Here is a 72,089-nt window from a genome sequence, read left to right as displayed (position 1 = left end):
AAAGTGTGATCTAAGCAAAAAGACCAGGTAAAATTCTAATCACTGGACCTAAGTTTTTTAAAAGCCATCATTTTTTTTTAAAGCAAGCTATACACTCAACATGGGGCTTGAACTCAATGACCCTGAGGTCAAGAGTCACAGGCTCCACAGACTGAGCCAGCCAGAAGCCCCTAAAAGCCATAATTTTATATCAAAGATTGTCATGTGAATATATTTACATTTTAAGATAACCTAAAATGTTTGACTATTTTACACACAAGTGTGACCTTTTTGTCCTTTACCTCAACCAAAATTTTGACTACCTGTCCACGTGCTGGTCCCCATGACAACTGATGAAGAGCAACCCCTTATACAGCTTCTGTTATCATCAAAATGTTGACGTCTCCCAAATCTCCGACTTTAAGACCCATTTAGGGGAACTTTTACTGGATACTTCCATTTGGGTGTACAAAAAAATAAACTCAATATCCCAAACCATATTCACCCACTGCTCCCCACCTCCAGCCTACTCCCCCTCATGTTTTTTATCTCAGTGGGCCCAACACAGCAGACTTCATCCCCGATTTCTTCTTAGCCCACCATCATTAATCAATTTTTTTTTGAGATTTTATTCATTTATTTGTCAGAGAGAGAGAGAGCACAAGCAGGGGGAGTGGCAGGCAGAGGGAGAAGCGGACTCCCCACTGAGCAGGGAGCCCGATGCGGGACTAGATCCCAGGACCCTGAGATCATGACCTGAGCTGAAGGCAGACACTTAACCGACTGAGCCACCCAGGCGTCCCCATTAATCAATTCTCGAGGGATGTGTGCATGTATGAGAGAGAGAAGACTCTTAAGAACCCCTCACATCTACGTCGTTCTCTCTAGCCACACTGCCCTTCCACTCCAGGCCATTGTCAGTTCTTTCCTGGAATATGGCAACAGGCTCCTAACTGATCCCTCTGCTTCAAGTCTGCTCCAGTTCAATCCTTCTCCTTCCCTCAAAGTGACCTTTCTAAAATGTAAGAGTGATCATGAGAATCCCTTGATGAGTTTCTTGATTAAAATTCTATGGTTTCCCTTTGTTCTTATGTGAAAGTCCAAACTCCTTACCATAGTTACAAGGCCCTGTGGGGTCCATTCTCTAATTATGGCTCCAGACTGATGTATTACCACTTCACTTTCACACTCCAAATTCCAGCTAGAATAGACTTCTTTCCCTTCTAGGGACATGCTCTCTTCTCCCGGGCTTTGAGGAAACTCTTCTTGGTACTCTCCCCTGCCCATCCCACCCGAGCCTCCAAAGAAATATCTTCTCCTGGATTATTTCCACTCATCTAATATTATCCATACAGGCATCACATCCACAAAACACCCTCAGGACCCCCATCCCATGTTCCTAAGAGTTCCCCAAACAACCTGTCACTCTATGTTGTGATTATCTGCTTATGAGGGCCAGAGCGATGTCTTTTTCATTGCTCTACTCCCAGCACTTGATAAAGAGTACTTTCTTCATAAAGGATGTTGAATGAGTGATTGAAGAAAAGTGTCCCCACAAGTGGCCCTGGTCTAACAATGGAATCTCCTTTTTTGGAGGATAATCTCCCTCACTTTCCTTGGAAGCTTTACTTTCTTTAGTGCTCTTAGTACTTATGACTCTAGTACTTAGTTCTCTAGTACTAAAAGTCTATTCCCAAGGGCCTACAGAGGCTACATATCCTGAAATTTCCCCTCATTATCTACCCTTTTTCTCACGTAAAAATAATAGGCTTTAGCATCCTTTTTTGGCATATAACCAAGTCAACCATGAGCTGGAAACGGCAAGTTTTTATTTTATAACCCTATAATAAAGCTATCTGTCATCAATTATGGAGGGTATAGGATTTCTTCTAATTCAGGGAATTGTATTTTCTGTACGAGGAACTGAAACATTCTTGCATTCATTTATTTATTTAGTGTGAAATAAGCACCTACTCTATGCACAGTCACTGGTATATAGTCAGCTAATAGATGGGTCTGTCATAAACTCTAGACTTACTTCTATGAGTCAGACAAGGCATATTGTGGAGAAGCTGAATAGCTTTTTACCAGGCTAGGAACTCAACTCTCATCATTCTCAGAATTTGCGATAGAGAGAACTAGCCAGATAATGATGACTCCAGGGACAAAACAACAGAGATGAGTTTGTTCTCATTGACCTAATCTTGGTCCAGATTCTCATCACTTGTCTGTCCAATGATCTTACTAACTTTTTTCACAAGGTAGCCTAAATTAAGGGTTTTTAAAAATTAATTGCCAAACTTTTAAAGTACGGATTAACTTGGGGGAAAAATCACTTGCACATGGCAACCATTGGCTGGAAAAATTGTGGTTGTCCTCTCTGAATGGGTTAGTTTCTCCCCTTTCCCCACTCAGATGTTTCAGTGACTTTCAGATCTATCTATCCCCTGAAGGCTTTTAAGATTGTGACCCTTTGTCTCAGGATAAAGTCTAAAGTCGGCATCACAAACCTATTCAACCTCTCCCCAGCTCACCGCCCCAGCATCATTACATCTGCATCCCAGTGTTCTAGTTTCTCTGAGTTCATGGAAAATAGCCACAATAGACCCTGCTTACTCCTATCTCTCAACCCATGAACATGCTGCCCCATTTGCCCAGCCAGTACCTGTTTATTAAGAATGAACATAGGAGATGCCTGGGTGGCTCAGTCAGTTGAGCATCCGACTTTTGGTTTTGGCTCAGGTCATGATCTCAGTGTTGTGGGACTGAGCCCCGCATCAGGCTCCGCAATTGGCAGAGTCTGCTTGGGATGTTTTCCCCTCTCCCTCTGCTCCTCCCCCTGCACTTTCTCTCTCAAAATAAATAAATAAATAAATAAATAAATAAATAAATAAATAATCTTTTTAAAAAAGGAAAAAAGAATGAACAAAGGATTTGCAGGGGCGGGGTGTGGGGGAGAAGCTATGAGAACCAGTTGCAGCACGACTACAGAATTTCTCCCCAGACAAGGCAGCCTCAGAACTTAGTACCTATCTGTGTCAAACCCGTGTATAGTCTGAATCTACTATAGAATTGGCTTTAAAATAAACTTCTCCAATACAGGACCAAGTTAAAAGTACTTTGGTTTTGCCTGCTAGCTTTGCATCAGTTTTTCACATTACTGCAGTGAAAAAGCTGACAAACAGCCTGGTGTTGCTTCAGTCATTACCACGCCAGGTCATAGCAACACTCATTCAGCTGCTTTGGGTAAATGACAGAGGAAAGCAGAAGGGGCAGAGACTTGGTGACATTTCATCTTAGGTCAAACTAGGTCAAGATCAACTGCACTATTAAACTTTTTTTTAACCAAAGATAAAAGTTATTTTCTTTTTCAGTATACAATGTGAAGATTAGTATTACTCATCTTAAGTCTGGGCAGCAGTTTTGTGTCTGCCCAGTAGAGGGAGGTCTCTCCCCAAATTACAAAGACAATATTCATTACATAGTAATGCTCAGATTTCTGGGCGGGGGGGGGGGGGGGGGGAATAAGAATAAGAACTTATAAAATGGTTTGATATAAAATCATGCCAACCAGGGTTATTGGTGGTTTGAAGTCTGCCTAAATATAACAGACAGAAAAAGGGAAACAAAGCAACATAGCAACTAAGCTCCTGGAGATTCTTGCAAAGTTCTCTTCAGTCCAGGCTGTCTGGATTGCAGAAAGATATTAACACATGGCCCCATCTGAGAGTAGAATGGTTAGCAAAGGACTCAGGGAATCTACCCTAAGAAGTTCAAGCTAGTTAGATGTAGAAGATTTCTACATTCAGGGTTGGTGTGGCCAGCTGCATTATTTTACTATAGAGTATATCTTGTGAATAAACATTTTCGAGTAATGATGTCTTGGCTAGCACCCAGGATTTTGAACCTATTCAACCTACAACACACCACATCCAATATGAAGAAGAGGCCTGACAAAGGTAGATTCTCCTCTACCCTCATCATATGACCCCTTTAACACTGTCTCCTGATGAATTAGGCTAAATTCATGAAGTCCCAAACTAAGGTTTAGAACCAAAGCAGGCTTCATGGTTTTCCTGGTCCTTTCCCCCAAAGGCCTTAGCCCTAAATTTAGCCTTCTAGGTCTTGCTTCTCTGATGGCAAATAAAGGTAGGCCAAACAAAAGGTAAACCCAAGGAAAAAGCACACCAGAATAGCAGGGACTAGCTACTCCCTAAAGATGGGCGGGGCTTGTCTAAATCATTAGGAGCTATAGAGGTAGTGCTTAAAGTGGCTCTGACCCCAGGCCCTCAAAGCCCCACCAGCCTCAGTGAAGCCCTGGAGAATAAAGTGGCAGAGAGTCACAGGAGAGAACTCACTGCCCACACTCGGGATCTTTGCTCCATGGCCCAGTAACAGCGTTGCTGATCACCCTAGACTAAGGGTTGGCAAACTATTTCTGCAAAGGGCCAGACAGCAAATATTCCAGGCTCTAACAAGAAAGGCAGAGACAATTCTGAAGAGGAAAAAACCTAAGGATATTTATCTACCAGATCTCAAAACTTATTATAAAGCTATGTTAATTAAGACTGTGGTAATGGTGTAGGGTTAGACAAATAGGTCAATGGGATAAAATAAGAGGAAAAGACATTCCTGATGAGTAACGTAGACAGCCTTGCAGAGCAGGGGGAAAAAAGAATGGACTAGTTAATAAATGATACCAGGACAATTGGTTGTCCCTGTGGGGGGGGGGGGCGGGAAATGAAGTTAGATATCTAACTCATCTCAACAATAAAAATCCATTCTAACATGAGGAAAGCATGAAGAACAAAATTTTTCAACTTTTAAGAGAAAATATAAGAGAATATCTTTTTGCTCTCAAGGTGGGGAAGGAATCTTAAATAAGACACAAATAAAGCACAAATCATAGGAGGAAAGACTGATAAAACTGACTCCAGTAAAATAAAAATTTATGTTCAACAGGAGACACCAACAACAAAATTAAAATTCCAAGCCACAGACGAGGAGATTTACAAAGCATATAACCAATGAAGGATTGTATCCAGAATTTATAAAGAACTACCACAAGCCAGCAAGAGTAAAACAAACCAGTGGGGGAAAAGGGCAAAGAATATGATTGAGTACTTCACAGAAGAGGAACCCTAAATGGCTAATAAATATGTGAAAATATGTTCAACATCACTAATAATCAGCGACATGCAATTTAAAATAACCAAGTACTATTTCATATGCCAGAGTAATAAAATTAATACAGTTGACAATACCATGTGTTGGCAAAGTTGAGGCAAAAGGGGAGCTCTTCTGGGCAGATCCTGAGAGTGTAAGCCGGTACAATCACTTTAGACAAAAATTTAGCAATATCTGCTAAAGTTGAAGAGGCACAAAATTATGACCCAAAATTCAATCTCTAGGAATATACCTTAGAAAAACTCTCATACATGTTCCAAAAGAAAATATATAGGAGAATTTTTATGGCAGCATTGTTTGTAACAGCAAAAAAAAAAAATTTGCATGTAGATAAATGTACATGAATAGAAGAATGGATACCTAAATCATGGTCTGTTAGAATGGACTTTCACACAGTGTTTAAAGTGAATGAAGTAGAGTGAGATGTCTCTAAAAACATAATGTTAGTGAGAACAGGCAAATTGTGGAGTAACACATACAGTTTTAAAATAGGGAGAACAGGGGCACCTGGCTGGCTCAGTCGGTTAAGCGTCTGACTCTTGATTTCGGCTCAGGCTATATCTCAGTGTCCCAAGAATGAGCCCCACATCAGGCTCCGTGCTGGGCACGCAGCCTGCGTAAGATTCTCTCTCTCCCTCTCTTTCTGCTCCTCCCCATCCCCTGCTTGCACAGTGCACTCTCTCTCTAAAAAAATAAATAGGGAGAACAATGCCAGACATTATTTGTGGATTAATCCTATGTGGTAAAGTGAAAAAACATACAGATGCATAATAAATTCAGGAATGCTAATTCAGGATGGTGGTTTTCTGGTGAAGGAAGGAGGGATGGCAAGGGGAAGGGAGTATGAGGAGTTCTACCTCTTTCTGTTGTACATCTGATAAGCTTGCTATTTATCATGTAATTCTATGAACTTTTGTGTATAAGGGAAATAAGTTGTAATAAAGGGGATTTAAAAGAAGCCTAGGGTTATATGTAAGGCTACAAACCTTCACTCAAACACCAGAAGGTCCAAAGCTTTTGTAGTAGGTGGAGGAGGAAGAAGTTTCAGACATTTTTTTCACGAATCAACAGATTCAAGGAATAAGGGTCTGCCATCCGGTGGTAGGAGCTTACTGAGAAATAAGTTTTGACACACATCAGGGTTTATCTCAGACAGCCCCAGTTTATACCTATTGTCCAGAATGATTATTAATGGTTCCCCCTTTCACTTTCAAAAGATCACTGATATGGTCACTTAATAATAAAGCACCTTCAGCTGCTATGCCTGGCAGATGCTGGGTACCAGATACAGGGCTTGCCTGGTAAGGCCAGAGGAGCTCATTAGATGAACAAAGAGCTGGACAGAAGAGAAATTCAAAGTCTTCAATGGATCTGTTATCTGAAAACTGAAGACCCCATGGTTCTCATCTTTTCTTTAGAATCATGTCAGATTAGAACATCGGTCTGCAATCTTCTAATCTTCTCAGAGACATGGCTGATGGAGTAAAAAAAACCTACAGAGTTAGCTCACGGACCAGGCATGAGCAAAAATTACCTGAATAGTTTTGAAAACTAGAGATTCCTAGGTTCCAGATTACTGATTTGAGACCTATAGAGTTGTGGCCACAGAATCCATATTTTCTCCACTCTTCAGGTAACTCTGGTACACAGATTCACAGAATTTTGTCATGAATACCACAGTTGTAACAGTTGTGCTACTTTAAATTGCAACTTATTACTGATAGTCTTATACATTCAATTTAAATCTGCAGGTATCTGTCATAACCCATCCTCATCTCTTGCCTTACTGTAAGTCCTGTTATATACAGCTGGCAATCAGTCTCCTCTTGTGGATGAGTTTCCACTATTCAGATTTTAAAAGGGCTGGGACCCAGGGTCAAGAACATGGTGGTTGTGTTCTCTCCTAGCCTTGCTGAGGAAGCATCCAGGGGTACATTCCTCAATGCCAGGTCAAGGAACACTTCCTCATGCCAAACTCCATGTCGAACCCTCATGTCAAACTCCAGCCTTGGTCATTGGGTAAAGATATTCTGCTGTCTGGATGAGGCAGGCCAAGGTGGACTCCTTTCCCAAGGCCTCATGCCAGTTCCTACTGGGTTTCTAAGAGGGTAAGCTGAAAATTACAGAGGGAAAATTCACCCACGCTGCAGCAAAACTTATTGAGAAGTACTAAGTAATTTTTTAATATTTTTTTGCTCTTAATTTTTTTGTTTGGTTTGGTTTAATTTTTTTTTATTTAGTTTGATTTTTCTTTTTGAAAAGCATCCCTGGATTTTGCCAAGGGTTTCCAGATTCACTTTTGCATGTATTGAAGGCTATCTGAATATAAGAAGAATGTGGTCATTAGCTGGATGTGCTGCAGTCAGCAATGGAAGGTACACATCACTGGGTCATCAGCTGAGCCTGAGTGGTGGCCTTTTCAGTTTGAATTTTTAATTCATTGGTATTGGATTCCTGAGAACCCAGATGATATGGTGTAAGATACATGGACTCTTAGAAATTGTTCTCATCTAGTTGTCTGGGGAATTGAAGAGCAATGTCAGGTGTATCCCTATGGTGATTTTAGATATTTGACTTTGTTAGATAGTCTCATTTCCCTGCTTGGCACTTCTTTATTGTTTGAGGATTGGAAGAGTGCTAAACCATAGGTACCTTATTTCTCAAAGGCCTCTGAGAAATTGGGTCAGGCTAGAACTCTATTAGAGGACACATCATGTCCTAAGAGAAGCCTTTTTTCACTGGCCTGATCCAAACTGACTGATTATCTCTTAGAGATGTGGTTTTCAACCTTCACTGAGCCTCAGAACCACCTTGTGGAATGTTTGAACAACAGTGATACCTAGCCCCACCCCAGGCCAATTAAAAGATATTGTCCGGAGAGGGGCCTTCAACAGCAGTGTTTTTTATAAAGTTCCCAGGTATCGTAGGGTGACTAACTGTCCTGGTATGCCTGAGATTGAGGGGTTTCGGTACTAAGCCCAAGAGAGTCCTGGGCAAACCGTGATGAAGGTCACCTCAATGAAACCAAAACTGCCATGTGACCATAGGTTCTCAGTATCTGTCCTGCTATACCCGACACAGTCCTTTCAGATCTTGCTCACTAATGGGACTCAGAACTCCGGGGGATGGAGATTAGGACCCAGAACCTTCTGATGCTGTTATCTGTAAACTAGATATGAACAAGACGTTGGAAGATGGAATAAACCTGGCCTAAGGAGATGGAGAAGAGAAAGTTGGTCTATACTACCTGCAACAGGAGGCAGAGCAATGGCAAATTATGAGATTATGTGAAAAGAAAAGTGGTAAGAGGGATTTTTTTCAAATAATACTTTTTCCTTATTCTTGTTTTTTCTGATTGCTTTTTATGAAGAGATTAGGGACTCCCTTCGCAGATCTGATGTTTGGGGCTGTTGCTCATCTTGGGAGAGTCAGGTTTGTTTTGTTTCAGGTGTTCTGTGTGAGTCAGGTGTTTCAGGTGTTAATATCAGCTTGTGTGTATGGTAGAGCCCACACCATTCCCACATCCATGATCCGCGCCTGACTGTGGTTCACTGTGGTCTTCCCTGAAGCCAAGTCGGAGTGTTTGGAATTCATTGCACTTTGATGTAAAGGGCATCTGGGCATATAGAAGAGGAAGCCTAAGTCTTTTGTTATGAAAACAAACTGTAAATATTAGGTAGATTTATAGAAAATGCAAATGCACTTTGGGTGAAGGTGAGCTAGATTAGGTACGTGCATCGAGAGCCGAAGCTTCTGCACTTGATAACTCACGCCTGCCTAGGACTGCATCCCTCTACCACTTAGAACAGAGCCTTTGTGATGGCTTGTTTGCCATGCGCCATATTCTCCTCTTGTGACTTGGATAGATTTTTCTAAAACTGCTATTTCCTAGGCACTGGGAAAGGAATCTCCTTGGTACCGAGACATTCGAATCCCCTGGATCCACCACATGGATTTCCAAGTGCTCACGAGCAGGTTCTCTATGCCACAAAATGCCAAAATTACACCCTGAGGGCAAGCAATTCTAAATCAGGACAAAGACTGCATTTATAGACACAGCTCCTGCTTTTCTTTAAAGTGCTTCTTCCCCTCCTTAAGGGATATGAGTTGTTAACTATACTAGAATTAAAATTAAAACCTTAATAAAAATAGACATATTTTAAAATTAAAGGGATATGAGTTGTTAGTGATAGGCAAAGATTAAGCTGGAAGGAGATTGGGCAATGGGGAGGGAGGTTATAAGCTACACAAACTTCTGTGCAAATGTCCTTTGACCTGGACTTGAGACGTCATGTGGCCTGCCCCTATGATAAGTGCAGGCATCAATAAAGCTTCCTTGTATTCTGTGAACATGACCCATCTCTGCCCTCCACCTTGAAGGTTCTATGTCCGGAAGCCTACACTCTTAGTGAAAGGAGGAGTCCTGGAAATACTAAAGGAGATGAACAGCAATATTTCTTGAGTTTGTATCATATTCTAGATTCTATTCTTATTTTCCTATGCATTAACTCATTTGACTCTCCTAATAGCCCTACAAAGTAAATATTATCACCCTCATTTTATGAAGGAAGTTGAAGCACAGAGAAGAAAAAAAAAAAAAACACAATTTTTTTTTTTTTTTTGCCTGGTGCTATATAGCCAAGAAGCCGAGGGGCCCAGGTTCAGAGCCAGACAGCTCCTACTTCTGGTCTCTGCTGGGCTCCAGGGCCCTACCTCAGAGTACGGCATAAACTCACCTGCTGGGAGTGAAGGGAGGCAGGTTGACCAGTCTGATAAATGTTCGAAGTGCTGAACTTGGAGAACTGAGAGAGAGAGAGAGAGAGAGAGAGAGAGACAACTAGTGGACAGCACTAGGGAATGATGCTTTGTAGAAGCACTGTTCTGCACACTTGGATGATTTTTGTTTTCATCAGGGGCCTATATGTTAGAACAGAAAGATAAACAGTTGGGTTTCTCCAGACACAGCGGATGGCATTTACCTGGAAGATGATAGGACTTCTTCTTCCCTGTCCTGCACTTCATGGAACTTGGGGGAACAAGCAGCCTCCAACCCAGAGGGCTGCAAGGAGGAGTGTCGCATAGATAGAAGTCAGGTTTCCATTAAAACAAGATGTGGAGGAAACCCTCAGGAAAGAGGAGGGTAATATAGGATAATCATTTTTTTACCTTATAATGAGGAATCCACAAGGTGGCGTAGAAAGGTTTGGAAGTGAGAGTAAAGAAAGCAAGGAGTGTGCAGGATCCAGAGGCCAGGAGAGGTTAGCCCACCCAAGGACTTGCCTTATGATCTGTAGAGGCATTTGGTGCCCTACAGATGCTGTGGGGCTCTGGAGCACGCTTTTGTCCTGGCCAGTTTAGGCTGAGGTTCCAGGTGCTGGCATAGGGCCTGCAAAAGCCGAGGTGGGGGCTGGCTAGGGCCCCAGGGGATGCTTCTGTCCCTCATTGCCAATGTGCCTTCTTTCCAAGAACTGCAGGAAGGATTGAGAGTTAGACAGGGAAATTGTGTGAGGTAGAGAAAGCCCAGGGGAAAATGGTGCCTTTGGGCTGCCTATCCACATGCCTCAATTGCAGAGAATGTGAACAGCAAGAACAGAGTTGCCCTCTACCCACTGTCATATACATGAGTAAAAAGCAGACAATCTGAGCCAGAAGCTTGTAGGGACACCTTGGCCTCTCAGTAAAATATGGCACAGGCCTCTTTCCATGTCCTCCCATAGCCTTCTCCTATACCCGGGTTCTTTATGCCAGCAAAGGGGGTGGTCAGGTCACACTTTAATTAATGCCTCTGAGCGGGACGGACGTGCTGTGCTGATTTAGGGCAGAAGTTAGCCAGTCTTTCACCTGTGATAAAAGACAGCCTCACCTGCTTTTGTTATTTTTTAAAACTGTTCCACAATTTGGTGCTCTGTAGAGAATGTCGCTTTTGACCCTACCACCGTGGAACCTGACCCCATTCATCAATATTCTGCTCTCAAGTTCCCGCCACCAGGAGGCCAGGCAAGATGGCTCTGAGTGTGGTCTGAGGACCACCCACAGGAAAGAGCCCCTGCTCCACACCAGCCTTGCACTCCCTAGAGCTGGACTGGGATCTCCATGTTTATCACTGCGCTCTCAGGCACATTCCAGTTTTGAGAACCACCATCAGAATGTCCTGACCCCTTTCCTGGCTCTTTAATTGACGGCCTCTCATTTCCTCCATAACATTAGTCATTCACTGACAAAAGCCCATGAGAATGTAAGATCTACAAGGAAGGGTGATTTGTCTGTCTGTTTGCTGGCGTAGCCCAGATTCTCAGAAGAGTGCCACTTATGTAGTAGCTGCTTAATAAATATTCCTTAAATAAATGAAATGTTTTTTGAACGCTCACTTTGTGTCAGGCATCGCCTAAGTGCTGGGCCCGCCACAGCAAACCAGACAAGCGGAGGCTGGCCCTCTCCCTTCACAGCTTCTGGTATTTGGGGTAGGGGGAGGCAAGCAGCAGACAGGTCGGAGACTAAACAAGCGATTACAATAAAGTGTAAGGAGTATTATGATCAGGGGTGGTGAGACTAATATCAAGGTTTGTGGATGTGACTCAGGAAGCCGCAGAAGGGAGGGCAAGGTCCAACACCCCTTCTTTACCATTCAGGTGCAGATGGCTCCCTCCCCTTTCCCGACACAGATGCTTGAGGGCTCCCACAGCCAGTCAGACCTGAAGGGACTCAGAGGCCAGGGAAGGTTGGGAGGCAGGCTGGGTGCCCCCTGTGGAAATAAAAGAGGGATGCGATAGGGTGTGGAAGAACTCTACCCCATCCACGGAATGCGCTGGTGAGGACCAAAGTCTGTTTCAATGTCAGCGGGAGGTGGAAAACTGTCCCAGTCTCTGCGGCATCTGAAGCCTCACCCAAAGTAATAGTAAAAGCCAGAAAGTGAAAGAGGGGGTGGGCTTGTTCAGAGCATAGCACAAACGGGGTGAGAGGCTTACATTCATTTCCTGGGGCCACAAGCAACCAGGCAGGTGGGAAGAAGACAGACGGTGCGTGAGAATCTTATGGCCCCCGGTCAGCGGGGGTGTGGAGCCAGCATGACAGGGAGAAAGGGACCCAAGCCGCAAGCAGCAGATGCGGTGTGGTCCTGCCCACCTCATCTTCAGCTTCTCCCTGTGCCTTTCACATGTACTCCATCTCTTCCTACAGGCAGGTTCTGTTCTCGTCATTTTGAATAAAAAAGAAAACTGGAATTTGATCCTGCTTTCTTTTCTTTGACTGCCAGTTACAAAAGTTGTCCTCTTCTTTTCCTTGGCTACTAGGAAATTCAGAGCTGAAGTCGAAGTCCAATTAAAACAATCAGATTTGTCCTCAGCATTTAGTAAATTTGTTTCCTGTTACTTCTCCTTTTTAAAAAATATTTCTCTATTCTGTTTTAACAGCTGCACTGCAATTGTTTCTATTCTTGAAGGCTGCCTTAAATTTTTTGGAAGTTTTATGCAGACATAAATTATGAATAAATCAAGCACATGTGTCCATTTTCTCCCACACAGCAATCCCTTAACATTCGCTCTGACTACATTGCCTCTTCTCTGGCCTTTCCCCAGTCCTCATAATAATCCTTAGTTACTGTTCACTGCAGGCACCAACATGCCCCTGGAAACTCTCATTTCCTTCATATTCGCCTTGATTCCCACTTGCTGGCCTTGCTTCTGGCTCCCACCTCTGCCCTGACCCCTAAGGTTAGCGTTCATTGCTCTTCCTGCCTCCAATGCCTCACTCTGCCGCCTGGATCCTGACCACGTGACACCCATTCCACTGGAGGGGGATCAGAGTCACCTTCCTTTCCACAAAGGATTCTCCCAGGGAAATTGAGCATTCACCTGGGGGACCTACACAGGACTTGGTTCAGGAATTCTAAAGCTCTGGCCCCAAATCCCAAGCAATGAAATAGCTTAAGCAAGGTCTCCCTTTGTGTATTTCCATCCTGCTGTTTGGTAAATGCGTGCTCACTCATTCACAACTAAGGCTTTCAAGCCTGGCACGCTCATCCCACTGTTTGACAGTTGTGCTTCCCAAACCCTTTGAATCTTAAATTAATGTCACTACAATGTTATGATTCATTGCTCTAACTCTCGCTCAGGGTTGTGACTGTTTCTTTTAAGCAGCTCTTCCATTAAGGTGGAAGAGCCAGCATAGAACACACACATATGTCCTCCCAAAATCCCCGGCTCTGTGGGTGGTCCTGGCCCTGTGTTCCGAATACAGCTCTGGGAAGGGGAGGGAAGGAAGGTTATGCTTGTTTATCTTTCCCAAAAACTTAACTTTCAGTGGATGTCTGTGCTGTACACATGGATTATGGGGACTCTACTCCCCCTTCGTTTCACTAAGAGACAGGAAAAATTTGAAAGGGGTACAACTGTGTGTATGTGATACTATCTCTGAGTTCTCCAGTCCCCAAAATGAACTTTATCTTAGTCCAGTTTGACTAACACAGAGCACGAAAACCATTCATTCATTCAATAAACGTTTGTTGAGGAGGCTGTTTTAGGAGCTGGGACTACAGCAGTGAAATCCTTGCAGATCTTGTAATCCAGTGAAGAAAAGATAGACAACACAACATGTAAAAATGATGTAATATTGGATTGTGCTAAGTGTTATAAAGAAAAATAAGATAAGTTTAGATAGAATGATCAAGGAATGCCCCTCTGAGGTATCATTTGAGCAGAGATCTGATGAAATAGAGATTTCACCCCTTCCTTGCCCACGGCAGACATCAATAATCAATCAACGCCATCAACTCTTATTCATGGAGCCATACAATCCTCTTAGCAGTCCAAGCTATCACTACCATTTGGTTGGTGTTAGCGTGCATGATTAGGCCTGTTTTCCATCCTGTTCCAAAAATCCCTTCCTTTTCTAGAGCAAGGAGGAAAATGTAAAATAGAGAATGAATCTAGGGACAGGTTTTGCCCATCATTAAGAACCTAATGATATAAGATTGATTATCTTCTTCCATTTTCTTGTCATAAATACAAGATGTTTCCATCCTTTTGCAGCGTTTACTTTGTATGTTTGAGTTTATAACTCAAGGCTCCGGTATTTTATGACCCATTTATAGTCACAGGGCTCTGCAGCTACCTAGGCTGATTTCTCCTATGTACCAGCCTTAAATTGTGGATGCTGTTATCCTAGAGGAACATTCTCAGACTTCAACTTGAAGCACATTGTAAATAACATGTTTCCCTGACAAAAATCCTTTTCCTAAATAAAAACACTCTATACATACATCAACCAATTTTCTTTTTATTCATTCATTTATTGAGGACCCACTGGGTGTCAGGCACAGAGTGTTATTAAAGGTAGGTAAGACACATGATGTCTTACTGAAATCTTCTACAGATGTCAATGGAGGATAAAGTACTATATAGGGGAAAATCCAAATCTTAACCTCTCATAACCATTTTTAAGACCCATGACCTTACAGATCACTACCTAATGATAGCCAGTGACTGCTAGTTGCCAGCCCAGTGACAATCTTCATTCTACTTAATTTCTACTTAACCCTGAGGACCATTTCTTTTTTGCTCTCCAATTGTGTTTCTCAGTTCCTATGACTAAGCATTGTTCTGCCCTCTGTTCCCTCCCATCTTTCTCTACATTCTTTCTCTTGGGGACCTCAGTCACTCCCAGAGATTTAACATTGCTTTCACACAGGTGTGTTTCAAATATGTATCCCTGGTTACAGCTTCTCTTTGGAGTTAAAGTCCACCAAGATATCATTCTGGAACCTGAGATTCTATATGTTTGAAGTCAAACACATCATCGCTGCATTCACCAGGGTCTTTTGTATTGCAAATGACAGAAATCCAACTTAAAATAGCTGAAATGGGGAAAAGAGGAATATATTTCCCTATGTAGCCATAAGAGTCCTGAGCTAGATCCAGGAACTCAGTGTTGTCGAGAATTGAATCTCATCCTCTTGTCTTTTCTTTCCCTTCCCTTCCCTTCCCTTCCCCTCCCCCTGCCCCTTCCCTTCCCCCACTTCTTCCTTCCTTCCTTCCCTTCCTTTCCTTCCCCTCCCCTTCTTCCTTCCTTCCTTCCTTCCTCCCCTCCCCTCCCTTCCCTCCCCTCTCCTTCTTCCTTCCTTCCTTCCTTCCCTCCCTCTCTCCCTCCCTCCCTCTCTCTGTCTTTGTCTCTCTGTCTCTGTCTTTCTGTCTTGTTTATGTATGTATGTGTGTTCACTCCCTTCTTTCTAAGTCAGGGTCTCTCTATTAGAATATGTTCATTTAAGTTGCCATAAGCACCAGGCTTACTTTCACTGCCTTAGTAAACCTAGAGAAAGAAAGAACTTCTCTTTCCCAATAATTCCATCAAAAATTCTACAGTTGAATTTCACTGGGCTAACTTGGGACACTGACCATCCTGTAACCAATCACATGACTGAAATGTAGAGATATGCTTACCATTGATCTAAGTCCTTAGAAGCAATGGATTGGCTTCAATCACATGAACTGTAGTCTTTCATACAAAAAGTGAGAAAAAGGAGAAAGTATGATGGATAGGCAAAAGCAACAGATGTCAACTATAATCTATTCCCCCAAAAAACAAGTTTCCCCACTGACTCACTTTTTATTTTAAAAGAGATAATTATGTAAAAACATTATGTTTTAATCTTATTACTATTTTGATGATATCATAAGTTTATATCATTAAGATTTCAACCCTCAGACCCCCTTGGACTTCATTTTTTTCTCCCTTATTCCCCATCAACACTCAATCAGTTGTCAGATCTTCTTGATTCTGTAACCAAACTATGAGTTTTCTACCTAAACCCCTTTCCACAAGACTCTACCTTCTCCAATCCAGATTCATTTTTCTGAAGCATGTGCTGATCATATAACCTTCTGGTTCATAAATCTTTCCTTGCTTTCTCCTTTCCATTGCTTGAAGGCAAATGGCCAGTCTTATTAGCCAGTTCTCAAAGTCCAACCCTCCAGAAACTAGACCTTTTAGGACTGAATCCCCACCTCTTCCCTAAGTACGTCTCATGCCTCTAGCTAACTGCAGCTACTCACTGCCCCTCATGCTGCCTCTAAAGTTCTCTCTGGCTGTTGTCTACAACCAGGATGCTGTCCCTCCTCTCCTTTGTCAGTGTCCTCACCATTTTTCAGGCCCAACTCCAGGACCTCTGTGGATGTTCAGAAAGGAATTGTTATGTAGTCATTTTAAATGATTTTGAATAAACAAGCTTGGATTAGATGGGCAGTTTCTGCTAAACTTGGATGATTGATTTCTGGCTTATAAGATTCTCATATATATGAGAACACCTTATGTATCCACAAAAGTCTTTGGTAAAGAAGAAATAACCCAGTATGCTGGTGCATGAAGCACCAACAAGATGTGGAGGTAAGCATTACTGGTAACAGGAATGTACTGATAAGGCTGCCCTTCCTTCGGAAGAAGGGAAACACTATGTGTATATGCTGTTCCCCAAAAGCTAGGAGGCATTCTGCTTTAAGGAAAGATGGCTAATAGATATGTATCTACTTCGAATGTATATTCACTTCTCCTTCTTATGTCATTGAGTCTTCTTCATTCTCCCTAAGACTAAATGCTTCAGAGAAATAGAGGCAGCTCCATGGCTATTTTCCCCAGCTGCTGGAAAGTTCTAGCAGTCTTACTTTCTTTCATAGTCTTTCAAAGACTAACTAAGGTAGAGGACACAATTCTCTTGGTGTCTTGAACATAATAAGTACTCAGTAAACACTTGCTGAAATGATACCCTTGGAAAGTCCAGAATCTATGCCAAGGAATCTCAGTGGTAAAAAAGAAAAAAAAGTGCTTTACAAACATCCTACTCTTTCATAGATTTTCCTCATATTAATAAAATCTTCAGATATAATCAGAGGTTATTTTATTTATTTGTTCATTTTTACCAAAGAACAAATTTTCCCCTATTGGCAGTTCAAAGAGCCTGGCAGAAAATAACAATCAACACAATTAGTATTGCCACCAGGTATAGCAACAACAATAACACCAAAATTGCCTCTGAATTTCAGAAGAGCTTTTGGATGCTAAAAACTTAACATTCAGTCATTCATTCAATGCACATTTACTGAGCACATACTAAGGCATGGCATTGTGCTTGGAATACTGAAAAGACAGATTTATTGACCTCATAAAACCCAGAATCTAGGAGGAGAGAGAGACAATTAAACAAGAAATTACCTGACAAATACCCTTTAAGCACTGAGTATGTTAGAGCATTTAAACTCAATGAACAAATTGCCTGCCTCTTTATTTACAGTCAAGGTTGATCCCTGGGGCTCTGTTTCAAGTCCAGTCAGGGAACATCAGCATTCTTATAACTTTCCACACTTTTAGGTTAGGCAAAAGGGCAGAGTTGGGCATGTCAAGGACACCTTTAGCAGCACCTGTTGCCTTCCTGGTCCCTAGAGAAATCTTGCCAATGGTCCCCTTCACTTAGAAGGAACTGTTGAGCTGCAGGCATCTTGGGACATGTGGGTCACTGCACTCACACGCAAGTTGGTGCAGAAAAGTTTAAAAACTACTTAGATATTTGGGGAAACCCTCCAAAAGTAGCTTTAGATTTTCATGCTTTTATATTCATATGGTTCATAAAAAATTTTGAATAATAGAGTTGATTTCGGTATGGACCCAAATTTCTGAGAAAGCTTCAGGAATTCTATGTACCGGTGGCTCTTCGAAGGCCTGGAATACAAGCAGGAGCTCACTCCAAATTTCAGTTTTAATCTGTGCTTTGCATTCAGTTTTATTGATTTAAAGGAGTGCTTCCCAAAGTGTGTTCTATGGACCCTCAGGTCCAAGGAGTGGTAATTGGTGAGCTGCAGAACATAATTTGAGAATAGTTATCTTAAAGATATTGGTGTGTTTAATGAATGGTTTTTTGTTTAGTGGGTAGTTTTTGAAATAAGACCCAATTTTGAACTCTAAGGGCTATATCTGCAATAACTGACTGGTTGCCAAGGATACCACTGTGTGCAAATTACAGAAAACATAATGAACAGATGGATTCTTGGAGGGAGAAGAATTGATCTGAATGTAAGAGGCAGGTGGAGATAAATATTCTGATTGGAAAAGAAGTCACAGAGTTTATATGGCTGACATAAAAACACACCCTCATCATTTTAAGGGCCTCCGTCATTTATCTTCTTCTGCCAATGGAGACATCATTAGCTTTCAGATAGATACTTGGGTGGAGGCCATTTGAAACCTGAGGCTAGCTAATACAACTGTCTCATCTCCCAGGTCTGCCAGTCATTTACCTCCCCTTGACTTTCAGTCACATTCTTCCCAGTTCTTCCTTCCCTAACTGATAATAATTGAGCTCTTCCTTGGGTGCCTTTGCCAAATGTTCTCTAAAACCATCAATCTGCAATCAGCTACGTGTTCTACATGCTAAACTTCCTCTTCAACGTCACCTCTCCCTCTTACCCAGCTTGTCTATAGGAATTTCCTATATTTCCTGAGACTCTATGGTGAAGCCTATGATTCTTCTACAACCCAAGGAGCACAGGGTTAATAAACATATCATTTCCTGTTGTTCCTATTGCTGTTGTAAAAAACTACCACAAACATAGTGGCTTAAAACAACACACATTTATTATCTTATAAGTTACGAAGTTCAGAAGTCCAAAATGGGTCTTAGGGCTAAAATCAATGTGTTGGCAGGGCTGGTTCCATCTGGAGATTCCCGTGGAGAATCTGTTCTTTTTCCAGCGTCTAGAGGCTGCTCGTGTTTTTTGGTTCATGGTTGCATCACTGAAAACTCTGCTTCTGTCATCACACATCCTCTCTGACTCAAACCCTGCTACCTCATAAGGACCCTGTGACATCGGGCTTACCCAGATAATACAGAATAATCTCCTATCTCAGTTATCTCCTTAATTTAATCACATTTATAAAGTCCCTTTTGTCATGTAAGGTAACATATTCACGGGTTCCAAGGACTTGGATGTGGATATCTTTCGGGAGTCATTACTCAGCCTGCCACAGTTGAGGAGGGGATAGAATTCTGCATTTATCCTATTCTTTATCATTATTTCCAGACCATTCCTCTACAACAGTGTCAGCAAACTTTTTCCATAAAAAGCCAAATGGTAAATATTTTAGACTTTGTGGATCAAGGCAACATCGAAGATATTATGTAGGTACTTACATAACTAAACATTTATAATGTAACTATTTTAACATGTAAAAACCTTTCTTAACTTGCAAGTGGTACAAAAAACGTGGTAGGCTGGATTTGGCCCATGAGCTGAAGTTTGCAAAATTCTGCTTTACAACCTCTTATAAAGTACTTCCTTAGAAGCTCATGCCATTTTGCTAAATCACTTCTGCTTCATTTTGCCTCTGTCACTTACAGATATCCTGGTCACTCTTCAATACCCACTGATTAATTGCCCACCTGGAGAAGTATTCAAAAAGTTAGGAACAGCCACTTGAGTCCTGGATATGCAAAAGTCTAATTCTGCAAAATAACAGTAATATCCTAAAGAGAAAATATATTTCTGTTTATGTATCTCTCCTTCCTATCAAAAGATCCTGGTTCAGAAATGCATTCTTCCCATTCAAGGAATCCACTAGGGTATATCCACATGTTATCCTGAGTGATAACAGTTTTTCCATTCTGAGGACATCTATGAGACTTGGTGTCATAACACAGTCTAAGGAATCAGATATTCTCCATGAAAAGACCAGAGACTATGGATAAAAACACAAATTTAGGGGAGTACAAAGGACAGATTTTGGTTCATCACCTGGTCTTTTTGACTATGTGGAGCTGGTTGCACAATTCTGAATCTGAACAGACTCCCAAACATGGGGCCTGGCCCCAAGCCCAGAGAAATCTTTCTTCTTTGAGTCTCAGAAGTTCCTTGTATTCTTCAGATGGGAGCTGGAAGGGAAGGTCATTTTTAATTTCACTGATGCCACTCTTAGGCCCTGATCTCTGCCTACTGCTGAAAGAAAGAATACAGAAAGGAAGAGAGAGCTAGGGAAAGAGACTTTCATATGACAGTTCCCTCTCTTAGAGACTGAATGATGGTTTTTCCTACAGAAAGGAGACTTTAAAATGCATCTGAGGGTCTAGTGCCTCAGATCAAGTGAGGCCAAGATGATCTTGAAAGTAGGAATAATAAAAGATAGATGATGTAATGATTTTGGAGGCACACTCCCAGTGGTTAAGTCTAATATAAAAGTTTCCCTTTATTTGGTTCAAGCCTGAGGGACTGGAATATTGGTCATCAGTGAGGTTAAGAATAGCTGTTGCAATTTCAAGAAGGAATACCCATTCCTTATAAACCTGTAAAAATTTTGTATGACTCTCAGTGCTGGATTAAACGTGGAAAGTGCCCTGAGAGTCCTACCACCTGGTCACATCTAAGTTAATGTAAAAGAAGATGGGAGAGATTCTAAATTGGAAAGAGACAAGAAAATGGTTAACAGTAGAGGAAAGAATAAATGAAGGCAGATAAAGCAGACCTTCATAAACTTAAGAAAAATCATCTTCGTTGCAAACAGTTAAGGCTCTGAAGCTCTGTAGAACAGCACACTGCAATTAGTCCTATTTCCCATTCTCTGAGGCTTTGTGTTATTTTATTATTCAAAACTATCTAATGAGAAGCTACTATGATCCAGGTCCTGCATGCACACTGAGAATACAGAGGTGAATAAGGTACTGTACAGCTGCCAGGGGCTTAAAGGCTAGGCCACAAAGGTAGGTGCAGAAAAATCACATAGAGTGTGAGTGTGCAAGCAACCGAGGGGACACAAGGGAAGATTTGATTCTATTTGTTAAATGTAAGGAAGATACTCTTATCCCAGGGTGAAAGAGCAATTCATATATTTAAAACTTAAAGAAAAATTCATGAATTTTCAAATCTACAATTAGGATAAAGTGAGGTCATGATGCAGATTCTCAAGCAAGACCTGGGGAGACTCCTACCCTGAAGCCTAATACTTAAGAGTACTAAATTTGTTAAATATTAAATCCAATATTTAGGGCAAAGAAAGGATGTATCCTGATCTATAAAGACTGATTTGGGCTGGGAGATAATTAGAAGACTGACACCCCTTTCTGACCACAATTTTTTTTCAACCACAATTTTCAAGAGGAATCCATCTTTTAATATGTGTTATCTTGATATAGGTTGAGAAGATGAGGAAAAACATAATAAATGAGGCTCATTTTGCTCTGCCCAAAGCTGATTAGAAGAGTAAGTATAGCTATCAGAACAGCCACTCTGATAAGAATGATGCTAAAGCTGTGAAAGCGATGGCAACAGGCAGGAAGTGGGGCCATTTTACTTCAACACAATGAATACTAGAAATTTATATGTGTAAATAAAATATTAGCGTAAAAGGGAAAAAGTACCATGAGAAAAATAAGTAAGTGTGAAAATATTTAGCATCAAGAGGGGAAAGGCGGGAACAAGTTAACTTTGACTCTAACATGAATTATTGCAAAGGGAGATGGATGGATAGATACCCTCAGTGAGTATAAAGTAAGTCCAATTAAAGCATAAGAACTTAAATGTATCCTTTCATGATAACAATTCTCAATAAATACTTAATAAAGGCCACATATGACAAGCCCACAGCTAATAACATACTCAACAGTGAAAGGTCTAAAATTTTCCTCTAAGGTCAGGACCAAGACAAGGGTGCCAGTTCTCAACGGTCCTATTCAACATAGTACTACAAGTCCTAGCCAGAGAAATTAGGAAATAAAAAGAAATAAAAGGCATCCAAATAAGAAAGGAAGAAGTATACTTGTTTTGTTTGAAGGTTGCATTATCTTATATATTGAAAACCTAGAAGACTCCACCAAAAAACTCTTAGAACTAATGAACAAATTCAGCAAAGTTACAGGATTCAAAATACAAAAATCTGTTGTATTTCTCAATAATGAACCATCTGAAAAAGAAATAAAGGAAACAATTCCATTTACAATACCATTAAAAACTTAAGAATAAATTTAACCAAGTAGGTGAAAGATCTGTACCTAGAAAACTGTAAGACTTTAATGAAATATATTGAAGAAGACACAAATAAATGGAAAGATATCCCATGTTCGTAGATTAGAAAAATTAATATTGTTAAAATGTCTATACTATCCAAAGCCATCTATAGATTTAGTGCAATCCCTATCAAAATTCCAAAGGCACTTTTTACAGAAATAGGAAAAAATAATCCTAAAATTCATATGGAACCACAAAAGACCCCAAATAGCCAAATTAGGCTTGAGCAAGAAGTAGAAAGCTGGAAGCATCACACTTCCTGGTTTCAAATCATATTACAAATCTGTAGTAATCAAGACAGTCTGGTATTGGCACAAAAACAGACACATATACCAATGGAACAGAACTGAGATTCTAGAAGTAAGCCCACACATATATAGTTAAGTAATATTTGACAAGGGAGCCAAGAATACTCAATATGAAAAGGATTGTCTCTTCAATAAATAGTGCTGGGAAAATTGGATATTTACATGCAAAAGAATGAAATTGAGCCCCATCATACACGACTCACAAAAATTAACTCAAAATGGATTAAAGACTTAAATGTAGAGGTGCCTGGGTGGAGCTGTTGGTTGAGTGCCCAACTCTTGGTTTCAGCTCTGGTAGTGATCTTGAGGTCATGGGATTGACCCTGCATTAGGCTTTGTGCTTATCACAGAGTCTGCTTAGGATTCTCTCTCCCTCTCCCTTTGCTTCTCTCTCTCTAAAGTAGGTAAACAAATCCTTAAAAAAGACTTAAATGTAATATCTGACATGGTAGAACTCCTAGAAGGAGCACTATACAAGCCAGGCCAAGTAGTCCTTCTCTGTGATTTTAATTTTGAACCTTGAGGCAAGATGTTTCTTTCCTTTCATGTCCTTATATTGGAATGATGTTAAGTCCAAAAGTGCCTAGGGTGCACTCCCTGCCAGTAGTGAAGGTTCAGCTGAGGGGGTTCAGATATGCCATGAGTGGATGGTGACCACCTGTGCTTCACAGTGCAGAAAGAGGCCCTTAAAGGAAGTGGGTGGGAGCTTCCTAGGGTAACTGTACTCCTAACATCTTCTTAGATGTTTAACTGTCAGCGAGTGCTTCTCTGAGGAACCATGGAAGACCAGGGAAGCTGCATCAGAAGCATCCTTTCCATGCTGTCTTCTGAGCTAAGTTAACTGTGAAACTGCCCCCCCACCCCACCCCCCTTGCCCCCCACCCTTCCCCCCAAAACACACACAACCTGTGAGCTATATGGGAGCTTGGTCAGTAGCAATTAATCCAGTACACTGTAGAGGTATACATAGGTCACAGTTTCATCTGAAGTAGAAGAAAATGAGACCAGCAAGAGAGAGAAGCAGAGATGAGAGCTGAGAAAGAACAAACTTTTGGTAGCCTTTCAGCATCTGGACCCCGTCATCCATGAAGCCTGATCCAGGGCTACTTTTCCCAGTTATATGAACCAATAAATGCTCTTAAGTTGGATATTATTCTGTTGCAAATGAAATGGCCTAATGCAGAAACTGGAACAAGGAATGACAGACCTAAATGTGGAACTACTTGAGTCAAGATAAGGAATATAACAATTGAGGTCTCCCTATCTTTGGCTGAAAAGCTGAAATCCTTAGTATATGGAAGTGAAGCAGTGGGTTAAACTGTTATCTAGTATTTTGTGCCTTAGGCAAAGTCCCCACCACCCTAAAGATAGGAACTTTATGGACTTGGTAGAAAGGCATCAGGATATTGGGGTAAGAAAGCCAGATGACCCAGAACCTTCCCAAACACCTCCATTACTGCAGCCCCCTTAGCCCCTGGCCTAACAAGGGTCATATCCTTCCCTGTTATCAGCTTTGGGTGAATTCTGGGGATGAAAGCAACACCTTGTTTCACTTTTCTAAGAGACAGAGACCACAGGTGTTATTAATTTGAAGCCTAGACAATTATTGCCTAGGGACTGAAATCACAAGAGTGGGAACCCAGATTCAAAGACACTGATTTACAAGATTTTTGGCAGTTGTTACGAGCCAATGGGGCAACCCAAAATGATATAATCAGATCAGCCACCATGGTTTCAAGCCAACTGTATTGCCCCCTGGGCAAACAGAGATTTGTGAGTGTTCACTTCTTAAGACAGCCTTCCAAGCCCTTATCACAGACAGCGGGTTGCTAAAGCAATAGAGACCCCAGCAGAGAAAGTCTCCCAACCATCCTTTCAGGCTTGGTGATGACGCCGATGGATGTCAGTAGGAAGGCTCGGGAACAGCCAAACTGGCTGACTAAGGAACCCACTGCATGTCAAGAGAAGGGAGCCGACAGATAGAACTCACTATTCCTGTCTATAAGGCTGGAGGATGCTGCTTCCTTCTCTGTAACCCATTTCTAAATGTGTTTCAGCCTTGCTGTCTTTCTTCTCTACTGACTTCCCTTCTCCATATGGCCACCATCTTATTCTTAGCCTTGGACAAGCCTATCCTCTGCTTAACAACAACTCAGCTACATTGTAACTATAATATACAACACACAGCAAATGAAAGGTCCTCAGTTAGTCACACAGCGGCCATTTCTTTATTCTCCAGTTTCTCCATTTCTCCCAATTCTCCAGTTGTTGAAAGGGCCTGGCAAAAGACCATAGCCACCTATGTAAAAGGGTTGCCATTTAAAGTAAGCATTACAACAGAGACGGACATGAAACACAAAAAAGAATGTAGCATTTTTTTTAATCTCATCCTAATTTTGGCTTTATTTCTCATCTCCTATTCCCATTCTTTTCCTGGAAATCCAAACTCTTTTTTTTAACAAAATGTTTAAAATCATAATTATCTAGAGTCATAACAAAATTTCTTCTCTCCAAAAAGGGGGAAAACACAGCTTTTATTCTTATGCACCATCTTCAAATATGCATGTTAATATATATTTTATAAACTATTTAAAATAAAACCCTTCATCCTTTGAGGTTATTGATATTTCTAGCTCACTGACACATCTCCCATAATACAGTAATTCTACCCATTTTCATGAATGAGGTGGGAACTATACTAAAAAATAGGATTTTAATCCCTGAGGTGCCAGTTAAAATGGACAAGGTTGCCATTGCAACACAAGATTTTTAAAAATCAGCCTTAAATAATAATCATAAATCATGCTATCTAGATGAGAGTCACCTCCATAGCATGGGGTCATTTAGAAAATTGCATTTACTGGGTTAAGTTCACCCTGCTATTCCTAGCCTTCATGCCATGATAATCTTCTTTTGTAAAGGAGTAACACATAGCAATGAAGTCTGCAGAAACTTCTGAGATCCTCAGAAATCAAGAGAAACCACAGTCCCGTTTCTCTAATCTCCATCCAGATTGCTGGGGAGGGTTTTTCAGCACCATTCTACAACCTGCAAAGATTGATGAACTGACTTGGTTTTTCTACTTCTCCATAAATTTAGTCGAAAAGGAAAGCTCAGTCCTCCTGGCTAGAAAATGGGCGTGCCCTGCTTATCTCTGACCCCAGGACTGCAGCAGAACTGTGTTCAGCTCTGTGCCCACCCTCCCTGCGGCCCCTGGCCCTTTCCGAGGACTTCCTGCGGCACGGGCTTGGGCTTGGGCTCCCGCCGCTAGTAGTAGCGGTTCAAGCTCCTGGTCCCGGGAACCTCGGGCTGGCCATTCATCCAGATCTCCCTGATGATGCGCTCCCGCTCCTCCAGCCGCTGGGCACGCTCCAGCTCCTCGGCCGAGGTGAACACGTTCTTGTTCAAAGTCCTTTCGAAGCGGCGGTGCCTCCTGACCGAGATGTCAGACGCCGTGTCTGAGCTGCCATCCTCGCTGTCGCTGCTGTCGCTGCTGTTCTCTCGGTCCTGCAGGAACTTCTTCCGGGGACGCTGCCGGCAGTCCGTGTGGCAAGAGATTCTCATCACCAAGGCAGCCAGGGTGAGCACCAGCCCGATGCACACGCCGGAGACAAAGTACAGAGCTGCTCGCTCGGGATTTTCTGCAGGAGGAGGAAGAGGCATTTGAGAGATGACGACTCCATATGCAGAGAGCACATAGGGCTCCTGCCCGCCTTGCACACCTCTCACCACACCCCAAAGCTCCGATGGTTACAAATATTGCCTTCCCATGTGACAAACTACATAGTGTATTCAAAACATAATTATCAACGAATGGTGAATCTGGGTATAGGGCGTATGGGATTCTTTTCCTCTATTCTTGCAACTTTAAATTTGAAGTAATTTCAGAATGAAAAGATAAAAGAAAGAAAAGTATTATTTAGGATGTATTATAAGCAAGCAACTGTACCTAAACGTCATTTGCTTAGGAGGTATATACATGTTTAAAGCCTATTTTCGCCTACAGAGGAAGATTCTTGGCTTCTGAATTTGCTCCTGCAACCCCTGAAGAAACTTTTAATCACAGATGTAAGCAGCTTTTTTTTTTTTTGACGACAAATTTATAAATAAAATCAAGGACCAATGCCTCCTTTATTCTAACTATACCATCACAGGCCTAAGTCAACACATGTGGTCAGTTCCTGAGATGCCCCCCACCTCTTAGTATTCTGACTCTTATACAAGCCCCTTCCTTTGAGGGCTGGACCTAGTGGGCCAGACCCAGTGATCTATTTCTAAAAAACAGAATATGGCAAAAGTGATGGATGAGTCTAAGATTAAGTTACAAAAGACTGACTTCCAACTTGCTTATGCGTTTTCTCTGGCTTTTCTCACTCACTTGCTCTGATGAGGCCAGCTATCATGTTGTGAGCTGCTCTACAGAGAGGCCCACATAGCAAGGAACTAAGAGTAGCTTCTGGCTAACTGCTTACAAAGAACTGAATCATGCCAACAGCCATATGCATGAGTTTGGAAGTGAATCACGCCCTCCTGGTGTAGGCCTGGCCTGACCCATAGAAACAAGATAATAAATGTGTGTTGTTTCAAGTCACTAAGTTTTGAGGTAATTTGCTGTGCAGCAATTGATAACTTATACAGTCACAGATGGAAAACCAGTGTAGGTATTTTGCGATGACCTCATCAGGTGACTTTGTGGGGGAGAAATTTGCAGTTTTCCTTGGTGAGAAAAGAGAATAATCATTCTGTTAATGTGCAATATGCTTTGTAGGCCCAGTGATGATCCCTGTCTGATGTGCTCAACAGGATGAGAGCCTTTGGGTGAACAGCCTTCCGTTTGTGGTAAGTTTGGGAACATAGGGGCATGCCTGGCCTTGGGTCCCAGGGCATGGTCAATCTGACAGGACTCAAGATTACCATCAGCAAATTAGTTTTCCATAATCTTTATTCACTAGTTAGTATGAATCAAAACATACATTGTTTTGTGGGTTTTTAAAGAATATAAGTGGGATCATATATAATATATATCCGTTTTTTTTAAACTTAAGAATATTTCCCAGAGAGATTTCCAGATATGCCAAGAGCATTCTTTTTGACTACTGCATAGTCTTCTGTAGTATAGACATATCAAAGTTTAACTATTTCCTTAATACTATCACATAAATGGTTTACAATTTTTCACTATTATGAGCAATGCTAATGTCAACATGCTTGTATCCTTGTACACATCTCTTTATATACATGTAGAATTATTTCTACAGGTGAGTTTTATCTAGAAATAGGACAACTGCATCAAAGGGCATAGGCATTTTGAAGTTATGCATTCTTAATTGTACACAAAAAAGGTTCTATCAGTCTAAACACAGCATATTGAATGCATGTGTTTATGATGCCTCCTTCCCTTTGAAACTTCTACCAAAATGACAGTGATCTGAATACAATAGATATAAATTTTAGGTAAAAAGATGAGAGGAGAGAAGAAAATAGAAGACACTAGTAGCAGATACAAGGGTAGTCAACAAACAACACAAATGTGGTGAAACAGGGGTGACCAATATCATGGTGGTGTAAGATATCCCAATTTTTTGTGTCCCCTTTTTTTTTAACAGCTAATTAAGCATCCACCCACAAACAAAAGTGTCTCTGTGGGAGTCCTGTGATCCAACAGCATAGGCCAAGAAACCCAGGAGGAGTCTCACCCACCCACCCACCAGATCATCCAGTAATAGACAGACTGCAGACAGGCTTTGGTTTGGACCGTGGAACTAGCAACCCCAACCCTGACCCTTCCCAGCTGTGTTTGGGGAAAATCTTGAAAAGTGTTGACCTGGGCAAATACCCATGGATAAAACAGAATTCCAGCACATCACTGAAGGAAACAAACAAACAAAACAAGTTTGAAGGAAATTTTCCAGCAGTGCCCCTCCCCCACCCCAAGTTGACACAACACAGAATTGAACTATCCCGTGGCACCACTCTGGGGGGGAAAGGGGAGCAGTGTGTGAGTGCCTGGTTACCCTAGCTTTGCCAGATGCTGCACAGGAAACCCATTTCCCTCCAGCAACATCCAGAGTACTAAAGTGGGACCTCCATGACTGAGAGGAGGGAATAAATTGGGAAAGAGGCAAGTAAGAATATCAAAGGGCATTATAAAGGGACACGGTTCATGCTGACTGAGCTCAGCATGTCTGGAGAACGCCTACTCACAAGACTCTGGGAGAACCAGAGCCAAGGATCTTCCTACCAGCTGGCAGACATCCCTAATACCCCAAGTACTAAACCCATACCTTCCCTCACTCTAAGGTGGCTCCTTACTCGGGCTCCAAGATTGGCAGCAAAAGTTGGGTAAACCAGAGTGCTATCAGAAAAACAGACCTGGAACTGTGGGCAAGAGAGAAACCACAATCTTGAGCTGTAGCACCACCTTCTGGAAAAACAAAAGAGAGGTTTCCAGGAGCCAACCAGGTGAGCGGTAAGATCCAGAGAAGACTAAAAGCTTAAGAATTCTGCCACAAGAGGGAGCAAGAAGTGTGGAGCAGGTGTATAAATACAAGGTCTGAGAGAACCCCATATACAACAGGACCAACAAACAATATACCCCATCTGAAAGCAACTAGTGAAGAGTTGAGGAGGTGTCTTTTACTTCAAAGGCAAAGCAGCAACACAAAATTACAAGGAACATGAAGAATCAAGAAAACATGTCATCATCAAAAGATAATCCTTCAATAAAGACTTCAAAGACATGAAATCTTATGATCTAGCAGATAAAGAATTCAAAATAACTGTTTTGAGGAAACAGTGAGCTACAAAAAAACACAGAAGATAATTCAGTGAAATCAGGAAAAAATACATGAACAAAATGAGAAATTTAGCAACAAGATAGAAACCATAAGAAAGAACCAGACAGAATTCTGGAGCTGAAGAATTCAATGATTGAAATGAAAAATGCAATAGAGAGAATCTGCGGCAGAGTAAATCAAATGGAAGACAAAATAAGTGACCTAGAAGACAGTGCTTTTCAAACAAACCCGTGCAAGGCAAACAGAGAAAAAGGAATGACAAACAGCAAAGAAAGCCTATGTGATCTATGGGATTTGGTCAAATGTACAAATACTAGCATAATCAGGGTTCCAGAAGGAGAAGAGAGGAGGAAGGGGCCAGAAGGTTTGTTTTAAAATATAATAGCTGAAAACATCCCAAAACTGAGGAGACACTTTGACATCCAAGTTCACAAAGCTAATAGATCACCCTATTATCTCAATGCAAAAAGACCTCCAAGCCACATTATAGTGGAACTGCCAAAAATCAAAGAAAAAGAAACCTAAATGTATCGAGAGGGGGGAAAAAAGTATAATTTAGGATTAGGCTATCAGTGGATTTCTCAGCAGAAACCCCACAGGCCAGGAGAGAGAGGGTGGAATGACATAGTCAAAATGTTGAAGAAAAAATTACCAGCCAAGAATACTCTATATGACAGTTATTCTTCAGATATGAAGGAGAAATAAAGACTTTCTCAGTGAAACAAAAGCTGAAGGTATCTTGCCTTACAAGAAATGCTGAAAGGAGTCCATCAAGCTGAAGTGAGAAGATGCTAATTAGTGGCACAAAAACATCTGAAAGTGTACAACAAGCTGGTAAAGGTAAGTATGCAATCAGATTTAGAAAACTCTAAATCTGTAATAGAATAGTGTGTTAACCACTAAACTATGGTATAAAGGTTAAAGGAAAATAGTACTAAAAATAACTGTAACTATTATAATCTGTTAATGAACACAGTATATAAAAAGAGGTAAATGGTGACATCAAAACTATAAAGAGGGGGAATAAACGGGTGGAGCTTTTGTATGCAGTTGAGCTTTCGATGTTTTACCAATGAGCATGATGTTAGCTGTGGGTTTGTCATATATGGCCTTTATTATAATGAGGTATGCTCCTTTTATACCCAATTTGTTAAGGATTTTATCATGAAAGGATGTTGTATTTTGTCAAATACTTTTCCTGCATCCTTTAAGATGATCAAGGAAACATAGGGAGATGAAATCACTGTCTTTAAGAGCTATCTGCACTCCCATATTCGCAGCAGCATTATTCACAATAACCAAGACATGGAAACAACCTAAGTGTCCGTCAAGAGATGAATGGATAAAGAAAATGTGTTGTGACCTTAAGTACATTATTCTAATTGAGATTAAGTCAAAAAAAGTAAGACAAATACTGTATGATATCACTAATATGCGGAATCTAAAAAAGACCTCATAAAAACAGGGTATAGTAATGGTTAATAAAGGTTGGAGAGTGAGAGAATTGGGTATGTGTTGTTTAAGGCCACAAATTTGCAACCAGTAGATAAATAAGTCCTGGAGGTTTAAAGCACGGCCTAGTGAATATAGAAAACAATATTGTATTATCGACTTTAAAGTTGCTAAGACACTAGATCTTGTTTTCACCATGGAAAGAAAGATAATTAGGTGATGTGAAAGACATGGTAGTTAATGTTACGATGGTAATCATACTGCAATATATAAATGTATCAAGTCAACACTTTGTAACCTTAAATCTACATAATGTCATGTCAATTATATCTCAATAAAAATTAATGGATTGCTTGAAATAAACAAATAAATAAATAAATAAATAAATAAATAAATAAATAAATATTCAGCGAAGGAGGATGAAACTGAACTCTGTCTAGTTGATACCCAGGAAACACTGAGAGGATTGAGGGAGCTCTTGGCCTTGAGGAGCTTAACAGCCCAGCAGGGAAGCAGACCCACCCATTCCCATACTAAAGGGAAGAGTTTCTGTAGAAGCATGAAGAGGGATCTCCAGAAACACAAAGGTGAGTGGAAAAGCTAACGTTCAGATATGGGGATCTGAGAAGGCTTTCTAGGAAAGATACCCAAATCCATGCTTTTACCAGGATGGAAAACCACTGGGCAGACCAGCATCAATTTGAAGCCTCCCTCAGTCATCTTTTAAACACTACTTACCTACCCTGCTGAGTTGTGGTAAAGGTTAAAGGTATTACAGATGACCGGCAAAAAGGGATTATCCAAGATCTTGGCAAGGAGAGGCATTCAATAAATGATAACTCTATTTATTTTCTTCCTTCCTCCCTCTCTCCCTTTCTTCCTTCTTTCCACATTCTCTACCTCCCTTCCTTCCATCCCTCCACCCATCTAATCTTTTTTCCTCCTCCTCTCTTCCTTCCCTTCTCATCCCACTCTGTCTTCCCTGGAGTGTGTCTCCGTGTTTTTCAAACCCTGCCCTCCCCACGCCCCCATTTCAGAGGTTAACTTTGAGGATGGTTACTGAACTTTATCTTGGGAACCCCTCTTCTCCCTCTAGCTTACCTAGTGCATCCTACCCTGCTACTCCAACCAGAAAACATACTCTTTTGCCTACAGCTTTCTTAGACATGGATTCCCAGAAAAGCCCAATAAAAGCAATGAGAGAGGGCAAAGAGTTGACTGGGCCTCACTGGTTCCTGAGGAGGTGACTCAGGGCTGATTTTCACAGCTGATATAATTTGTTTTGTTTTTCTTCATCATGCTTCTGCAAAAATCAGAACTGTAGCTCTTTCGTGGTTGTTTTTTCTAGTCAGTGCTCCAGGTCACTTCCTCCTGGCCAATGATCCACCCTGGTCTTGGCCAGATCCAGACAGCTGTTAAGTGCCCAGGAAGTAGAGTGGGGAGGGCTATTGTCAGTTGTTTTCCCTCAGTAAATAAAAATAAATGTTTTGCTGTATCTTGCTTCCTGCAGGGTCATTGTTTTCATGGGCAGGAAGAGGCTCTATGTGGAGGTCCTGGGCTAATTTCATTTGCACCCTCGGAGGTCAGATCATGCCCAGCAGACTCTATAGGAGGAGAGCAGCATCAGCCTAGGCCAGATCAGCTGGGCTCCGTGCAAGTGTAACTGGTTCCCCTGCCTAGACTTTTGGCCTCAAAGCTTGCAATCCCCCCTTTTTTAAGATTTTATTTATTTATTTATTTATTATTTATTTAATTTAATAAATATATTTTAACAAACATACTTATTATTTTATCTTATCTTATTTTATTTTGAGAGAGAGAGCATGAACAAGGGAAAAGGCAGAGGCAGAAGGAGAGGGAGAAGCAGAATCCCCGCCGAGCAGGGAGCCCAGGTGGGGACTCAATCCCAGGACCCTGGGATCATGACCTAAGCTGAAGGCAGACGCTTAACCAGCTGAGCCACCCAGGCGCCCCAAGCTTGCAATCCCTTGATTGGAAAGAAAAATGTTTACAAATAGTTTTAAAGAAGAGTAATGGGGCTTTTGTAGAATCAGGGAGTAGTCAGCATAATCTCTTCTCTGAACTCTTAAAGCCTTGCAAGGATTCCTCTTTATGGGATTCTGCCCCTCCCCATAGAGAAGCAAAAACTCCCCCTAACACTTCTGCCCTCTCTGAAACGCTGGAGAAAGCTGCCCTCTTTCTTCCATCCCTGACTTGTTCTTCCTCGGGAAGAGGGGGTGTGGGAGAATCGCTGCCCCACTAGGCTGGCTCTGGAGTATACTCCCTCGCTTTTGCCTCTTTCATCTTCCCTTACCACCTGTCCAGGCCAGGTGGTAAAGAGGTCTTCCTTTGACATTACCTATCATCCTAATCCACCCTGCTCACCTTCCTTCATCTACGGCAGGAAAGATCTATGGTCCTATAGCTCTAGGACTCAGGGGAGCTAGGTAGAAGGCCCTGAACATTCTCTGCTCTGGCGTAACCAATGCTGCAGTTGATACCCTATTCTGATGCTTTTCTGGCTCCTTGAGTCTGGAAGGGAGGAAGAATGTGATTAATTAGCCCTTCTGATCTAGGCAGCACTTTATGTAGTTGTATTATAGTTAGTCATGTAATGACTATCTTTCCCATACAACAGTGAAAAATTTGTGGGCAGAATCCACCTGTTTCACTTTGAATTTCCGGAACATCCAGCACATCGCCTTGCTCATTGTGTGTATCTCACAAATACTTACTGAATTATATCATGAATACACAATTTCTAAAAGTCCAGGTAATAAATTTATTATATATGCATAAATATGTATAATAGATGTATGTATGTGTATATATGTGTGTATACATATAAATGTGTGTGTGTAATGGTACAACATTAAAAGAGTAACGGATGAAAAAAAATTTATAAAATCACCATAATGAATATAACTATACACTGTATAGTGTAGTGAAGTGAATTTTCTTCTGTTCTTTCTTCCTATCATATAAATATGTACATATTTATTTATATTTACGTGGTTGTATTTATACAATTTATGTATTTATCTGCATACTTTTTTTGTTTGCTTGTAAGACTATGTTTAAAAGCAGTTTTAGGTTCACAGCAAAGTTAAGAGGGAAGTACAGAGATTCCCCATAACCCTCACCCGCACATACCCATAGCCTCTCCCATTATTAACATCCCCCACCAGAGCGATACATTTGTTATAACTCAGGAACCTACACTGACACATCATAATCACACAAGGTCCATATTTTACATTAGGGTTCACTCTAGGTGTTGTACATTGTATGGGTTTGGACAAATGCATAGAGTACTTTTGTGTATAATGCTACTTCCTTTTCTCCTTGTTTCATCTGTTGCCTTATAATGCATTCTCAGAAAAGGAATATTTATGTTAAAGGGGATATTTTTATACCTCTTAATACATATTGCCAGTGGCTTTTCAAAAGTAATAACATTAAATTTTCTTGCCATCAGCTGTGTATGAAAGTACTACTTTTACCAAACCCTCTCCAGGAGAGTATAGTCCAACTGTTAAAATTTGTTCTAATACAGTAGGTCAATAAACGGTTTTATTCCACAGAAATTTACTGTTAGTCTATAGTGCCTTTGGGGCTAAAGACACAAAGGTTCTCAACTCTCACAGGATTTCCAGTATAAAAGGGAATAACATGAAACAGAAACTACAGTACTTTCTTCAAACCCCAAATTTGTGACTATCAATTGAGTTATGCTGGGTTAGGCTCCCTCACTGCGAAGAGACCACCTCTCTCAAGCTAATCTCATAGGAAAAGTGATTTAAATTCTGGCTGGCTACTACGTAGTTCACGCCGCTGTGCTTACAGTTACACATTCAAAAAATATTAGGTGATGGGCATTAAGGCGGGCACGCAATGTGATGAGCACTGGATGTTATACGCAACAGATGAATTGTTGAACACTACATCTGAGACTAATGATGTACTCTATGTTGGCTAATTGAATTTAAATTAAAAAAAAAACAAGGAATATTGTTTAAATAAAAAAAAAATAAATGATGCCCAGTGCATCTGTGTTGGAAAAAATTACTGTAAACAAAGCTAAAAGACAAATGCCAAAATTATGAAAAATATTTGAAATATGCCACAGAGACAAGGGGCTGGTATATAAAGAACGCCTAGAAAGAGCATTAAGAAAAAAGACCAACAACCAATACAGAAAATGGACAAAAGATTATGGAGAGTTCACAGCAAAAGAAAGACAAATGGCCGTTCAGTGTATGAAAAGCTGCTCACCCAAAGCAGGACTTGGCACACTATGGCTCCTAAGCCAAACCTGACCACCATGTGTTTTGTTGTTGGCACACAGCCATGCCCATTCGTCTGTGCTCTATGTCTGCTTTCACGCCAACAGCACAGGGGTTCAGTAGTTAGAACAGAGACTGTATGGCCCACAAAACCAAGAATATTTATTATCTGACCCTTTACAGAAAACGTTTGCTGACCTGTGACCTACAGAAACAGAAATTAAATGACATTTAGATATTATTTTTCATTTATCAGATTGTCAAATCTCAACAATTTAAAAATAGTGTTGCAGGACCTTCTTAGGCATCTTAAAAAGAGTAAATGGGTAAAACTCCTTAAGTGGCACTTTGGTGATACTGACCTTAACTAATAATTTATACACCTTTTGATCCAACAATTCCACTTTTTGGAACTTATTCTACAAATGCACTTGAACATGTGTGTGTGCCCACAGTTATTTTTATTGCAACTCTGTTGCCCTGTTTGAAAAGATTTGAACCACTCCCACTGAGTGGTTAAATTATGGTTCATCTGTACAAGAGGACTGGTTAAATTATGGTTCATCTGTACAACGGAACAGTATATAGTCATCTAAAAGGAGGAGGCTCTTTATACACCGATATAACATATCTTCATGATAATGTTTTTGGTGAAGAAAGCAAAGCACAAAAGAGTCTGTATGATATGCTACCTGTGTTTAAAAGGGGCGAGGATGAGACTGGATGTTCATCTTTTCCTACCTGTGCACAAAGAACTCCGGAAGGATGCAGAAAGGACGGATGATGGCTCAAACGTGGGGACTGGATGGAGGGGCCAGCTCTGAGGTAAGACTTCTCACTATATATCTTTTTATATCATTTGATCATTGAGCCATGTTTATATGCACTGATTAGTTGAGCACCTAATAGGTGCCAGACATTATTCTAGAGGCTGAGGAAAGAAACAAAAATCTCAGTGTTCCTGGGAGCTTGTATCCTACTGGGAGAGATAGTAAATAAACAAGATAAACAAATAAAACAGGTTGTATGTTAGACGGCAATAAGGTGATAAGGAGAAGAAAACAGTAAAAATAGGAAGGAGGGTATGAAGTGTCAGATGTGTGCTGGAGGGGAGCAGGCAGGTGGAGTGACCAGACGGAATCTAATCGAGAAGGTGACTTTTAAGGAAGAAATGAAAGGAAATGGAAGAGTGATCAGGAGAATGTATTATCAATTCAAAACATTAAATTAAAGAGCAATCATTCCATTTAATCTTTCTAACAACCCTATTAGAAGTTATTTATGAGGTTATTACTATTAATGAGATGATTATCCTCATCATAAATTATTACATTATGATCCCAAAGGGTTGCTTGCACAGACCTGAAACAAGAAATGTTAACTGCTCCAATCCCAGTACTGAGATACAGGGAAACAAAACATGCGTGGAGGAGTACATGGATGGGCAGGCACCTAAGCCAGGGTGGGGGAGTGAGGAGAGAGGATCTTAGAACCTGAAGACTGTGAGGGAGTTAGCCAGTCCAGGACCGAAGGGAAGAATTCTTGGAAAAGGAAATGGCTGCAAAAAAGCAGAGGTGAGAAAAGGTGCAGGAAGTGGTTTAGAATAATTGGAGTAAGATCTTGATCAGGGAGCTCTACAACTAAACAAGAACACTGAGAAGTCAAGTTCAGACACTAAAAGCCCTGAGAAACCACATAAGAAACTGCGGATTGGAGAACTCACACTATCCCCAAATCTCTTCTCCCTTGCTTGTCTCTACAGCATGTTTTCCAAACTTAGCACTATTGACCTCTTGGACCAGTTAATTCTTTGTTGTAGGGGGTTGTCTCGTGCATTGTAGTATGTTTCTCCACCGCTAGAGACCAATAGCAGCACCCCCCCACCCCAGTTGTGACAACCAAAAGTGTTTCTAGATATTTCCTGCAGTCCCCCATGGGGCAAAATCATCCCTGGTTATGAACCACTGGTCTAAAGGTTGAAAAAGCTGTGTCATTTTTTTTCAGCTAGATGGTCATGTAACACAGTTCTGGCCAATGAAATATGAGAGCTACTGGATCGTCCTTCCTTTTTCACCCATCTTGAATGAAGGCAAGAGCAACAGCTACCGCTCTGCAGCCATGAGATGACAAGCAGAAAAGAAAGGCCATGAGAATCACAGAGAGAGTGGTCCCTACATCTTTGAGCCAATGCACCACCTACCTCCAGACTTCTTGTTATGAAGGTAAGATAACTCCTATGTGTTTAGGCCACCAAGTTGAGACTTTCTATTATTTGCAGCTGAAAGCAATCCTAACTATTAAACCATACAAAAGTGTTTGGATTTCATCCCAGAGATAATGAGGATCCACTAAAGTATTCTAAAAAATAAAAAAGAATTACATCATCAGACCTAGTTTGGAAAGATCATTTTGCTACAAAATACAGTCTTTGCTATGAAGCAAGATGGGAGGCAGATAGACCATGGAAAATGCTGTTATGCAAGCTAAGCAAAAACAGAATGGGGTTTGGATCAATTAAGTCATTGATGGTGGGAATAAAATGGAGGGGACACATCTGAGAAACACTGAGAGGCAAAATGGACTGACCCTAAGCAATTGGATATGCACAGTGAGTAAGATACATCTTCTGGCGTAGGTGATGCCCTACATGGTACCTAAAAGAAAGAACAACTGACAGAGAAGGACAATATTCCATTGCAGGCCAGGTTGAATTTGAAATGTTTATGGCACACCCAAGTTGTAATGTTCAGGGCATTTAGATACACAGGTCTAGAATTCAGAAAAAAATAAGGAAGTGGTAATTTTTAAAATATATGGATGATATAATTCTAAATTTTATTTTATTTTTTAAGATTATATTTATTTGAGAGAGTGAGTGAGCACAAGCAGGGGGGAGGGGCAGAGAGGAGAGGGAGAAGCAGACTCCCAGCTGAGGAGGGATTCCCAACAATCCAGGACCCTGAGACCATGGCCTGAACCGAAGGCAGATGCTTAACCAACTGAGCCATCTAGGTGCCCTAATTCTAAATTTTAAATTCCAATAAAATAACATTACTTATTACAAAAGTGGTATCAATGAAGTATAGAATACTTAAGCATACAGCTAAGCAAAAGAAATTTAAAAATACACAGACACATTCATAAAATCTCAGCATCCAGATATAATTTGCAATAAAATGTACTTACATATACATGTGAATATACAAACATAAATGGCCCCATACTGCATATGCTATATGGTAACAGGCTTCATTCACTTAAAAACACATCATAAACATTTTTCTATTTCAATTAATATTCACCCATTTTTCTGATTTTTTACTATATAAACAGTTCTGAGATCAACTGTCCTCATAGTAAAATTTTTGCCCATATCCCTAGTTATCTCCTTAGGATAAATTCCTAAATGTGGAACTTCTGGCTAAATGGTATACATGTTTTTAAGGCTTTTGACAGATGTTCCCAAATCACTCTCTAGAGAGGTTGTAGCAATTTACAATCCCATAACACTGTGTGTGAGTACTCATTTCTCCACACTTTCTCCAAAACTGAAATTATATATATAACCACTCAAATCTTTGAGAATTTTATAAAATAAAAATGTTAATCTCATTGTTGTTTTTATTTGGCATTTGTTTAATTGCTTGAACTCGGGCCGTGTATGTTTTATCAGCGATTTGTAATTTTTCCTTGGCAAACTGCTGATTCTTGTTTTTTGTCTACTATTCTTTGGGAAATCTGATCTTTTATTGATTGGTAAAAGCTCTTTATATGTTATAAACTTTAACCCTTCTTCATTAATGCTGCATTTTTCTCTTAGTTTGCATTTGCCATATAATTTTAGGGTACATTTAGATAAACAGGTATTTAAAATTATTTGAATTGTCGAGGCGCCTGGGTGGCTCAGTCGTTAAGCTTCTGCCTTCGGCTCAGGTCATGATCCCAGGGCCCTGGGATCAAGCCCCGCATGGGGCTCCCTGCTCTGTGGGAAGCCTGCTTCTCCCTCTCCCACTCCCCCTGCTTGTGTTCCCTCTCTCGCTGTGTCTCTCTCTGTCAAATAAATAAATAAAATCTTTAAAAAACAAAATAAAATTATTCAAATTGTCAAGGTTTGAAATGGCTATTGTGAAGAATGAGAACAAGATGTTTCCAAAAGCAAATAGAGACTGACTTGAAAGGCTCAGCTGAGGTTTGATACCATGAATTTCTAATGGTTTCAATCTGCAAAGCTGTAGCAGCATTTGGTTACTTCAGTGCAGAGGGCAAAAGGGGAGAAAGAGGGATTTACTTAGAGTTAGTGTTTTGCCTGTTGTTTTAATCAGGAGCTAGACAAAGAAGAAGGGAGTTGTGTGCATTAGCAAATATGTTGCTGCAATGATGCACCACATGGACAAAATAAGAGGCAACTGATGCTCCGGAAGAAATTAGGAGGGATCAGGGGCCCCTGTGTAGTTGAAGACCAGATACAGCTGAGTGAGAACATAAGTGAGCTACAAGATTAGGACATTTTTTACAATTTTCTCTGAACATACTTTTTATTATTGCCTTCAATCCATTTGTTCCGTTTTCTTCTTTTAAAACAATTATTTTGTATCTGTTATATTCACTTTCATATTTTAAATTCTCTTAACTCATTTTCTTTACAGCCAGGGATTGGTGCCCATCACACTTAGAATTCATTTTCAGCCAGCAAGTCCATTTGCTGGATCTGACCCATTTTATTTTAGCCACTTTACTTTACATTTCCTTGCATTCTCTTTTTATTTCAGCCCATATTTATTCAAAAGGAGCGTTATCTTCCTGTGTCCCAACCAATATTTAATTCCAGAATATGGGGTGAGGAGGAGAAAGGTTGGAGGGGGGATGAAAAACAGGGCCATGCAATCTATCAGCCCTAGCAAGATCACAAGACACACGGTAAACACCAGACTATTCAATGAATTACCACGTTTAATGATCACAACTCAGGGTCATGCTGGCTGAAATGGAAAACTGCCAGGTACTTCCTGTGCCAAGTAGAACGCCAAAGTCCAGGAGCCTGTATGCTCTCACCCAAGATATGTTCTTGCAACAGCTGATTTGCAAGTGTCCTTGGAGGCCTTGGAACCTCCAGGCCCTCCCTGCCACCACCCACTTCATTTTGGGGACGTCTTCACTAGGGAGTTGAGAGCATCATCATTCAATTGCTTGTGAAACATAATACCAGTACGGCCTTGAAGAAAGAGCAAAGATGAGATTCCTCTGATGTGCAGTGCCAGGGGGAAGGAGGCCCCAGGCACCAGACTTCCTAGGGTGGTGAGGAGCTGACCAATGACCCAGGCCTTTGCTGACCCAGGAAGGGAGAACCCTGGCCTTGAGGCCTATGTAGACTACATGCTGCATCTTGCCGCCCCTGAGAAGTCCTCCCTTCTAAAATCAGGTTACATGTCATCTGAGATCCTCTCTCAAAGAGAACCCATGGGCTTCCTTTATCCTCAACCCTGGCTCAGATTTGCCACTGTAAATAGAAATGTCGGGTTTTATATCTGAACTCTGAGGTTACCACATATCAACCCTGGCTAGAGAACCAGAAAGCAAAATCAGTCCTCTGATTAGAGGGATTCTAATCAGAACCTCAGCCCCTTCCTTTTTATACAACATCCTGAGACAACAAGCAAAACAAAACATAGTGAAAGCCAACTATCAAAAAAAAAAAAATGTAAAACTCCTTCAAGCAGTAGAAAATTGGTTTGGTCATTGAAACCATTGAGCATTTTCGTGTATTTTTTTTTTTTAATTTCAACTTGATTGAAGTATATTTTCATGTATTTTTAAATGGCTCCTCTTACAAGAACAGCATCTGTTCTCAAGAAAGGATCTTGAGGAACAGTAAGCCATCTTCCTAAGAGTGTAACTTTGAATTAAGGAAGGGACAAATATCAGGCTCTCTCAGACTCACATGCTTTGTGTCTTCATGTCTCCCAGGAGGTTCTCACACACCTCATACAGCCCCACAAACACAGATCACACACACACACACACACACACCCCTGGGCGGGACTGAGAACGACTGCATAGAAATGAGCAGGCTGAGGATACTCCAAGAGCTTCTCTCACAGGGAGTCAAATGCATAATGACCGGAAGACAATAGCCCCAGGCTACTTCATTCACTCGCTTGAGCCCAAAGGAAACCAAACATTTTTAGCAAGATAAAGCTTTTAGAGTCCCCACCACCACCGCCACTGATTACCACATTAGAGAATGCCAAGCTTAACTTTCAAACCAGAGGATCTTTCATCTCAAAATTCTCACCCAAAATTTAGCACAGCAGAATCCCTCTGCTACAACTATGTAGCACTTCTCTCCTGAGAATAAGGCCACTGATGGCCACCCAGGAGATAGCCTCAGCCCTCAGCCCTGGCCCAGCCAAGACTGGACAACTACCTGAGACAAAGGAATAGGCCGCTAGGATGTTGCTGAGCAAAGCCATGTTCACGCACTCGGTAATCACCAGCTCCGTGCTACAGCAGAAGGGCGGCCTCGACGTCGCATCCAGAGGAAGCCTCTTGGAAATGCTTGAGCTGGACCAAGGCGGCACCTCCCTCTCTTCTCTTCTGTTTGGGAACACAAAGTGAGTGATGAGAACACATTCTGCTTTCCTGAGGCCGTGTTCCAGGTAGACCGGACTCAAGAACAAAGAACCAGTCTCCTAAATACCAGCCAGCCTTCCCAGCCAGGGATCTGGGGTCTTGTGTGCTTTGTTCTAGCTAGCAAGTTCTTGACTTTCAAGGAAGCAGCAACTCCTTCCATTTCTGTTTTTCCTGGACTTTCTTCTTTCTCTTCCATATCTCCTCCCCAGTTCCCTTTTAACACTTTCCCCTCACCTTCCCTGGAACTTTTTATTGCATTCTGTCTGGCTCACCTTGGAGGCACAGCCCATCAGCACTTCGGTCACTCACTGTAACCCCCCCCCCCCCTTTGCCTGGCTCTGCTTTCTCTAGCATTGACAGTATTGCTGTACTTTGATCAGTTTGCCTCATCCCACAGGTCACCAATTGTGTGTCTTTGGCAATGGGTCAGAGCTGGCTGTCCCAGATATACCGAAGTGGTTCCAGTTCTTAAATGCCCACAAGAACTTGGGAGCTTGAGCCCACTCTCTGCCCCCAGTTTCATGACTCCACCTGTGACCATGATGGGCCAACCACACACACACAGAGACACACACACAGACACACACACACACACTGCCACAACCTGCCCACCAGCAGAACCGTGCCACCAGGGTTCAGAATAGGGACTTGGGATCTCAGTGTTAAGCAGCTCAGCCTCTGGCTGATGGAGCACATCCTCTCCCCAGCTGCTGCTGCAGCGGCTCAGACCTGACATTATCATTACCCAGTTCACTCAGAGATGCTCTTGCTGAGATGAAGGGATGAAGAAGTGGCAAAGACCCTGACAACTCCTATTCAGTGCTGCCCTAAGCTGAGGATGGGGAACTGAATCACAGTGAGTGGAGGGATGTCAGGTTGGGGAATGCTAAAGAAGCAGAAGCCTCCAGTCCTTGGAGAAGAAATGGGTTCTTAGGGGGGTCATGGTCTCAATAACATGGACCACACAAAAGGGCCTGGGGAGCTGCAATTCTGCAGGTGGAGAGACTGGGTCACAACAGAGAAGACAGCTCATTTTCTGGTGGATTCCAATGGGCTCAGGGAAAACCACAGCAAGGAAAGAAAGCCCAACCCGCAGGTAAGAGAGAAATGACCGCAAGGTCCTTGGAGCAGCCAGAGGCCCAAGAGTAGCAGGATGAGGAGTCAGAGCTTCAGGGGCTGAGAAGGGGCTGGCTACTGCTGAGGGACTCTGCTTCTCTGGGCCAGAGTCCTGGGCCTTCTTCAACAAACATTTGAGTTCTTAAAAGGTCACAACTATACAATACAGGTGAAGAGTTGGAACCACCGCTCTGAGTTCAGAGACTATTCTGAAGATGTGAAGACTTCAGGACCCAGGAAGACAGTGAAGTCACTGGAAAATGTCGGAGTATGTGGTGGTGCAAAGCTATTTCAGATCCATTCCCTCCTATTATCCCCACTAACTCTATGGCACAAGTCTTACCATTTCATTTCTGGAGGTTTGCAACAGTCCACACCTAATCCTTCTGCTAACGCCTTCTTCCTGCTCAATCTAGCACACACTCTCACCCACAGAGTCGTCTTTATAAAGTACAAATCTAATTACTTCACTCCACAGCCCAACCCTTCAACTAATCCCCATTACACTTCTTTTTTTGTTGTTGTTGTTAGAAATTTCTTTATTCTTTATTAAGCACCAGCTTAATACTTCAGAAAATTTCAAATCACCCATTCTTCCCTCCCCCACCCAAATTCTTGATAAAGAGTTGTCCAAGTGAAGATACACTCTCCTCTCTCTTCTGTATAAAACTTTATCAAAAAAAGGCAAATAACTGTGTACATCTTGCTGTAAAATGCTGCCCACGGCTGTGGAAAGTGTCTGCCCAGGCTCCTTTCACTGTCCAGGTCCTGAAAGACTCTTGTTCATGAACTGTCACTTCACAAAGCAAGTCCACCACTTGCTAGGTTTATCATTATGAGGGTCAAAAACTTTCTCACAAAGTCTCAGTCCAGTCTCTTGTCTCAGCTGCTGTAAGTAGGCCCTCATCATCTCATCTTCCTGTTTGTTTGCAGGTTTGGCATAAATTGCATTAAGTGGAAAACCAGGCTCTCCAGGAATGGGAAAATTAGTGATTCCCAGCGTATACATTTCTTTTTCACCTTGGCTTTTGGAATTGCACTTTTGGAGTTTCTTTAGACACTCAGAAATGTAGAGAGTTATATATATCAAGGTTCTATCAGCTTCATTCTTAATCTCATAGTTTTTGAAGAAGACATTGGCCTTAAAGTAATAGATGGCTTCATCCACAATATCTGTATCTTTTGTCTCTCTAGGGGCAGGTCCTTTGAATTGACTTCTGATAGGCAACAGTGCCAGGTTTCCAATGAGTTTGTGTCAGGGTCCATGAGAGAAGAGTGGTAAGGCGGCGTCTTGCCGGAGCCCGTGTTTCAAGCTAGATGAGGAGGTATCCCCATTACACTTCTTAACACAATACACAGCCACTTCCATAATATCTGACCCCTACCTTAGCTCCTAATTCATCTCCTACTTGAGTCTATACCCATACACATACACACAGAAATGTAGGCACGCCTAATGCTCCAACATTACCAACTTACTTTTAGTTACCCAAACACACCAAGTTCTTTTATCTTTTCATGTATTCTATCATGCTTTTCCTTTTGCCTAAAATGCCCCCTCCTCCCCTTATCAGTCTGGCAAATGTTTTCTTTAAAAGAGAATTCAAAAGTCCTATAGCAATCTCAAAATCCCAATGACTTTTTTTTTTCAGAAATAGAAAAATCCATACTAACGTTCATACAGAATCTCAAGGAATCTCAAATACCCAAAAGAATCTTGAAAAAGAACTAAGTTGGAAGTCTCACACTTTCTGATTTCAAAATTTATTACAAAGCTCCAGTAAGCAAAACAGTGTGGCACTGGCATAAAGACAGGCATATGGACCAATGGAATAGACCAGAGAGCTTAGAAATAAACCCTTATGCCTTGTCAAATGATTTTCAACAAGCGTGCCAAGACCATTCAATGAGGAAAGAACACTCTTTTCAATAAATGGTGTTGAGAAAACTGAGTTATCCACATGCAAAAGAATGAAGTTGAACCCTTACCTTATACCATATTAAAATTTAACTAGAAATGGGTCAAAGACCTAAATGCAAGAGCTAAAATTATAAAACTCCTAGAAGAAAACACAGGAGAAAAGCTTTATGACATTGGATTTGACAATGATTTCTTAGATATGACACCAAAAGCACAGGTGACAAAAGTTAAAATAAACTGTCAAAAGTTAAAATAAACTGGACAAAAGTTAAACTTTTGTTTAAACATCAAAACTTAAAACTTCTGTTCATCAAAGGACACAATCAACAAAGTGAAAAGGTAACCCACAAAATGGAAGAAAATATTTGCAAATCATATATCTGATTGGGGGTTAATATCCAGATTATATAAAGAGCTCCTAGAAACTCAACAACAATAAAAAACAAACAACCTGATTAAAAAAAAATAGGCAATGGACCTGAACAGACCTTTCTCCAAAGATGATACACAAATGATCAATAAGCTTACGAAAAGATGTTCAACATTACCAATCCCTAAGGAACTGCAAATCAAAACCACAACGAGATATCTCCTCACACCCATTCAGATGGCTAGTATAAAGAAACGGAAGGAAGGAAGGAAGGAGGGAAGGAAGGAAGGAAGGGGAAGGAAGGGAGGGAGGGAGAGAGAGGGAAAGAAAGAAAAAGAAAGAAAGAAAGAAAGAAAGAAAGAAAGAAAGAAAGAAAGAAAGAAAGAAAGAAAGAAAGAAAGAAAGAAAGAAAAAGAAAGAAAGGGAAAGAAAATAACAAGTTTCAGAGAGGATTGAGAGAAATTAAAACCCTCATATTGTTGATGGGAGAGTAAAATGGTCAAGGCACTATGGAAAACAGGGTGGCAGTTCCTCAAAAAATAAAAACTAGAATTACTATAAGATTAAGCAATTCTATATCTGGGTACCTATTCAAAAGAATGGAAAGCAGGGACTCAAACAGATATTTGTACACCAATTATTATGAAGCATTATTCACAGTAGCCTAATGGTAGAAGCAATTGACGTATCCATCCACTGATGAATGGATAAACAAAATGTGATACACACACACACACACACACACACACACACACACACACACACACAATGGAGTATTACTCACAGCCTTAAAAGGAAGGAATCTGTGACACATGCTACAACATAGACGAACCTTAAGGATATTATGCTAAATGAAATAAGCCAGTCACAAAAGAACTGTAATGAATCGACACACTGTATGATTCTACGTATATGAAATACCTAGAGTAGTCATATTCATAGAGACAGAGTAGAATGGTGGTTGTCAGTGGCTGGGGAAGGGAGGAATTGGAAGTTATTGTTTAGTGGATACAGGGTACAAAGTTTCAGTTTTGCAAGATGAAAAGTATTCTGGAAATGGATGGTTGCACAACAGTGTAAATTCACTTAATGCCACTGAACTGTAAGTTTAAAATGGTTAAGCTGGTAAATTTGTGTTATATGTATTTTAGCACAATTTTAAAATAATAATAAAAATAAGGTGCTAATGAGGTACAACAGTGAATTTTGAAAGTGTTACTCCATTTAGAGAATTCTGCAGACAAATTTTGGTTTTAAGTTAACAGGAATGGCAGTAGAATTATTTTATACTGATATTAAAATTGAAGTCAATAAAATTCCAATTTATATCATACTATAAATGTAGCTTAATTTTAAGTAAAAAATGTTATTTCACTTTTAAAATTGGATAGTAAATAACTGTAATCTATCACATTTAGAACCTAAGAGGAAGAACATATCACACCATTAGATGCAAAAATGTGTTTGTGTAAAATTTGATAACAATTCATGATTGAGGGGAAAAAAAAGGAAAGGTCCACTGCAGCGAAGCTCCACATCACTCAGACCCTTTCCTTTGGCTATCAAAGCATCCAAATAATTCTTCTAATATTGCACCCACGATATTGTAATTGGGATGATCAGTTTACAGGTTTTCTTCTAGACTGAAAAGGGATCTGATGTATCCTTGTTCTAAAAATCTAGCATGGTACCTGATGAAAGAAGGTTCTTCATAAATGCTGGCTGGCTGAGAAACAAATAGAGCATTCAGGCATGAGTTTTTATGCATAAGTCTCTGAGGGTGTTTCTAAACAGGTCTGAAGGTGAGCCACCTAGAAGACCAAAGGATACCAGGGCTGACTGGCTCTGAGTGGGTGCCAGGCAAAACACTTTGTCAGGACAATGAGAGGTCCACATTCAAGATGGAAGCTTTACTGTGGCACAGAAATTCTTTCTACGAGTCTCGCCATGCCCCAGGCACTAATGGAGAGGGTTGCAGGAGCTAGAAGTAAGAAGAAGAGGGATGAAAAAGACAGGCCAAAGGTAAGGAAAGACAACCTCTGGATGGCCCATCCGAAGGAGCCAATAGGACGATCCTCCATGGTTCGTCCATATGGCACAAGTCAGCCTCGAGCAGGGGTCAGTGCATCTTTACTGTATGGGCCAAGGAGTAACTATTTCAGGCTTCAGGGGCCATGGAGTCTCTGTCTCAACTACTCAACTTGGCCAATGTGGTACAAAAGCCACTACAGACAATATGTAAATGAACAAGTGTGGCTGTGTTCCAACAGAACTTTATTTGCAACATAGGTGGTAGACCCAATTTGGTCCATGAGCCATAGTTTGCAGACCTCTGGTCTAAAGTCCTACTACTTAAAGTATGGTTCGAGGACCAGCAGCATTGACATCACTTGGGAGCTTGTTGGATCTACGTGATCTTGGACACCACCCAAGACCTTTGGAATCAAATTCCCATTTTATAAAATGCCCAGTAGAGTTAACAAAGTGCTCTACCTGACCTCTGTAATCCCCTTCAGCCTGAGCACTAAGATACTTTAACAGCACAAGCCCAGCAGGCACTTAGTGCCTCCTTTATAAATCTGACCTCGGGTATGAGGGCAAGTCCTCACCAGCCCGGCCTGCCACACAGGCAGTTCTCCGGGTGGTTACAGGGTACCTTAGTGAGGACACCAAGACAGAGAGCAGGGCTAGGCAGAGGAGATTCTGCTCAGGACAGCTGCCAATGAGACATGGTCTGCAGAAGTTAGAAAAGTGACGAACCCCAGAGTCAAACTCTAAACCAAAGCCTTCTCCCTGACTCTCCCTTAATGGGGATGGAACAGTCCAAGTAGCTCTGGACAACTCCCACTGGTGATTTGCCCTGTCATTAAAACCTTTCTGCAACTCCTACTGTGATGATTAATTTTATGAATCAATCTGACAGGCCATGGGGTGCCCAGATTAAACATTTTTTCTGGGTGTGTGTGAGGGTGTTTCCAGATGAGGTGGAGGGAGGAGGATTCTGCCCCCCTTTTTCCTGTCTTACTGCTTAAGTTGAGACATCTCATCTCATCTTCTCCAGCCTCAGTTTGGACTGTCACCATTGGCTCCCCTCATTCTCAGGCCTTCAGACTCGAACTGAACGATACCACTCCTGGGTCTCAGCTTGCAGATGGCAGATCCTGGGACTTCTCAGCCTCCATAATCACATATATATATCCTAGTGATAGGATACATATATCCTACTGCTTCTGTTTCTCTGGAGAACCCTAATCAATACACCTACCAATATAAAGGTAAGGGGCTTGAGGCATTCATCTACCCCCAAGTACAATTTTGTGGTCTGTTCCTCAAGGAAGTCCCTTACCACTGGCTAGCTCCTAGAATCAGTGATTCTCAACTTTGGGCAGTTTGCCCCCCACAGGGGACATTTAGCTATGTGTGGTAACATTTTTGGTTGTCAAAATTGCAGTGGGGGTTAACACTGGCATCTAGTGGGTAGGCGGGAAGGATATGATAAACATCCTACAGCACACAGAATAGCCCCTCACAAACAAAGAACTATCTGGTCCAAAATGTGAATGTATCAAGGTTGAGAAACCCTATTCTAAAACAAACATCATTACTTCATTTACCGGTCTAAGTGATTCTCAGTGTTTGTGAAGCTCGTATGCATCACCAGGACCGTTAGGATGGTGTCGGGAAGAGGGTTGGCAGGCGTTGGTCAGGACACGAGTCCAAGCTCTGGGCCAGTAACTCAGTATTCCCAGTGTCCAGGAGAAGAGCTCACATTAACCAAGCCCTCAAGAGAACACATCAACCAATAGCAGTTTATTCATAACTGGGGAGTCAGCTGGTACAAGAGCTAAATCAGGTCCTCTTCTAGACAACTGGATCCTGGGGATTAACTTGGCAAGGACAAAATTACAACTACGGAGCTGCCTACTTGCAAAGCTAGGGCTTTCTCCTGGTGATAACCCATTGGATTAACCCCACACTACTCTAGGGGAAGTCGTGTTTAGAGGATACTCCGGAGCCAGGCAACCAGCATCACAGCATTCTCTCTTTGGACAGAACCCACCAATTCTTATAAATCTTACTCTCTGACAGCTTTCTCTCATCCCTGACTCAAAGCTCCTTCAACTAAGTACTGACAAACTGCAACACAATTGAAAAAACACAGCTTCTGTCCATCACTTACTTCCCGTAATTTTGTCTCCCTAAACACATGCTGGTCTCCTGATGAAGATGACAGCCTGTCTATGAGCACCATCTCTTAGATGGAATGGCTAATCATATGCATTGGACATTATTTTCACTGGTTTCCATTTTAGAGGTAACCTCATTCCCAGTGCTGCAAAATCATATTCTCTGGAACCCTGAGTCCACTCATTTATATTGAATGTAATCACTGAATTGTATAAAATGAAATGTGCCTGAGGATGACAGATTTCATCTTATACTTCAGTAGCAGCAGTGAGTAGGCCCTGGTGCATAAGCCGCTGTGCAGGTGACTATCTCATTACACAGTGTGCAGAGGTGGGGTGAAAACTCATCATCCCCTTAGCTACCTGGGGAGGGATGTGCTGTCAGGAACAGAGGATTATCTGGCAAAAACAGTTCATCCCTGGTGATGTTGGTGCCAAGCAGTAGAGGTTCTGAAACTTGGTTGGCCCCAATTGGCTTCTCAGGCTCTGAAAGAAAAGAGAAATGGCACCAAAAAAAGCATCAGAAAGCCATCACGTGCTCAGGAGATCACGTCATACCTAAGACCTAGTGTCGCCATGAACCTAGCTGAGAAGCCCAGGCGAGGTTTCCCTGGACCTCTGAAAAGATGCAGTGGCATCTCCTGAGAGGATAAAACCCGCTGCCAGAGTTTCATATGGAATTTGAGCCAGACAGCCAGAGAAACCAAACTCCCAAGTTCATAGCAGAAAAGGAAGCAAGGGGTAAAAGATCAGAGATGCATGCTTCCTCTTCCCTCCTGCAGCCAAAGCCCACAAAACAGAGTGGGATGTGTCCATGAGTCCCCTCATCAGCGAAGTTTTCAGGCCAGTCTCTCTGGAACAGGAAGGGAGGGAATTTGGCTCCCAGATAGCAGTGGCCCGATGGGCCATGAAATGAAGTCTCACGCAGCTCTGTGTAGGCACAAAAAACCCGGAAGTGCTGATGCGTGGATTCCCACAGCCAGAGTCACAAGGCCTCAAGCTACCTTCAAGCCAGCTAGGGAGAGGCCAGCAGGGGCCTCTGAAAGACTAGATCCGCACAGCTTCTTTATGTTGCCGGCTTCGTTGAAAAGTGTGTAGAAAGAATGAAATCCGTCCCGGAGCTCCTGGGGCGCCGAGCGGTACCCCTGCTCCACATGTACACACACAGTCATTTGTCCGCACACCCTTCCTGCTGACTCCCGCAGCATCTGACTTCCGCTTGTTCCTCTGCGTCTTATAGATAACGTATCCTGGCTACCTTAGCCACACAAAGGATTTGTGGCACTTTGCTATCTCCATTTTCCTGGTGATGAAATCAAGGGCAAGAACGAAAAGGAAACTTAAAGGACGGGATCGATAGTTCTTTAGAGACTCGGACACCAAAGCGCGGAAGCAGGTCTTTGAAACCCACTCACCCTCCCGTCTACACTAGTGAAAACCACTCAGGAACTGACCCCAGTGTGGCCGCATGGCGTCTGAGAGGCAAAGCCTGAATGGAAAAAGAGCTCCCAGACCACAAGATGGGAAGAGGATGTACATGGTCCTGGAGAAATCACTGAGTAGAAAGAAACCTGCTTTTCTCCACAGGCCTGATACCCACCGGTGAGTGACACATCCAGCAGGCTAGCCTGCCAGCCACTTGGTTTCCTTTGCTCCACCAGACTCCCCCTCCAGCCCACTGGAGCAAACCATTTCCAGGCAAACATCCTGGACCTTGTTTTCACCTGGAAAGGTGCCACCTCTGAAATCTGGGCTGTGAGCTCCTTAAGGGCAGGGATCATGTCTCCCTTCTGCTCTCTGTTCCCAGGGCCTCCCACAATTAAAAGCACAGAGCCAATGTTGAGTGACTGTGGGCGACTGACTCACACTCAGAAATCCCACTTCCAACCAGAACGTTCTCTCTTCTACTTCTCTCGCACCCGGAATCAAAGGAACTTCCCTGAGACCTCAGACTTCTTATAAAGAAAATCTTTGGGATCAAGGACTAGGCAAAGAATTCTTAGGCTTGACACCAAAATCACATTCCAAAAGAGGGAAAATTGATAATTTGGACATCATCAAAATTAAAAACATTTCTTCTGCGTTAAGAGGATGAAAAGACAAACTATAGAGGTGGGGGCGGGGGGAATATCTGCAAATCATTTATCTGCCAAAAGGAATAGTATCTAGAATATATAAAGAAACTTCAAAAATAGTGACAACACCAAATGTTGATAAGGGTGTGGAAAAATGGGGGCGCCTGGGTGGCTCAGTCTTTAAGCATCTGCCTTCGGCTCATTCATGATCTCAGGGTCCTGGGATCGAGCCCCGCATCGGGCTCCCTGCTCCGCGGGAAGCCTGCCTCTCCCTCTCCCACTCCCCCTGCTTGTGTTCCCTCTCTCGCTGTGTGTCTCTCTGTCAGATAAATAGATAAAATCTTTAGAAAAAAAAAGGGGGTGTGGAAAAATGGATCACTCATACATTGCTCATGGGAATATAAAATGAAACAGCCACTATGGAAAACAATTTGGCAGTTTCTTCAAAAAGTAGACATGCAATTATCATACAACCCAGCAATTGCATTGCTCCTGGGCATTTATCTCAGAGACATAAAGACTTAGGTTCACATAAAACCCACATAGATATTTATAGCAGCTTTATTTGTAATAGCCCCAAATCGGAAACAAACCAAATTTCCTTCAATGGGTGAAAGTTTAAACAAACTGTGGCATATCCATGACATGGAATACTAATCAGAACAACAACAACAAAGAAAAACCCCAATTTTTAACTCATGCAACAACCTGGATGAATCTTCAAAAAATTATGCCGAGTGAAAAAAACTCAGTCTCGGAAGGTTGCATGTTGTATGACTTCATATATATAACATTCTTGAAATGTCAAATTATAGAAGTGGGGAGCAAATTGGTGGTTTCAGGGGTTAAGGAGGGGGTGGAGTTGGAAGGGAAGTGAGCACAACTGTAAAAGGGCAACAGAGGGATCCTGGTGCTAATGGCAATATTCTGCATCTTGACTCTATCACTGTCAACATCCTGGTTGTGATATTGTACTACAGTCCTGCAAAATGTTATCATTAGGAAAACTGGTTAAATGGAACATAGGATCTCTGTATTATTTCTAACAATGGCATATAAATTTGAAATCGTCTCCAGAGTCATCCTGAATCATAATCTTCACATTAGAGTTTAAGAAGCACTAATCTAAAAGACTCAACCAGGACATCACGGGAAATTCAAAATTCTTTCTCATGAGCAACAGTTAAGGGGAAGGAGAAGAAGATGGTGAGAGTTTTCTTCTTCTAGAATATGAAGGGATTATGCAGGAGAAATTTGATTTGGTTCACATGGCACCAGGAAACAGAACACAGGCTAATGTCGGAGAAAGGACACAAGCTTCAGGACTGATCAGATCTGAATTTAAACCCAAGCTCCATCGTCCCCTGTCTTTAAGACTGGACAAGTTAGCTGACCTCCCTGACCCTCTGTTTCCTCATCATTAAAATGAGGCTGGTTCCTACCTCAATCCGTCAATCAGCATCTAAGCAGAGAAACAGAAACTGTTTCAAGTATTTGCAACAGAAGGAATTGAATGCAGGGAATAGATTACAATGATAAAGATGGAAGTACAGGTGGAAAGTGACAGAGAAGCTGAGGGATGAAGCCTGACGTGATAGATGACAAAGTCAAGAGTTTAAAGAACTTCTCAAATTGACATAATTTTAAAAAGAAGAAATTAATTGGAGTAAGGATGGGACCATGAGGCAATCAAGGGATCGGCAACAATGGGCAGCAGATGGTTGAGGGGACAAAAGGAGGAAGCATGTTACCCAGGAGCCAGGGTCACAGGGAAGAACCTGGAACCACAGAAATGTGGGCACTATTAGAAGAGATGCTTGACGAAGACAGACAGAGAAGGAGGAAATACTCTGGCCTCCTCCCTTCCTCTACCCTCTGACCTCACACTGGTGCCTCCACTGGCCAGACCCAGCAGGAAGCCAGAGCACCTTGGACTCTGAGAAAGGCAGCCTCCAGGTCAGCCCCTACTATCCAGGGCAGGACAGGGATCAGAAGGCAAATGGGTCCAGGTCTGGACCACCCTGGGGTGTTTGTGAGAATACGGAGCATGTCAATGCCTGGCACGTAGTAGGTGCTCAATAAATGGTAATTCTAACTTTTATGCACCAATGTTAAATGATAAGCATTTAAAGGCACATTTTCTCATCGCTTTCTATCTAAATATATAGCAACAAAAGCTGGGATATCTGGCTCATGCCACATGGACTCTGCCAAGAATGCTTTTTTTTTTTTTCTCTAAATGAGCTTCATAGCTGAGAAATGTGAAAAGCAGCCCTGTCCTAAAGTTTCATTGTATAAAGCAAATGTTGAATTTCCACAGCTGTTGGCTTCAGCCTACCCAGAGGAATAGTTTCGGTGAAATATTAATCTCTAAGAAAGCCACAGTGGGGTAAGACTGCACAGTAATTCAAGCAGCATGTGCAAAATTTATTTAGTGTTGGCCAGGAATGGTTTTAATTATGTGAAGTCTTCAGAATGAGAAGAAAGTGATTGAAGATGTTTGACTAAATCAGTCCCAGAGGCTCTGGAGGCTCCCAGCTCCCTCCCCAGTCTCAGTTTATTTCTGCAGGCCCCAAACCATACACACAGAGGAAGCTCCCATGAAACTGGATGATGGCACTGCCAGAACCCGAGCGCAACCAGCGGCAAAAACCACCAAGACAGGAAGCATCAGCACCTGTAGCGCGGAGACCTCCCTGTAGCATGAAAGCCATGTGTCTGGTTGTGGGAGGATAACCACAGTAGAACATAGGGAGGGGTGAGAATCCAGGAGGAATTTTCAAACCGTGGGAGGCAGTGTGCAAGATGCTTTCATCAAAGGTCCCAGGTGGGTACAAGGTGCAGAGTGTGCTCTGCACCTGCCGGACACCTCCCATTTCCTGGAAGTCACTTGGTGAGGTGTGGTGTTGGACTTGAAGTAGCACCTAGGAGTGGAGAGAAGGACAATACACCCTGAGGACTGGGCCTTGCAGACAGCAGAGTAGAGCCAGTCCTATGGGCCTTAAAAATGGTCACCGACCGGAAGCTGCAAGGTGTCCCGTAGGCTGGTGGGACAAAGAAAACCCAGAAGTTATCTTTAGAGACTGGCTTTCCGCCTCTGGGTTCTGACCATGGATACCAGGGCCCTGGCACCAGCCTGGGGGCAGGGGTTTCTGTCCCAGGAGGGCCGATGTGGGTAAGAACATAAGAAAGAGGACAGGCATTTGAGAAGACAAGCAAAGGCTGGTCCTGGGAGGGGCTAGAGATGGACACCAAGGCTCTCATCAGCCCTCGGTCAGCCCATCAGGGGGTCAGTATTTAGTGCCTCGGGTCAGATAAGCCTGGGTGCCAAAGCGGAGCTGGTCCTTGCCAGGAGGAGTGGAGCCGGGAGCCTGACCTCAAAGGGGAGTCCAGAACACTGAGGTTGGACGAGGGGAAATGGGAGTCTCCGCTTGGATTTGCCAGAGATGTCTCCAGCCCAGCATGTCCTAGATCCATTGCCCCGCCCACCCGTTTCCTCTTTCTCTACAGTGCGCTTAATCCCCTGAGCCTCAGGGTCAAGGGTCAGACTTGGGGGTTATCATGGGCCCTTCCTCTCCCTTGTCCTGAAAATTCTACCTCCTATCCCTTCTGACTCTCCATGCCCTCTGCCACTTGCCTGACTCAGAAAAGCCTCCCTTTTCTCCACCCCCCCACCCCAACATCATAAACTGGTGCCAGGCTGAGCACTAGGAAACAGTGTTCTAATAATGCCACTCCTCTGTCCTAAAATCACCACCTACAGAGTCACATTCTTTCCAACACAGCCCAACATGCAAGCAAATGGAATCACTCCCTACCTCGTGTACTTCCCAACCAGTTCTACCTCTGGGTTTCACTCTGCTGAATGTACTTCTCCACTTACTGTATTTCTGAGTCCTACCCATCCTTGCAGATCGACGTCACATCACCTCCTGTGAGAACATTCTTTGATCCGCCCCGGCATACACAATTGCTCCCTCTTTTGGACTCCTGTAACCCTGCATGCCAATCTTTAGCATACAGCAAAAGTGTCTGCTTTTTATATTTTGCACTAAGCTATAAGCTCTTTGAAAAGAGGGGCCTTACATCATATTCTCCTTCATGGAGGAGGCAGAGGAAGATCCAGGAGCATTGAGTTTGGCCAAAATGTAGGAAATGCAAAGAAGCCTGGGGGAATCCCATTGGAAAGGAAGGCTGGAGGCGCACTGTGGTCCTGGAGCGCTAACTGCAGGTGTGTGGGAGTCCTCAGCTGATGTGTGCCCTGACTGAGCGTACCAAATGGAGGAGGCCCATGACTGAATCCTGGAGGAAACCAGCCTGCCAGTGTCCACTGGAGAAAGAAGAAATGGTCATGGGGACTGGAAGGAAGTGGTCAGAATCACAACATGCATACCACACTGGGCATGAAAAGAATTCCAGCCCTGTGGGTCAGCCACACAAGCATGTGCTTGAGTAATTCTGACCAAATCCTGTGTGGCTCTCTCTTCAGAATGGCAAGTGGGGCCACACAGGCTGGCAGATTGTGGCTCCTTAATGAAGGCCATTAAGAAAGGTGATCCACTTGCCATTGTATTCCTAACCAGTATTCCTCAAGCAGAGACTTCAGTCCACCACCGGTGGGGTCCCCCAAGTCCAGTCTCTCTGAGGCATCCGCAAATGTGGGGACTCACAGAAATAATGCCCCACCGAGGAGCATGCGGATGGGCACAAGAAGCATTGCTAGTCATCTGACTCTGGTCTGTGTGGGCCTCCTGGCCCCAAGCTGACTTCTCGGTCCACTACAATTATTAAAACCAGAGCATTAGTCAGAAGGGTGGAGCCAACACCCTGACGGCAGGGAGCCTGGAAGTCCAGTGTAGTCCCTCAGGGAGCTGCAGGAAAGAGAAATTCGAGGTAGGGGGAATGCCAGCCTTCCTTGGCAGGAACTGTGTCGATCCTTGAGGACACCGGCCGCTTCCACCCACAAGACCTTCCTGATGGCTCTTCGCCAGGGGGAGCTAGTCCCACAGCCACACGTGACCTGCTCTGTGCCAATTCAATCCATGCAGACAAATGCTGAGCGTCTGGAAGGTGAAAATTCCTGAGCTGGGCAGACACCTATCTGACTCCAACAAGGAGGCCTGCTCCAGCCAGCTCCGCAGCCTCCCTGAAACCCCAGCGGTCTCCCGCCTCACTCCAACACACTAGAGCTCAACCCATGTGTTTCAAAGGGTCCACAAATGTTTGAGTCCAATTACATTTTTTAAATGGTTTTTTATTTTTTTATTTTTTTAAAGATTTTATTTATTTATTTGACACAGAGAGACACAGCGAGAGAGGGAACACAAGCAGGGGGAGTGGGAGAGGGAGAAGCAGGCTTCCCGCGGAGCAGGGAGCCCGATGCGGGACTCGATCCCAGGACCCTGAGATCATGACCTGAGCCAAAGGCAGACGCTTAAAAACTGAGCCATCCAGGTGCCCCTTAAAAAATGTTTTTTAACCCAGGGGCGCCTGGGTGGCTCAGTCGTTGAGCATCTGCCTTCGGCTCGGGTCGTGATCCCAGGGTCCTGGGATCGAGCCCCGCATCGGGCTCCCTGCTCAGCGGGGTGTCTGCTTCTCCCTCTCCCTCTGCCCCTCCACTCTGCTTGTGCTCTCTCTCTCTTGCTCTATCTCAAATAAATAAAATCTTAAAAATAAAAATAAAATAAAATTCCAACTCAGCAATGCAGGGCCACACTGTTACCATTCCTCCTATAGCTGACAAAGTGAAAGTGATAACTGGCAAATTAATGGCAAAATAATCTTTCTCTTTTTCTTTTTCTTTTTTTCTTTTTTTTCTTCTTGCTGTGTTAAAGGCTTTAAGTGATAGTAGAGAGAAACAGGCACTGAAGCTTCTGAAAATAATTTTAATAACATAATATTTCATAATGATACATTATGTTTTGGGGAAGTATTTTCTGTCAAACAAAGATATAAATTGGTTGAAGAACCTGTTTATCTATTCCTTTCAATTAGATCCTTTATTATTAAGGAATGCAAACAGTTGTCACATAGTGTTTGTGAGTCAACATTAAAACCAGTTTTTCCTACATTCCTCTTTCAACTTTCTGGGTCATCTTAATCAGAATAACCTGAATCTGCAAGGTATCCTGTTTAAAAGTGTTATTACTTCCAATGGCTGGCAGTCACAATTTTCTCAAGGCCATACAGCTAATACAAAATACAGGGATGCATTAATAGTGAGGATGCTTTGAGGCTTCAACCCTCATTCCAAACCTTCCATTTCAAATTTTCATGTTCGTTTATCATAAGTCTCACTGTTTTCATTAATTAACTGTACATTATAAGCTAGAATTATCACATAAAATAACATATACAACAAAATATTGGGGTTTTTTGTTTCACTCATTGATATGCCATGTAAGATTTCATTTCAAGAGTTTTAATGCTAAAAAAAAACTTTTTAAATCACTGTGTTAGTCCATACATAGGAGAAACCCAATATATTCAGCAGGAAGGGGTTAAAGAAATAGATCTTCATCATTAGAAGGGCAGAAACTAGATAAGAGTTGGTGTGCTTCCTCAGAGCCCCAGGTACAAACTTGGGGCTCAAGAAGATGATTGTTGAATTAATCAATGTAGCAGAAATGGCATGTCCCTCACTCCTAATATTGGGAGAGAGAGACGTTTTGGAAATGGAGACACAGAAAAGGCCGTGGAGGCAGTTTTGCTTGTCCTAGAAGAACAATCTTCCCACGGGCAAGGAAACAGGCCTTTTTTTTTTTTTTTTTTTTTGTAGGAAGCAGGGCAGACCAGAGAGATGACAGCGGATGGGTAGCCCCCTGTGGCCACGGACCATCAGGGCCAGCAGAGCTGAGGTGTCAGCATAACGGAATGAACGTCAGGAGCAGTGAGGTTTCTGGACTTGCGGTAAGAGGTGGTCAGACATATGACTTGGGCGGGGGGCGGGTCGGAGTCCAAAGGAAAAGTGCAGCTGGAAGTGAGCAGAAGCAAAGCACAGACTAGGAATCATTCATTGATTCATTCACTCACTCATTCATTGATTAAGCACCTAGTAACACAAGCATACTACTAGAGGCTGGGGTTACAGAGATAAACAAGGCCCAATCAGTGTCTCTCTGGTGGAGAGGAATATTGTTCCCAAAGGGGAGCACAGGGAGCAAAGAAAGGATGGGGGGCACAGAGAAGAGGCAGCCCCAGACGTGAGTCTCAAAGAAGAAACAGGACTTAATCAAGTGGGTAATAGCTGTGAGGGACATGCCATTTCTGCTACATTGATTAATTCAAATCATCTTCTTGAGCCCCAAGTTTGTACCTGGGGCTCTGAGGAATAATAGCTGAGGATGGGGAAGGGGGAGCACATTCCAACAGAGACAGCATTCATGTAGAAAGATGAGATTTGAGATGGAAATCTATATAGTTGGCGAACAGCAGGAGGATCAAAAGGAATGAAGCACAAAGTGAAAGGAAAGGAACAGCAAGAGATGATACTATTGAAGGGGCCTGGCGTGCTCTGTTAGGGAGCTTGAACTCTCTCCTGTCAGCACTAGGGAGCCAAAGAAGATGTTATGCTGGGGACAGCACAGTATTCAGAATCTGCATGCACACTTCCCTTTGCAATTGTTTTACTCCATTTGCTTGTGTGGCCTCCCACGAGAACTCCCCGAGAGAGAAACTGTCTTTGTCACCTTTTTCATCTTTACATCCTTGGAGCCTAGTGTAGTGCCTGGAATGCAACAGGAGCTCAACATGTATGTCATATGAACTAGTAAACGAATGAGCAAAGGGCAATGTCGGGAAAGCAGAGCCTAGGAGGACAAATGCAGTTGAGTATGGCTTAGAGAACCCTACCAAGTGCAGAGGCTGAGAAGTCAGGACGGGAAACCATCTGAAATGTGATAAATGAGGCGTAATTAGAGACAGAATCCGTATGTCCCCAGCAGCACGTAGAGGAAGTGGACAGAAAGATGACCACAGGTGAAGACACCCTGGAGTGGGATCGGTCACCTTGGCCTCGGGAAGCAGTCCTGAACTCCTGGGCTGTGTTATGGGTTGAATTGTGTCCATCAAAAAAAAAAAAAAAAAAAAATATGGTGAAGTCTTAACCTCAGTACCTCAGAATTTGACCTTGGAAATAGGGTCTTTGCAGGTTTAACGAGATTAAGATGAAGCCCTTAGGGCGGGCCCTCAGCCGATATGACTGGTGTCCTCATAAGAAGGGGAAATTTGGACACAGACACACACAGAGGGAAGACAATGTGAAGACACAGGTAGAAGACAAAAATGCTACCGGAAGTTACCTGGCTACCGGAAGCCCGGGAGAAACCTGGAACAAATGCTTCGCTGGTGGTTTCAGAAGGAGCATGTCCCTGCTGATACCTTTTCTGGCCTCCAGAACCGTGAGACAATACATTTCTGTTGTTCTAAGTAAGCCATTCGGTTTGTGGTACTTGGTTATGGCAGCCCTAGCAAAGTAATACAGGCTGGTAGTCAAAACAGATCAACACTTGCGGCAGACACCCGTGTGTATCTCCCCAAAAGGCATCTGCCTCTCCTCCTTGCTGCAGGAGCCCCACTTTTGTTTGTGTCCGTCCACCGGGGCTCAAGGCCTGGGTCATGCGATTGATCCACGTCAATCATGGTGGTCTCTTGCCATTCCACTTACCATGTGACCCAATTCTGGTCACTAGGTCTCACTAAAAGGACTGCTGTATCCACAACATAATTCAATTGTTCTTCGATATCTCTCTGTCTCCGAAGTCTTGTTCAAAAAAATGCAAGGCAGAGACATAGCTGAATCTGGACAGATACTAAATTAATGATCAGTGGGGTTTCTAGACAACCCGATGGAGCTGGTAACTGAATTGATTTCCTTGACCACACCTTGTCAGGTTTGTCCTTGCAGAGGCTAACATTGACCTCTCGGGTTTAAACCTACAAGTTTTCCCTTATCTGATACTATTACCTCAATGTGACAAACGTCTCCTGGGTATGTATATCAGCCAGTGAATCAGACAACATTCTAATCTAGGCACTTAAATTCAGGGATTTCTTCATCCATAACTCAATGCCACACCGTCTCCTCCATACAGTAACATGCACAAATCATCAGGCTAGAACCGGACGTCTGGGTTTGAGTTTTGCTGCACGTCCTTTGTCAAACACAGAATAGGCTCACACCTAACAGTTTCTGCAGCTAAAACACACATCCAGTCCTTGCTGCGCCAGAGGCTGAGAACCTTAAAGGGCGGAATGGGTCTTCACAGGGACAGAAAGAAGGGAGAGGAGGGAGCTGGGAGACTTAGGGAGTAGGGCTTCATGCCACACCCCACAAGGAGAGGAGAAGACTACATTTAGGAAGGGCACAGGCTTTGACACTAGACCTGGGTTCAATCTCAGCTCCACCATGTACCAGCTCTGGGCAAACGACTTGGGATTTCTAAGCTTCGGTTTGGAAAATAGGAAATACAGCTTAATATTCTTAAGAATTATGCTTAACAATGAGGTCATCTATGTAATGCACCCAGCATGGTGTCTTGTGACGATCAAGTGACCTCCCAGGACATGTGCATGGTTCTGAGTCACACACACAGAATGTCTGAGGTTTTTTTTTTTTCCTTCACTGGAAGAACTAGTCCACTGAGCATTAAAGAAACAACGAGACATGTTCCCATCAAATGGGTCATGTAGTCCTGTCACTTTTACCTGGAAGCATGTCACAAACCATTTCTCCCCGGGATCTTTCATCTAGTTGAATTAAAGCAATGGTTCCTAACTGGCCTCCCTACCTCTATTCTCTCCCCATCCTCCAGTCCAACCTCCAGTGAGCCACCAGAATGATCATTCCAGAGCAGGGATTGGTAAACTACAGCTCACAGGCAAATGCAGCCCACTGCCTGTTTCTGTGTACAAAGTTTTATTGGAACGGAGCCATGTTCACTCGCTTATGTCCCGTCTATGGCTGTTTTGCGCTCACTGTACCGGCAGAGCTGAGTAGCTGCAGCACAGACTATATGACCTGCAAAGCTTACAATATTTATTCTCTGGTCTTTTACAGAAAAACTTTGCTGGACCCTTGGTAACTTGTTCTAGAACACTCTCCTCGGTAACTCACCACTCCCCTCCAGCGAATTGCCTCCAAGAGAAAATCTATGTTGTGTGAGTTGGCCCTTCCCTATTTTCCTCGCTCACTTCCCCCTACTCCCCCCTGCAACGTAATCTCCATCCTCACTGAATGAGCATCCTCCAAACACACCAGGTCCCCTTCCCCCAGAACACATTCCCTTTCCATATAAAAGATATCGACCTATTCTTTGATATTCCTTCCTTTATGAACCTTCCAGCACTGCCCCCTCAGCCCTATCCAAAGGCACTCCTTAAGAATTATGCTTAACAGTGAGGTTAAGCATATTGGAAATGATATCCCACCAATAAATGGCACGTTGTATACACTATGGGTCTTCATATCTGTCTTCCTCACTAGACACCCCCACGCTTAACTGACTTCTCTCTCTCTCCCTCTTGGAGCACCCTGTTCTTTCCTAGCACAGCACTTACCAAAGTCTGTAATCATAACATTTCTTTGTGTCTTTATCTCTTTAATGTCTGTCCCCTAACAATTGTGAGCTCTGAGAAGGCGGCCACTAAGACTTGTTGGATTCACCACATTACTATCATGTAGCCTGGAGCCAGCCACATAGTAGTTGTTCAGTTTGTTGAATGAGCAAATGATTGGGCGAATGAAAAAAAAAAGATTTTGCTAATAAATCAAATACAAATGAAAGAACCGAAGGCATCAAAGCTGTTACTTTCTGAACATGCCAGATCCTGCCTCTCAGACTCTTCAGGTACTCCCACAGCCCAGGAGGTTGGATGGGTGACAGTAGCACTGGTAGCTCTGTGGATATTTGGAGCATGTATACAAACCGTCATTCTTGGAATCAGTGTGCAACATGTACATGGCCCCTTCCCATATCAGTAAATTCAGATTCTGTGCAACTGGAAGAAAGCCATATGTAGGATTATATCATCGAGTCCATGTCTGCACTGAACTATATGCTATCCTGGCCATATCCTCCTGAAGGACATCCTCTACTCCTTGTCTATTGAAGAAAGATGGGCAAGACTCCGGGAGCTTTTTCCCCTCTGCCTCTAGGGAGAGGGCCCTGTCTGTCCATCACACCCATACCCAGCCAAAGGGGAGAGAGCTGGGTGGGGCAGGATGTGGAGGGGGTTAGGCTGGAATGATCCTTCCCTGGATCACTCACACCGTGTCCTCTAGTACCAAGGGAACCTTCAAGGTTGAAATGTGACTCTTGAAAGACGTACTGTTCACTTTTCTTGAAATCCAGAGGTCAAGATCAAGCAAATAATTCAGCTGAGTTGCTGTTTCATGTAGAGAAAAAAATATGCCAAGGCCATTTCCTGTGTAGCCTTTCTGATTCTGGACAGTGTCTCTCTGAAAGCCCCATCCATAAAGGCCCTCTGTGGAGGTAAGTGCGTTTCTCTGAGATGTATCCAGGAAGAGCAAAGATGTCATTTCAACCAAGGCACATTCATGAAGTCAGCAGCCGAACCCTCATTCTAGCCTTGAGCCTCCGGGATGTCAGCACTGTGAACTAGGAGCTGAATTTCTTTTTTAAGTCAAGCTCTTAACCCTCTGTGGCGTCTACCTCTGGTCTGAACAACAAAAGAATCCTATGTATTAAAACACAGAGATTGTCGGGTGCCTGGGTGGCTCAGTTGGTTAAGCCACTGCCTTCGCCTCAGGTCATGATCCTGGAGTCCCGGGATCGAGTCCCGCATCGGGCTCCCTGCTCAGCAGGGAGTCTGCTTCTCCCTCTGACCCTCTTCCCTCTCATGCTCTCTATCTCTCATTCTCTCTCTCTCAAATAAATAAATAAAATCTTTAAAAAAAAAAAACACAGAGATTGTCTTTGGCTCTAGATAAATGTATCTTCTCAGGGCCTGTTGGGCCTGTGTCCTTTAAGCCTGGTAATAAAGCGTTTATAAGGAAATGTCCATCTAGTCCATTATTAAGAACTTCAACGGCAGTAGCCAAATCATCTAGGGTCATTCTAAGTGTAGGGTTGTCACCCCAGCAAACCACCTTATAATAGTCTTCCAATTCCTATAAGATCCAAGCAACTCTGTCTCCTGCAGATTCACCTTCACCCCGATCTCCTTTCCCAGCACAGTGTGGGGATGGGAAGGGGCACCAGCTTTGAAATGGACAAGAGACACGTGATGTGGAGCCCCAGCACACTGTGCTCTCTCAGAGAATATTTCAAAGACAAATTCAGTAGATGATGTATTATACATGAATCTGATACGATCTGGATTTAAGCACACATGATGACTCACACTGGGCACTGTGAAAAACTTTCTCTACTCCTCCTAACAAAAGCTAAAGATCGTAAACACCTATCAGGAGCTTCTTTAGTGATCTCCAAACATCCACATGGAAGCTGTCTGGAACATGGGGAGAAATATTAAAAATCTGAAAAAGAAAAATAACATAGAGATTCTCCCAGTGTGTATAGCGCATTTACAGCCACTCTGTGGGGCCCACTCTGGCTCTGTCCCTCCCCTTGTATATAGTAACACATCTTTCTATCTCTGAAACACTCCCTCTACTCAAAACCTCTTTCCTGTTACTTCCAAAGCCAAGCTTCTGGAAAGAATTGCCTACACTTGATATCACCACCTCCTCACCTCACATTTGTTCCTTAGGCCACTTCATCTTTCAAACTCCCCTCACCAAGTCACAAATAGCTCCCCTATTCCCAAATCCATGGATATTCCACTTCTTTTCTTAGTGGATTTCCACATCATTTGGTGTAATTGATTCCTCCCTCCTGGACACTCTCCCCTTCCACACAGCAGTCTCCCATCTCCTCCTGCCTCTCCGCCTGGCCCCTCCCCGCCGCCTTCACAAGGCCCTCCCCTGCCCCTCCCTCAGAGGCCACCCACTCTCGGAGGCAGTCTGGTACAGACAGAGAGCACAGGCCTGGATCTGACTGCCTGGGCTAATATCCCAGGTCTATTACTTATTGCTGTATGACCTCGGGCAAGTGACCTACTGTCCCTATGCCTCCATTTATTCATTTATAAAGCAGGTACAATAATAGTCTTCCCTGACAATGGTTGTTGAGAGGACTAAGGCACATCAAGTACTTAGAACACACAGTATAGACTCAATAAGCATTAGCCATCCTAATTCTCTTCCCATGCTCTCTCCCTCTCCTTGGGCAACTGAGCCACACCATGATTTCATTACCTCTTGTTAAAAGTTTGCCCTTGAACCCTCTTTAAGACTTCTCTCCTGAACGTCACACCTACAAACCATGTGCCCACTAGACTTGTCTCCCTGGCCATCCCTAAGATGCTTCAGGTTCAGTTTGTCTGAAACTGAGCTCATCATCTTTTCCTGCAGATGCTGCTCCCTCCATCCACCGCCCACCTCCTCCCCCTCCTCCCCCTCCTCCTCACCATCAAGTGTCCTAATGCACAGCCCCACTGTCTTTCCTCTTGGTTGTCCAGGCCAGAATCCCAGAGCCATCCTAGACTCCTGCCCTTCCCTTACTCCCCCGCGCAATCAGTCACCAAACTCTATCAACTTTATTGCCAAAGTACTTCTTGAGCCTGTGGCCAATCCCCCACCCTTATGGCCAATGTCTCTAGAGCCTCATTATTTCTCACTGGGTGACAATAAATAACCATACTACTAAAAATAATTTTCACCACTATCATAACATACTGATTATGGATCAGTCACGGTCGCAGACACCTCACATACTTCATCTACATAATTCTGAACACCACCCATCCATGACAGAGAAATTGGGAGTCCCTGTCTTCGGATGAGAAGACGGGGAAGCTCAGAGAGGTTTAATAAATAGCCTGTTACACAAAGACGCAAAGACGCTGTGGGGCGGGGATGTGGACAGAGGTCTGTCTGACTCCCAACCCCAGGCTTTTCCCACTCTTGAAACTACAGTGGTGTCCTAACTGGTCTTCCTGCCCCTATCTCATTCCTCTCCAATTTCGGCTCTATCGCCAGAGGGCTCTATTTTTACAATGAAACTCTGACCCAGTCTCTCCCCTGTGTGAAATCCTGTAGTACCTCCCCAGTGCATACAGAATAAAATCCAAATTCTTCAGCAAGACTCTTCCCGAAGTGGCCCCCTTGCTCGTTTACAGATCTGCCTCCCTTCTCTCCATCCACACTCACTCCCTTGCTTTCTTGGAGCACAGCCTACCTGCTCACCTGGCCGGACAGTACCTCTTCCTGGTCTCTCTGCCTATGATGGCCTTCTCCTCAGCCTGGATTCCTCCATCTCAGCCTCTTGGACACATGTCCTCTTGGACTCACCTGCTATCCAAGCTGAGTGTCGGTGCCCCTCCTCTGGATGCCTACCACACTCAGTGAGTGTGTCTAGCACAGAATTTTACAGTGGCACAACAGTCATTGATCGAGCACCTACTCTATGCCAGAGCTCATGGTAGCCTCCAGGGATTCGGGAATCAACAAGACCTACATATGTCTTGCATCCAGACAACCTACTTTAATGAGAGAGATTGGATAGCAAAATGCTGAATTCCTATCTCTGAGTGTCCCGTGTCCATGCTGGACTGCTGAGGTTCTTGAGCAAAAAGAGTATCTTGTTCTTCTCTATGTCCCCAGGGCCTAGAACTGTGCCTGTCACACAGGGTGCAGCAAACACTGACAGCTTCAGCTGAGCAGACACAGCACAGCCACAAAGCTGTCTCGGCGAGTGCAAGCCTACATCCCCAGGGACGCCCTCCACTGTCACGGGCGTCTAACCATCCAGGTCAGTGTTTTCTGTATTTCTGCAACATCCTCGCAATGCACCTTGCTTTGACACGCGGCAGGGTCTACTGCCGGAGAATCTCCAGGCCAACCATCCCTGCCCCACGTAACTGACTCAAAGGGACCAGGTCCACACAGCAGAAAACTGTCAGTGCCGACTCCCCTTCCAGTGCTCATTCTGCCCACCCACAGGCTCGCCGGCACATCTCACGGGAGCACGGAAGGGAGCTGCTGTCAGAGCACGCTCACCCAAGTGGCACAAAGGACAGGAGCTCCCGGAAAATAATGCACATGTCTTCCAGTAAGAGACCCTTCCTGTCCCTTCCCATGGGCTGCCGTGGCCTGTCTTGTCCCGACAAGGTGAGCGAGTAAAAGGACGTGTCAGCTGTGTTTGCGGCGGTGCCGGAGGAAGACAGCTTAGGCAGCCCTTTTGATCAGGGGTCCCTGTGCAGAAACAAGACCCCCTGACATCTGTTCCCAGCGGCTACTGACCGTAGGAATGACACGGCAGGAGGGCGCAGGGCAAAGGGGAGAGGCTTACGTTGCAGCAGGTGTTTTGTAAAAAGCCTTCCTTCCCCACACAAGTTTACGGTTACTTCTCTGCTGAGCAGCATTTCCGCCTCCTCTCATCTTAGAGGACAAAGTGCAAGCTGCCCGGATGATCAAAGACGAGGCGAGAGGAGGACAGAGGTGCTGATCCCCAGAGCAGAGAGCTTCCAACTGCTTCAAACTCCCGGCGAGGCAAGGCTGCAGACTCCAGGCAGGGGACAGGAAGGGGGGAAAGGAGGAGGACGCGGTCATTCTCACTCCCAACTCACCCCCACAACCCACACACCTGAACGTGCCTTCTTGCAAACCAGATGGCCTGAAAGCATCTTCGACGATCACATGACCGTCCCGAAACTGACTGGGGCAGTGGCGAAGGGTTCAAGTCCAGGGGCCTGATTGGATCCCAGGTCTGCCTGTCAGCTGTGGGTGGGATCCTGATTCCTCCTCCAACACCCACCTCAGAAGGTGGTTGTGAGGGGCGCCTGGGTGGCTCAGTTGTCAAGCGTCTGCCTTCACCTCAGGTCATGATCCCAGGGTCCTGGGACTGAGCCCCGCCTCGGGCTCCCTGCTCGGTGGGAAGCCTGCTTCTCCCTCTCCCACTCCCACTGCTTGTGTTCCCTCTCTCACTGTGTCTCTCTCTCAAATAAATAAATAAAATCTTTAAAAAAAAAAAAAAAGGTGGTTGCGAGCAGCGCAAGTCAAGTCCTTAACACGGGTGCTGGCACCCACCCCTGGGGGCTACTATTAATTATCGCCTACTAGCCGCTTGCCCTGGAGGGATGTTGCTCCTCAGAAGGGACCACCCTTCCCCTGGGCTCTGTTCCCTGACCCCATGATGGAGCCTGCCTCTGCCCCCATGTCTTCTCTGTCGCGGCGCTAGCACACGGGGCTGTGTTGGTTGGGTTTCTTGTCGATCTCTCCAGTCAGGCATGAGCATCTTGACGGTCAGAAGGGGACTTATATGCTAGGACATTCATCCACTCATTTCTCACTTACTGAGTGCCTCCTATGTGCCAGGTGGTCACTGAGTGGTGAGTAAATGAGGGAAGTCTTGGGATGACCTACAGAAACATCTATTTCCATGGTCCAATCAGTAAGCATATGTACCCATCACCTGTGGTGATCCCTTTGCAAAATGCTTTGGGATCAAAGAGCACTGCAAATGTGAAGACAGCTCGCACCCAGGGAACATGGCAGCCCTGGCGGTTGATCTACGAGGCCACGTGCTGGATTTCATGTAAAGCAGAGCTGATCAACAACCCCCACCCCACCCCTCTCTCTCCTTTCCTCCTCCCTCCCTCTCTAAGTCCAGAGAAACCTAACAATTGTTTCAGACTTTTGGATGCTCTAAAGGTAACGTTCAAAAGCCCAGACTCAGGAGGGGCCATCCACATAGTTCATCAGCCAGGGCTTGAAAAGAACAAAACAACCCACAACCACCACTGCACCTTCATTTGTGAGACGGTTTCTTTGCTTACTAAGGATGTCCCTCCCACTACCCCTGGGCTCTGGTCCCATTGTCCTGGAGGAAACAGGCCAGTAGAAACAGGAGAGCCATCATTCAAAGAGCTCAGTACACCTGAGCTTAAAATGCCCCTCCACTGTCTCCCAACAAACAGGAACAGACTCCTGATGGCTGAAAATTTAGTCACACCCCCCGCCCCAGGCCCCATCACCAGCCCCCATCTTCACACACCTTGGCCTCTGTCAGGCCCTTCCTAGGATTTGTACCACATACATGCAGTCTCCTGTCTGTCACATCCATGCTCACTAGTTCCCCCCGCCCCCCGCCAAACCCAGCAAGCTCCTACTTCTCCATTTAGACCCAACTCCAATATCCTCTTCTCTCTGAAACCTCTCCTGACTCCCTCGTGGCTGGTGCCTTTTGGCCCCCAATTCTCTGCTCTTATCTCTTCCCCACTTGACAGTCTGATGACCTGTTCATGTGTCCCTCACACATCATGGACTATGACCATGATGATAAGGACCATGACCTCTTCATGTTTGTGTCTCTGGCACCCAACACCAGCCACTCACCCCATGCATAGTCCAAGCCCACCCTGACACTTAAGATCCCATCTAGTTTAGTCTAAACCAAATGCCCCTTACAGCACCAAAAAAGATTTTCACCTAGAGGCAAACAGTGGAGGTAGATTTCACAGGGAACATAGCCCAAGACCTGAACAGCGGGAGGTAGCTTTCCCTAGAACCAGACACCCAAGCAGGAACCAGCTTCATGAAGAATCTGCCTGCTGGTAGGTGAAGAGGTGCTACTCAAGATGGCAGCCAAGGTGTAATGTTGTGGGCCTCAGTGAAAATGCAGGTGATGCCCCAAAGATCTTGGGTCTGACCTTACCGCAGTAATTAGCCCCCAGGGGAATCTGTTTCTCAGATCAGCCAGCTGGTGACCCAAGAGAGGGGCTAGTGCCAGGAAGCAGTAAGAGTGTGGTGTCTGGAAGGGAAAAGGCAGTGCTACAGGGGACCTGAGGGGTCTCTAAAGTCTTGATGGACAGGGAGCTTCTCACCTTGTTCCATCCTTAAAGGCAACTTTATTAGAGTATTTCTGTGACCCCTAACAAAACGCAAGGCCTTGCACATACCAGGTAACCTCATCCCACTGAAGTCTGGGGGACAACCTGCCAAAATGAAGCAAACTCAGGGGGACCATAGCTGTGCGGGTCAGCTGTGGAAGAAGCCAGAATACACAAACATGCAGGTATTTGTGCAAGGCCATCTGGCCTACAAAGCAAATGTCCAAGGGAACAGTGAGGAAGGGGCTCAGCTTTCAAAGGCAGTGCTGGATTCAGGGAAATAAAAGATTCCAAGTTGGTGAAGCGATCACCTGTAAACCTGGTATCCAATATCACACACAACTCAACTAGGAGGTCAGTGACCAGTTCCAGACCTGGTTCTCCAAAACCCCCTTTGGGTCATTAAATTCTCTTAGCAGGTTTTACCTTGACTATATAAATGGTCCGTTTAACACTTGGAGAGTAAATGTATTCTGCACCTGATCAAGATAAGGTGGGAGAGCCAGCTGGTGGCATTCACCCACCCATCACATGTTCGTTGATGGTTTTCACCAACACTTACGTGCTGGCTGCACACTGCAAGGGGCATGGGCTTGGAAAGGACAAAGCTGGAGTCAGACAGTTCGTCACCCCAAGTCTGCATCTCTCTCCCCCAGGCAGGTGTACTGACTCCACGCCCTCCTCCCCAAAGACTTAGTGCTGTTCTGACCCTGACCTACGGCACACTTAAGGCTCCATTTAGCATCAAGTTCACTGGTGCTGACCCGGCACTGTGACAGAGGACTGACCCCAATGTGCCGTCCCTCTGAGGCTGGGCTCCGGGCAAGGAGGAGAGGAAAAGAACAGGAGCCGTGAAAATCATGGCACAGTCGTGGATCACAGGTGTGGTAGGGGTGGGAAATCCAATGAACTTCGGCTCTTATCAACGCACACCACAAACCTCAGCTCGTGTTTACTGAGCGCTTACTCTATGGGGAGGACCGAGCTAAATCCTCTACCTGCTGAGCGTGAAGCGTGTGTGTGCCACAGGCCAGAAGTCCATGTGAATCCTGGCCCTACAGCTGTGTGACTTGGTGCAAACTGCTCAGCCTCTCTCTGCCTCCGTTTCTTTGTCGAGAAAACGGGGCACCACCAGTTCGAACTTTAAAGGTTCGTTGTGAGGATTAAATGAGTAAAAACATAAAATGCTAAACTTGAACCCTGTCCTGGCATGGGAGTGGCAGTCGGTATTACCCCATTCATTCGTTCTGCCAGTCTGCAGCGAAGACGATCATTTCTTCCTATTTTACCAATAAGGCTTTGAGAGACTGAGTCAGCTTGCTCAAGGTCACAGAGTTGATAAGTGGCAAAGCTGGGATTTGAACGCACGCAGCCTGACTCCAAAGCCCGCAAGCTTAACCACCAACACGAGTCCAGCACTGTGTTAGGTACAAGGTACCCAGAGACCAGTGTGGGCATGAGCCAGGGATCCCTATGGGGAAGGGACACTGAAAGAAAAAGGCAGTGGAGGGCCCGAGCTGGGGCAGCAGGGAGTGACAGAGTTGCTTCGGGAAGTGAGGAATGCTACACTGGCAGGGGACTGGAGCTCAAGTCTCAGAGAATGATGGCGAATTTGCCAAGGAGGAGGAAGGGCATTCCAAAAAGTCAGGACCTAGAATACTGAAACAGTAAGTTGGGTGGTGGTATGGCAGGCACCTCAAGATGTAACTAAGGCGAGGCTGGGAAGGTAAGGTGGGGCCTTACCATGAACAGCCGTGTGAGCCCACAGCGGAGGATAAGATGGGGCCCTGCAAGACAGCGATTCTCAAACTTGAGTGTGTGCGGATCTAGCTTTGGTGCTTGTAAACCATCCGCAGCGCCCCATCCCTTCTGTTAGCCCTGGGGAGCCAACGACCATATTAAGACAATGCAGTCACACAGCCTGCTGTGGTTTGAACAACAGAATTCGGGCACGGGACTGAGAGGAGATTTGGGGACAGAGGCTGGCATAATCGGCCAAACTGGAGCAGATAAGAGGATGAGAGCTGGGAATAATAGCACCCTTCATGAACTGATACATCACACCAGGGTTTCTCCACCTCGGCACCACTGACATTTGGGGCTGGCTAATTCTTTGCTGTGGGGGGCTGTCCTGAACATTATAGGCTATTCAAGCAGCATCCCTGGCCCCTGCCCACCAGATGAACACCATCCTCCCCCACTTACATGTTGACAGCCAAAAATGTTTCCAGACATTGCCAGATGTCACTTAGGAGGCAAAAAATGGAAACCCAGGTTGAGAACAACTGCTTTAAATCCTCCCGACCCTACTTTACAGATGAGGAAGTCCAGCCGCAGAAAGAAAGGTACAGGAGGGCCCCAGCCAGACTCACACGCTGGTGGTCTGTCTCCAGGGCCTGGGCTCTTAGCCACTGAGCTGAACTGCCTGTCGAGAAAGAGATTCAGGCCAGCCTTCTGGGGCAGAATTATATATTTCTTGAGAGACTGGATGATGGGAAGAGGATGAAAGAGTGAGGTTCAAAGGTGAAACGTCAGGGCTTGCCACTGAACTGTGAAGACAGTAGGTACTAAATAAATCGTTTGGATTTGAATAGAATCAAGATGCATTTGCTCAAAAAAGAAAAAGCCTGATTCTCCATGGTATGAGCCAGAGGGAGATGACAGGTTCCTGCTCACTCTGGATAGAGGAAACCCTCTGTAGGGCTGGACGTGGGATGTGTGGTATAAATCAGCTGGTACCCAGATCCTGGCTGGGCCCCTTCCCAGCTGTGTGGCCCTGGACACATTACTTAACCTCTCTGCGTCTCATTTTGCCCGTCTGTAAAACAGGGGGAG

General features: G+C 43.6%; 1 protein-coding gene and 1 pseudogene across 1 annotated transcript; both read right to left on the bottom strand.

Annotated features, from left to right (window-relative positions):
• Positions 1 to 25,774: 25,774 nt before the first annotated feature.
• EVA1A (eva-1 homolog A, regulator of programmed cell death) lies at positions 25,775 to 41,962 on the bottom strand. Its single transcript, XM_088026624.1, has 3 exons — positions 41,907 to 41,962; positions 41,467 to 41,636; positions 25,775 to 26,148 (listed from the first exon to the last, which is right to left on the bottom strand). The coding sequence occupies exons 1-3, from the start codon at positions 41,960 to 41,962 to the stop codon at positions 25,775 to 25,777; spliced, it is 600 nt and encodes a 199-aa protein (XP_087882750.1).
• Positions 41,963 to 43,500: 1,538 nt separating this feature from the next.
• Positions 43,501 to 50,438, bottom strand: LOC114218876 (actin-related protein 2/3 complex subunit 3-like; annotated as a pseudogene).
• Positions 50,439 to 72,089: the final 21,651 nt, after the last annotated feature.

This window comes from Eumetopias jubatus, unplaced genomic scaffold, assembly GCF_037043125.1.
Source record: "Eumetopias jubatus isolate StellerSeaLion01/CBP00866 unplaced genomic scaffold, mEumJub1_p1.0 scaffold_9, whole genome shotgun sequence".
NCBI classification, from domain to species: Eukaryota; Metazoa; Chordata; class Mammalia; order Carnivora; family Otariidae; genus Eumetopias; species Eumetopias jubatus.
Note: the sequence above shows the minus strand (reverse complement) of the source record. Positions and strands in the feature narration are given on the sequence as shown.

Coding starts and splice junctions, on each gene's coding strand:
- EVA1A (XM_088026624.1), bottom strand. CDS start 41,962: ATGGGCTGTGCCTCCAAGGTGAGCCAGACAGAATGCAATAAAAAGTTC. Junction 41,637..41,906: donor AATAAAAAGTTCCAGGGAAG/GTGAGGGGAAAG, acceptor GTTCCCAAACAG/AAGAGAAGAGAGGGAGGTGC. Junction 26,149..41,466: donor GGCCTATTCCTTTGTCTCAG/GTAGTTGTCCAG, acceptor CTCCTCCTGCAG/AAAATCCCGAGCGAGCAGCT.